The 72,089-nt window shown below is 43.1% G+C and overlaps 2 protein-coding genes across 4 annotated transcripts; both read right to left on the bottom strand.

The window, feature by feature from the left end:
* Positions 1-3,651: 3,651 nt before the first annotated feature.
* LOC121916997 (squalene synthase-like) lies at positions 3,652-17,714 on the bottom strand. Of its 2 annotated transcripts, XM_042442592.1 has the most exons (8): positions 17,613-17,714; positions 15,551-15,648; positions 14,202-14,385; positions 11,907-12,035; positions 11,475-11,666; positions 9,362-9,538; positions 5,857-6,009; positions 3,652-3,873 (listed from the first exon to the last, which is right to left on the bottom strand). In XM_042442592.1, the coding sequence occupies exons 1-8, from the start codon at positions 17,712-17,714 to the stop codon at positions 3,652-3,654; spliced, it is 1,257 nt and encodes a 418-aa protein (XP_042298526.1). The 2 variants fall into 2 exon arrangements, with proteins under 2 accessions (XP_042298526.1, XP_042298532.1); XM_042442598.1 differs by lacking the exon at positions 11,907-12,035.
* Positions 17,715-45,752: 28,038 nt separating this feature from the next.
* LOC121937029 (squalene synthase-like) lies at positions 45,753-67,367 on the bottom strand. Of its 2 annotated transcripts, XM_042479841.1 has the most exons (9): positions 67,255-67,367; positions 60,930-61,058; positions 60,302-60,399; positions 56,164-56,347; positions 54,898-55,026; positions 51,883-52,074; positions 49,255-49,431; positions 48,223-48,375; positions 45,753-46,389 (listed from the first exon to the last, which is right to left on the bottom strand). In XM_042479841.1, the coding sequence occupies exons 2-9, from the start codon at positions 61,029-61,031 to the stop codon at positions 46,168-46,170; spliced, it is 1,257 nt and encodes a 418-aa protein (XP_042335775.1). In that variant the 5' UTR covers positions 61,032-61,058; positions 67,255-67,367; the 3' UTR covers positions 45,753-46,167. The 2 variants fall into 2 exon arrangements, with proteins under 2 accessions (XP_042335775.1, XP_042335783.1); XM_042479849.1 differs by lacking the exons at positions 60,930-61,058; positions 67,255-67,367 and having other exon boundaries at positions 56,164-56,421; positions 60,302-60,375.
* Positions 67,368-72,089: the final 4,722 nt, after the last annotated feature.

The raw sequence follows: 72,089 nt of genomic DNA, 5'->3' as shown, positions 1-72,089 counted from the left end.
CAACACTTTACTATACATTTAGAAATAATTGCAGTTTGACACACATTTTAACTTCCAGGGCTACTAAAAAAAACACAACCCCAAACCCCTGGATTTGTAGTTTTGTGAGGCACCAGTACTCTTTTAGAAAGGAAAAAAAAATGCTTGTAAAATACAAATCCCAGTGTCCACAATTGAGCAACAACACTTAAAGTGGTGTCAAAAGGTTTATATCAACAGTGAAGTTCCCCCATGCTATGAATTGTGGCTTGCAGTTTGGGTGAGGGCATTTGGAAAGCTCAGCCAAGAATAGAGAGATGGGGGAGTCACTGAACTAAAAACAACACCCATAACCCCCAGCACGTTGCCATGGCAATCACTCTACAAACATACCTAGTATGATAAAGGTATCAAGTTGCAGAGTTTGGAGTGGAAGCAGACTCCTATGAAAACGAAAGGGAAAGAGCTTGCTTTGTCTTTCCCCCTTTTTCCTCTTCGAGCTCCGTGGTTTAATGGAGAGGAGGAGGGGGGGAGGAAGGAACTTGAATGCCCCCAGGCCTGAAGGGGGGGGGACCAGACCCCCCAAACCCTCCTCTAGCTACGTCCTTGCTTTGATTGTGGATTTCCTGCTGGCAGGGGTTGGCTGGTGGCCTTGGGTGTCTCTTCCACTCTACGTTTCTAATAGCCTTATCAGACAGTGTTGAAACTGGGGGTCTTCTGCACTGGGCGATTCGAATTCACGTTTATTCGCAAAGTACTGTCATACCTGGGAGTCCCTCGCATTGGCATGATCAAATTGGCCAATCTGCATTCGCGCGAAGGCATTCAGTGCAGAATGTTTTGTCACAACCGTGCTCAACATAGGATGGCGCGATTCGTATCGCGCCGCGCACATGGCAGTGGGCCCTGCATGGGGTGCGACCTTAAACGCTTCCGGGGTGAAAGGGGAGGTCCCGTCAGACAGCCCGGTAAACAGCTGGAGAGCCAGCCATGCACATTAACAATCGCGATACAACGTACCCGTTACGTTTCCTCTCTACATTCCTGCTTGGTTTTAATGTTACCATGACCTTCCCTTGCAACAAAGAGCAATGCCCGTTTCTACTTGTGTGTGTGTAATGCTCCCTCTGGGTTACGAAATTAATTCGTTCCGCCACGCCGTTCGTAACCCGATGCATTCGCAATCCGAAAAAGGCTTTCCGTTAGCGCTGGCAAGCCTCGCGTTTGAATTTCGCGCCGAAAAATTTCGTACACCCGAAAAAACCTTCGTACCGCGGAACAGTTTTTTTCCAATCTAACTTTTTCGTATCCCGGAAATTTCGAACGCGATAATTTGTATCCCGGGGTACCACTGATTGGTAAAAATGTAACATTGATTGTTTGCAACATTGGTAGCTTTCTCCCTCTGCGAAAAGCAATGGCAAGCCTGGCTCCTCTGTCTCTGGAATAGAAACCATGCGCATGTGCGCTCAAAAAAAATGTGTAAAAAGAAACATACATCTGGAATAGAAACCATGTGCATGTGCGCTCAAAAAAAATTGTTTGAATTTGAAAAGGGGGGTTTGCCTGACATGAGCTCGTTCATGACCTGATTTTTTCCTCCTGCAAGGAAGGAATGCCCAGCGACAGAGGCTTTGGGCAGGGGATGCAGGAAAAGAGGCTCCTAAAGAATGCCTCCCTTGCTCCCTTCTGCCGAGGGCTCTTTCCTCCTCCCCCTCCCCTCCGATGAGGGGAGGAAATGCCTTTCCCTCCAGGCAGAAGACGCGCGGGGGCAACGAATCGCGGTTCCAGCCGCCTCCTCCTCCTCCTCCTCCAGGCTTGGGAGCCAGCCTGGGCTCTGCATCCCAGCCGGGAAGAGGCCGCGGCCTAGTAATCGCGCGAGATCGCCCCATTCCAATGCCTCCTCCTCCTCCTCCCGGCTTGAGAGGCAGCCTAGCTGGCTCCCAAGCCGGGGAGGAGGAGGAGGCTGCTGGACCGCGATTCAAGCGCCCCCGCGCCTCTTCCTTGCCTGGGATGCAGCCAGGGATGCCTCTCAAGCCGGGAGAGGGGGAGGAGGAGGCCGCTGGAACCGCGCCCCCCCCCCCCGCTTCCCTGAACTGAGCAAGAGGAAAGACCCACCGGAAGTAAAAAATTGGAATCTGGGTCTTGCGATGGAATTCAGGACTGGGTAGTCACACCAGACCCATCACACTGAGATCGAACAGAGCCCCAATCCAGATAGCAGCAATCCCCTTATCAGCACACTGGCCAACACGCTCCAAAAAGAGGAGCCAGTACGCATTCAGTTCGGGCAGCTCGCGCATTGCACGTGGAGTGTGGATGGGCCATTCGAATGCTGGTATGAAGGTATTGTGCGAAATAACGTGAGTTCGAGCCACCCAGTGGCGGAAGACCCCCAGTTACACTCATCTGATAAGGGCTATGATCTGTGATTTGAATGTGATTTGGGACAGGATCCTGGTGTGCTTGGGGATGGAGTGAGAGATTTTTTGTATGCTCTCATGCATGGGGAGTCTGGACCCCCCCCTTCCTAAAATCCTGGCTACGTCCCTGATCAAAGCATCCCCGACAGATGGCCATCCAGCCTCCGTTTAAAGACCTCCAAGGAAGGAGACTCCACTACACTCCGAGGGAGTTTGTTCCACTGTCGAACAGCCCTTACTGTCAGGAAGTTCCTCCTAATGTTGAGGTGGAATCTCTTTTCCACATGTCTGTATTCTTTTCAGTCTCTCTCAGAATGATGCCAAGTCATCTTGTAATGTAACTTCCTGTCACCATTTTGAGAGGGGCTGCAGAGGAAAATGAAAGCATTTGGACTTAAGTCGGGGTAGGGTCTGGGGGGGAGATTGCCCCTGGCACTTACCTAGTTATCCAACCCTGCCCTATAGCAGCATTTAGAAAGCTGAATGATGCCCACCATTGCCACAGGAAATGTATGATCTTTAGTGGGGAAAGCATGTCCCCTTACCTGAGCTTTAGAACCTAGAAACCCCCATCAAAGAGTGTTAATTTTACACTCAGAGTGTTCTGCCTCAACTGCACTTTGCAGTCTCATTACAGAACTGACGCATTGCACAACCAAATGAACATTACACATTGATGCACTGCCATGCAATCAGTGCACAGTGTGTCATGGAACCACATGAACAGTTCCACTTTCATAATTTTCAACTGAATACAGATGTTACATATCAGCCTGCAAAATACAACCGCATGCACCAGGGAACTTATTCATGTGTAAGACAGCAATAGGATGCCAGTTGACACATCAAAGATGATAATCCAGGTTCATCACAGCAATTTTTGTTTTTTTACTGTCAAATTTGACAAGCAGCAAAGAGGAACCTTCCAACTTCCTAGTTCAAAAATATCCTACATCAGAAAAAAAACTAAAACAAAAACCAAGATCAAATGCTCTGCAGAAATATATATTAAAACCAAAAAAGAGACTTGTCCTTAAGCAGTCCATCCGAAAAAGGGAAAATGGAAAGCAAGGGAAGTGTCTCCCATTCAGGAACCCCAGTTTAACAGCTGCATCTAGAAGTATAAGCCTTCATTCCAAACAAATGTGCAAATACAAGGTTTTGATTCTTGCTTCCTACAGTCCTGTGACTCCAGTCCTGTCCTCCTGGGTTGAAGTGGCATTTACTTCAAAAACCCACCAAATTGTTCTCAGTTCTCACCAGTGTGTATGTATTCTTCAGCTACCTTTGACATCATGCTCAGATACTGCCAGCTCAAGGCAGTTAAAAGCATCATACAGGACAAGTAAATGGGAGAGTAATGGGTCCTGGAGACAAGTGCTCCTCCAGGTAAGGTCATGGAGCGGATAGACGTGATGATCTGTTGCATTCTGCTGGCAGAAGGGTCTGTGCTGGGAATCTTCTGGTAGATCTATCAAGAGGAGAGTCAACTTCCATTAAGAGACGGTTTTTATTGATATATGCATTGAGACAATGTTTTTATGATGTGAATGTTTTAAATGATGCTATAAACCGCTTTGATTGACTCGGAAGAGCAGTATATAAATAAAGCATATTATTATTATTATTATTATTATTATTATTATTATTATTATTATTATTATTTCCAGAAAGGATTTCTCAGTACAAAATCAAGCATTTATTGGCATTTGAAATTCAAGAAATGAAAACTGCATATTTACACAATACAAAGTGCTGGTTATCATCTATAAAGGAACACAGAATCTGAAATCCACACAAGAAACTGGAGACACCTTCCAAGATGTTAAAATGATAGTTGTTTTATTAGGCCCAACATGTTGCATAATTATAATTTTATATGATGTGACATCATGCTGTGATGATCCTAAACTTTGAAATGACCTACTGGAGGAGATCCATCACATAACATTTCTTGAGGCCTCTAAAAAAGCCATCAAGACAGAGCTCTTCCGGCAGACATTCCCAGACTAATGTATGGGCCCTTTCCACAGTCTCACAACTATGCCTTCTTGACTCTCCCTTAAACTGCCTCATTGCAATGAGGATTAAATTTTATTGTAATTTTTATTGTGATTTTTATGCTGTTGTATTTTAAATTGTGGATTAGGGATTGTGTTATAATTTTACTATGTTTTATTTTGATTGTAACCCGCCCCAATCCTCCAGGGAGAGACAGGCTATAAATTATTATTATTATTATTATTATTATTATTGTTGTTGTTGTTGTTGTTGTTGTTGTTGTTGTTGTTGTTGTTGTTATTATTATCCCTGTGGTCCAAGCAGCCAAACAGCAACCCTGTTCTTGGCCCTTTGCCCACAGCAGATCAATTCCCTTAGTCTCCTGGGTCTCTGTTCCCACTCCCTGCTAAACAGAATGGGAGCCCTACAGCTGCCACCACCCAGTGACTCTCTAAAGAATTCCCCTTAACACACATTGGGACTTGCTAAGGACTTACTGGCCTGTTACAGACTGCCAAAATAAAGCTGCGTCGGGTCTCTTTGGAGGTATGCTATTTAAATGATGCATGCATCCTAAGAATCCGGAAGCTGCACCAAAAGCTGCACTCTGGTGCTTAGGAATGGAGTGTGGCTTTGGTGCAAACTCCGGACTCTTAGGACCCATGCATCATTTAAATAGCATATCTCCAAAGAGACCCGAAGCAGCTTTATTTTGGCAGTCTGTAACAGGCATAGTTTCCTTCCCTTGCTAACGTAAGCAAGCAACAACTGAGCGAAGTAACGTGTATAGTAGTACAGAGACAGTAGATGCTTTTAAAGAAAACTAGACAGAGCAATAAGTTATCATTCATACAAGACCTCCCTGCCTTGCAGTTACAGAATGCATAATTACAAGACATTCATTTCAGGCACGCCAAAAGATAAAAATAACAAAAGCCTGGACGCTCTAGCTAACACATTTTCTAAGCTACTCACACTGAGATGGGATATATGTATAGGGGCCATCCCCTTTCTCTAAATAGAGTGGTAAAAGGCAAGAGCTTAGTTTAACTTGGGAACACCAAAAAGAAGCATGGATCCTGTCTACTCTCTCATCCATCCAGCCTTTAGGATGAGCACAAACAGTTATGCCTGCCAGAATTTTCTAAGTTCTTTGGCATCATTTTCCTTTGCATCATCCTTTACATCCTTTGTTACATGCCCCTAAGTTTTACCCTCGACTTATCCACGGGTCATATCAAAATCCATAATTTTGGCTCTAAAATCTGCCATCGACTTATACATGAGGTAGATTTATAGTCGACTATATACGGGTAGTCAAGTATATATGGTAAGTGTTCATGTCCATTTCACAAGTGATTTACTGGATCACTGATAGGATTCCAGCTGGAATATGTATTAAAATATTTTGTTTTGTTTTTAGACATTATTCCATCCCTGACACCCAACTCACCTCTTCTACATACTGGTACATGATGGCTTTGACAGCCTGGATGTTGGTGGCATCCATCATCAGCGTGACGGCTTGCCCCTTCCGGATCTTTACCACTCCCCTGAAGACCTGTTGGTTGTTGTAGCAGGCTGCCAAAGTGGCAATGGCCATTACCTAGGAGAGAGGAAGGAGAAAGAAATTGCCAAAAAGAGTCCTGCTTAACTCCAGCCCAAAGATTTCAGCAATAGTGTGTATCTCTGTATGCGTGTCTCTGTGTCTGTGTGTGTCTTCAGGTAGTTTGCCGACTTCAGATGAATCCACAGATTTCACTGGGTTTTCCTAGGCAAAGAATATGCAGAAATGGATTGCCGTTGCCTTCCTCTGGAATATATCCAACAGCATCTGGCATGCCTTGGCTGCCCCCCATCCAAACATCAGCCAGGCTTGTTCATGCTTAGCTTCCATGATCAGCCAGGATCTGATGCTCCCAGGATATTTTCACTCTCTTCATCAATATTTTAACTGCTTTAAATTCTAATATTGTAACTGCTTTCAGTTACACACAAACACTTTTACATGATGCTGAGTGTTTTAGTTGTATCTCTTTTAACTTGCAAGTTGCCTTGAGTCCCCAAATGGGGAAGAAGGCAAGATATCACCACCATCATCACTTGTGGTTTAGACTGCTTCCAATTACACTTATTAAATTATTCTTTTTAGTACCTTTTAAAATGTTCAAGTTATTTTATTGCTTGGCATTTTTACTACAACTTTAAATTGCTTAAACAGATTCTGTTGTAAACCACCCAGAGATCTTATGATGTAGGACAACATATAAATATCTGCTGGCATTCAGGATTGCAGTTACAGATTCATAACCTAAAGTTATGAACCTAAACTGCTCCATATTCAGTAACTAAAGACTATGTAAATGGTCCCGTCCAGCTCACCTTAAGAGCCAGCAGGCAGATTTGGAAAAGGAGTTCTGTTCAGCTGCTGAATGAAGCACAAGGATGATCATGCTTCTAATACTTTCCTGTTACCTAAATGTCAGGGGAGTCTAACAGGGCACCCACAAATTGTACTCAATGGGGAAATTAATTTAGCTCAATAGGAAGCAGCAAGAGGATTCTGGTAACATAAAGCTGGGACCTCAGCCTTTGTATAAAGGTTCCAAACTCAAAGAACTCGTGAGTCAGTTTTCAATTTAGTGTATTTAAAAAGGGAATTCTTACAAGCAAGCACCCTCTTTCACACACACACACAAAAGAACTAATGATGCAAAGGTAGGAGATATTAGTGAGTTACAGTGAGCTAAGAGGTAATGCTCTAACAAGCCAAAGCATAGCTCCAATTGTAGGGTTACCAGAATGAGGATGGCTAAGTAGCCACCTGTGATACATGAGGGGGTTGGTTACTGAGGTTCCGAGTCAAAACTAAACCAATTTGCTAGTGTCTAGGCACTCATGTTTATAGCAAGAAATAGGTTCTGGCGGCAGTGTTTCAGGAGTTAAAAGGCTTAAGCGATTTTCCCAAGGGAGAAGAATGAGCTGCAATATGTAGGAATGAATGGACAATCAGCATTAATGTCCTCAGACAAAAAGAATTTCATGCTCAGATGGAAACTCCCTTTGTCTGCTGTATGCAAACAATCAAGTCCAGCTCTCCACCATCACTCCCCTCACAGGGACGTAGCCAGGGGGGGGGGATCCAGGGGGGCCGGGCCCCCCCCTTCCGTTGATAAAAAAGAAGGGGTGGGGCCGCCGGCCCCCCCCCCCCCCCCCAGCCCCATTATAATGGTGGCACTTAGTCTGGGACCCCCCCTTCCCAAAATTCTGGCTACGTCCCTGCCCCTCAGTGAAAGGATTGTGTAGATTCCAATCTTAAGCAATCTTGGCTAAGTGCCTCTGGCTTCTCCCATGCTGAGCCACCTGGATTTCCAAATATGCTATGGCTGGTTCCCTGCTCTGGCAAGCCCCTCTTGGCTGCTTGCCTAAACATCCCTTTTTAATATCAATATGATATCTAGGGTCCCAGAGAGGTGGATGAAGGCTGAATCCTGGGTTACACTCCCACCAGCAAAGAAGGCTGAAACAATCAGAAGCAATTCCTTTTGCAATTCCTTGTCTCAGCTTCACTCCCTGGTAGAAGTGGGTTGCCATAAGTCCGAAATGACTTGAAGACACACAGCAACAACATACAAATCCTGGTTTACTCAACTTCTTAGATAAAACAGCAGAAGGAAGGAGACATCAAGGGGGAGGAATCAGTCATTCTCATGGAATGCAGTGGACTCAGTGTCCTTCCCTTACAAAGAGGATCACCCTAGATCATCATGCCCCTACAGTCTAGTGCTACAGAACTCCTAGAACAACTATAGGATATATGCACACAATCTTCACATGATGTTCTGATTGCAAAAGTCCATTATCAAAACTGTGTGTCAAATGCTGGACATGGAAAGTATAGCCACAGCCTTCCCTGCACATAGACAGGCTTATTAAGAGGGCTTTAAAACATTGTAAGTTCTAACAAATCAGTTTCAGATTTGTTAAGTTTCCATTTTTCTCTTAAAGCCACATGGAGGGAGGAGAGGAAGGCACTGAGGAAACTCAGCATGGAAAAGCCAGCCACCCACCTCGTTCAGCAGGAACCAACCTGCTTTTCCTTACTGATTTTTCACAATACCTCCTCATCTCCATGGCCCCCAAAGAGATAGGCAGTAGCTGCTGTGGCAGCAATAACTCCATGTTTCTGTCACCACCACCTCCTCCTCACTGCCTCCTTTTCCTCCGCTTGCCCAGCTGTCTCTTCTGGGTCTGGAAGGGCTGATGGCTGATGGGCACAGAAGGAGATGCTCACCTCGCTTGCTGATGGTGACTCCTTTCTTTGCCCACTGAACCACACTTAATCCCATGCCTTTGACGCTTGGGGAGTAGTGGCATCACTGCACTTAGGGTATCACTCAGTGTAGTCCTCACCCTCTGCACTCTCCTAGTGAGGCCTCTGTATACTATTTAGTCAGCCCTCCTGTCTGTGGCTTTGACTTTTGCAGATTTGATTATTCACAGCTTTGATTAATATGTTCTCTCTAGGAATCTCTAGTGAAGGTTTGGTTAAATCTTCTTTTTAAAGAAAAATTTAAAAGAATTCAAAAAATTAAATTCATTTTAAAAAACATAAAATTTGAAAATTTGAAATTTAAAAATTCTGGGGCCTCTCCTTTCTCCACCCACTGAGCTTCACCCTAACTCCCACCATCTCTTAACTCATTTTAAAGGGAAGCAGATGGATAACACAGCCTGCTTTTACCCAAAGGTAGGTTTTTGAGGAGCAGTGGTGTCACCTCCCCCCTTACAGTGTCACCTGGTGCAGTCTGAACCCCCCACAGCCCCTAGTGACACAGCTGTTTCACAGGGGTTCTGTGCTCCTAATGCCAGAGAATGTGGAGGGCCCACTGTAATGTGAAATGGCCCAGGGAATGCCTTCCCAGGGGGCAGAAACCTTCAGAGATTATACAACCCACCTGTGGGATGGCACAGAAGTTAAACACACTCTGGTTCTTCAGTCGAGACAAGTATGTCAATACATCAGGAATGTGATGCAAGGCATTGGTGATGAGCTCATTCAAACACTGCACGGCTTTGTCAGTGTTTTCAGGCTTGGCCAGATCTGACATCTTCTTTGCATACTTGCTCCAAACCTGGGAACACACAAAAGTTTAGGAACACAGTGGTGAGTGGGATGTTGCAATGCCACACCTAGGGTTTTCCCATTTCCCCCTAAAAGACACTTATACTGAGGAGTTGAGCCATTCTGGCTTGTGCATATTATTGCTACAATTGTTATCTTGTTATATACTGTACCTTCAAGTTGACTCAGATTTTTAGTGACCCTAACATGGGATTTTCTAAGCACAATTTCTTCAGGGGAGGTTTGCCATTACCTTTGTGATTGTGTCTTCCTGCATGATAGAGGGTTGGACTGGATGGCCCTTGTGGTCTATTCCAACGCTATGATATGATTCCTCTTACAAAAAGAGACCATGACTTGCAAAAGTTTACACAATCATTTTTCCTGGCTAGGTGGGGATTTGAATACTAGTCCTAGTCCAGCATTCAAATAACTACACCAGGGTAGGCAAAATGCAACCCACAAGTCAAATACAGCTATTGGACCCCACCTCTGAAACTTACAGTATAATGACCTTTACCACTTTTCCAAAACCTCATAACTCCCCCATTAAAAAAAAATAGCACAAAGGTGTTTTTTGCCTGGAGAGTGTGCAAAAAGCATGCTAAACATATTAAAACATCCCACAGCCCCTTAGGAAAAGCCACTGTTACCTCCAGTTTTTTTCCTCCAAGTGTTCACAGACCACACAGTTTGTGGGGTCCTAAAGCACCATCGAATCCAACCTTCTGCCATGTGGGAATTTCTCCTGGCATATCAAGCAATGACCACATTAAAGGGTGATGCATTTTTCCCTGCCTCTCCAAGATCTGCCCCTACCACCTGGTATCCAAGAAAATGGCCAGATCCTTTCTCTATGTTTCAAGTAACCACCAAGAGCAAAAGAGGCATTTGCTTACCACCCTCACCTTCTTTAAGAGCTCCTCCAGGTGGAGCAAATGTGTCAGGAAATTGCCATGTTTGTTGCTGTACTTTTCTTTTTTAAAGAAAAAAATAAAAACAATATCCAAACAATGGTTGTGTTAGCCTGGATAATTTTCTGGGAACTTCCTAAACCAGCTGCAACAATTTATTCTCACCCCGAAGTGGGTTTCTTTATACATCCAAGAGACATATCAAAACAAAACTATTCCTTTCTTTGCTCGTAGAACCATGGAAGTGAAAGGGGTTCCCGAAGGCCATCAAATTCAACCCACTTCTCTGTGATTTCCAAACTCTGTTTTCTCAGATGTTTTCAACTTCAGCTTCCAGAATCTCAGACTATTAGCCAAGATGGCTGAGGCTTCTGGGAGATGAAATCCAAAACACCTGGAGAACCAGAGTTTGGGAACCAGTAGGTAGCTGCCCAGACTCTTTTTGAAAACATCCAGAGAAAGATGCAGTACGGACCACCTGTAGTCGCTCCTTTTTCTGCTGGATTAGTGCGCGCTCCCTAACCCTAGTATCTCTGGAAGCACGGCACATTTGGGTGATCTATACCACGCCAAAGAAACCCCACCACATCTCTAGCTCATTGGTTCCATTTCCCAACCACTCTTACCATCAAGACTTTCCTTCTAATGTTCAATTAAAATCTACTGTGCTGCAACTTAAAACCATTAAACCTAGTTCTACCCTCTGCAGTGGTAGAAAATACATCTGCTTCCTGCTCTTGGTGACTGCCCTTGAGATATTTAAGAAGTGTAATCATGCTGTCAATCCTCACTCCTTTCTTTTAGATTTTTATTCTGACGTTCCCTCCTGGCTTGATCCTGCTTAGCTTTCAAAGTCAGGATGTTCAAGGCAGTATGGTTGTTTTTGAATGAATGGGAGAAACAAGCCACTGATTAGAGATGGTAGAGACTGAATTTGAGATCATGCCACCTACACCTGCACCTGATCCTACTCTGGTTTAGACATCATTTGCCCTTCTTCCCTACTATTTGCCCCACCCTCACTTTCCTTACCTCTTGAGGCCATAAATCTCTGCCCTCAAGTTGGTCTTCCAGATAATCTCGGATGATGTTGGTTTTCTGCAGAAAAAGCCCCATGGAGTTGGCAAGCTCTGTGTCCTGGCCAACAATAGGGTCTTCCAGCTTGGTTGCAGAGAAGAACTGGGAGAGTCCAACCAGAACCTGGCCAGCAACATAGTAACAGTACTAGAGAAGGTAAAAAATGCCAAACATTAGGGCAGGGCTGAGCAAAGGGTGACCCTAGGGTCAGATACGAAGATGATAAACATGGTGAAAATCCTCATCACATCCCCACGGTGTATAGGACAGAGAACAATGCTAGGATGGGCAGTTTTCACAACAAGCTTTCTAATCACATACCCACCACCTTTCAAATCAACATCTTATGATCATCATGAAGATTATTTGCTGGGTGAAGCCACTGACCTTGTCCCAGTCCTTCTCCGATTCCATTTTCTTCTCCAAGAACTCAGCCATCCCAAGGCCCATCCTGTGACAAATATCAGCAATCACATCCCGATAGACCTTCCCCAGCTTCCGGAACTCCAAGGATATCTGAGGTATAAAAAAAATATAGGCTAACCGGAAAGAGGCCCAAAACAAAACTTACAGTTTAGGAGAGCTGACTGACCCTCCTCTTCTAAGGCCAAACTTGTCAGAGCCTAAGTATAATCTTATAGTACTTTCCTTTTGAAAAGAACCAGCATGGTATAGTAGTTTGAGTTTTGGACTGCAAGTGGGCACCAGAGTTTAAATCCCTGCTCACCATAGACACCCACTGAGTGACCTTTGACAAGTCACACTGTCTCATTCTCAGAGGAGGGCAAACCTTCTTTGGACAAATCTTGAGAAGAAAACCCCATAATAGGTTCACCTTAGGGTCACCCTGAGTTGGAAATGAGTTGGAGGTACACAACAAAAACAACTACTTTTAAACCTAGAATATTGTGTCCAGTTCTGGGCGCCACAATTCAGAAAGGACATTGAGAAACTGGAGCGTGTCCAAAGGAGGGCGACAAAAATGGTGAAAGGTCTGGAAACCATGCCCTATGAGGAACGACTTAGGGAGCTGGGGATGTTTAGCCTGGAGAAAAGAAGGTTAAGAGGTGATATGATTGCCCTGTTTAAATATTTGAAGGGATGTCATATTGAAGAGGGAGCAAGCTTGTTTTCTGCTGCTCCAGAGAACAGGACCCGGAACAATGGATGCAAGCTGCAGGAAAAGAGATTCCACCTGAACATTAGGAGGAACTTGCTGACAGTTAGGGCTGTTCGACAATGGAATGCACTCCCTCGGAGGGTGATAGAGTCTCCTTCCTTGGAGGTCTTTAAACAGAGGCTGGATGGCCATCTGTCAGGGATGCTTTGATTTGGATTTCCTGCATGGCAGGGGGTTGGACTGGATGGCCCTAGTGGTCTCTTCCAACTCTATGATTCTATGAATATTGATGTGAGCAACATCAATTAGTCCATGGAGCCAAGTGTCTGTCCCTCAGACTTTCCATGGTCTGCATGAGCTGTCCCATATCAGGAAAGAAAAAAATGGTCTGGAAATCCAATTTTGGCTGTGAAACATTAGAAGCTGGGTTTTTTTGGTTTGGTGTGGTTTGGTTTGGCTTTTTAAAGTTCTACAGTATAGATATGGATTTTTGAGCTGGACATTTAAGAAAGAGCATAGGAGGAAAATCAACTCATTTGAAATGTGATGGTAAGGATTCCATGGACAGCCAAAAAGACAAACAAATGGGTCCTGGAGCAGATCAATTCAGAAATCTCCCTAGAGGCCAAGATGACAAAACTCAGATTGTCATACTTTGGACGCATCATGAGAAGGCATGAATGATTGGAAAAAACAGTAATGCTAGAAAAAGCAGAGGGAAGTAGAAAAAGAAGAAGACCACATGCAAACTGGATGGCCTCTATTAAAGAGATCACTAGTATGTGTTTGCAGGAGCTGAGCAGAGCAGTGGAGGACAGAGGGTCTTGGAGAGGGTCTCATCAACAGGGTCACCATGGGTCAAGATTGACTCGAGGGCAGTTAACAACAAAACAATATAGAGGAAGGGGGTAATTCATCAGGCCCAGAAACCTTCTCTCACCATCCAGGGTTGCTTGTAAGCCATACACAACAAACCCAAATAGCTGTTTTCCACTATGGCCTCTCTCTAAATAGGAAAAAGGAAATTCTATGTCACATCTTGTCACCATTCTGAAGGGGCCTGCAAAGGAACATGGGAGTGCAAAAAGCCCCCTGCCTCTAAAGTGTGAAAATACATAAAAATACTCCAGGAGGGGAGCGTTGGGACCACTGCATAAGTCAAGCAAACTGCATGGTTTTTGTGCAAGAGGCAATGCCCAGTAGTGTGAGATTTGATAGCTGGATACACTATCCAAATTTAAAACAGCATAAAAAAGTCTCTTCCAGCAGGTCTACAGATGATTTTTGAACTATGAATTTTAAATTATTAATTTTCAAATGTGGTTTGATTAAGCTGTGATCTTTAATTGTGGATTGCTTGTTTTAATATGTACTGGTCATATTTGTTCTTTTAAATTTGCTGTTATCTGTTTTAATAGGTTTATGTGTTTTTAACTGATGTTACATTTTTAACAAACGTTATGTGTTGTACAGTAAACTGTTGTTGTTCCCTGCCTTCATCCATGGGAAGCCATATTATTATTAAGAAACATTGTCAGTATTATCATCATTTCAAGATTCACCATTTGGAAATTCTCCAGCACTTGTTTGTGTTTCTCATTGCTGTCCATGAATCGCCAGTCTGGCTGATACAGGTAGGAGTGGAAGTTCTGTAACATGGGGATCTTGGTTTCCAGGTTGATTGTCATGTCATCCTCCACTGTGTCTACAGCCCGGATAATCAAGTAGAAGATGCAAGCCGCATGGCTGGAGGGGCAGGAGAAAAGGATCATTTGTGACTTGGATGCCAACAATACTGATGCTATTGATTGCCAATGAACATCAGGTGCTGTAGGCTGAGGAATCTCTGAGTATTTCTTGCCTAAGAAAACCTTGTGAAATTCATGGGAATTGCCACAACTCAGTAAGAGAACTGAAGGCACATAACCACACACACAAAGGCTCCTTATATACCGTCTATATACACATACCATTTCCTCTCCAAAAAATTCACCCCCTGGATGACCAGTGCCAGTCCCCCAAACCCCCAATGGGTCATGTTTTGGGCCACATTGCTATGAGTCCCCTTCCCAACTAACTCATGCCCAGAGCTTTTCCCCCCTTCAAAACCAGAAGTTGTTTTGGGGGGTGGGGAGCCCTTCCCTTTAAGCTGCAGACAGCCCCCCTCCCCACCAAAGTGCAAAAAAATGCAAATATAAATCAGTATAGGAAGACTGCATGCCAGATGGGTAGAGTCAACCAGCAAGGTCACAGGCCTAAGCCTACAAGACCTGAATAGAGAGGTAGAGGATGGGGGGACTGGGTCTTGGAGACGTCTCATTCGTAGGTTTGCCATGAGTTGAGGTTGACTCAAAGCAGATAACAACAAACAATTAAATAAAAATCACAAATGCCCCTTCCCCACCACTCCTCCCTTCTCCTTTTGTGTCGTATCTTTTTAGATTGTAAGCCTGAGGGCAGGGAACCGTCCAATTAAAAAGATTGTATGTACAGCGCTGTGTAAATTTACAGCGCTTTATAAATAAAGGTTAATAATAATAATAATAATAATAATAATAATAATAATAATAATAATAATAATAATAATATCTGAGAGAACACAATTCTGTTGTCAACATCCAGGGGAAGTTGACTATAGAGTCATGTGGGAGGACCTAGAGATTCTTAGACAGCACATATTCAAATTAAATCTGTGAATCATCAAATCCACAAAAGGGAAAGCAGTGAATGTTAGGGAGGGGGGCAGCTGTAATGTTTTTGGAGCACAACTGGCAAGGCTAGGGTGTGCTTGCTATGTGATTTTGGAAGTTGTAGTCCAAAACTAGGTACATTTTCCCAAGCTCAGACCCTCCCCAACAGTAAAAGTTTCTTCCTCCCAACACACAAAAGACACACAGAGGCTCAAACTCACCGCAGCTCCCCATCAAGCATCTGGATGACAGCGGCATAGCTCCGGCTGGTCTGGTTGAGATACCGGTAGCAGAGGCAGAGGCTGTCACTTAACGAGTCCTGCAAGTAGACGACTGGTGTCAAAGAGGAGGCATCGTTGGTGGTCTGAGTGTCCAGAAAGTGAGGGTGTGAAGGTGAGAGTGGCAAAGCAGGACTTGCTTAGAGATGCCTGGTGCTGCCAATATGCAAGCAACCTCCTCCGGCTCCCTCAGCACCCTAGCAGGGCCCTGATCCCCTTCCTCTGCCCTCCTCTCTGGGGATGGAGAGAGGGCCAGTGATGTGGCTACCTTGGAGCTGGTGGCCATGGAGAAGGCATGAGGTGTGTCATCTGCAATAGGAGCTGAAGCACATAGCCAGGGGCATACATGTAGATTAGGGGTACATGCTCCCAATCACCTGGCACCAGACCCAGAGAAAGTGATGGCAGAGCCTGGCTGGTGGAGGAGAAAGGGAGAACCCACTGCCACCACCGTTTTCTTGAGTCCTGCCAGCAAGGCAGAGAAGAGACACCCACTAACCTTCCCTTCCCTGAGCGCTTCCTCTGTCTAACCCTCCCTATTACAGGGTTTTTAAGAAACCAAGAGGAAGGTGAAATAAAATCAGGGTTTGGAGCACCCAGACAAACAACGCAGTGGTGTCTGTGTGTTACACTAGCATCAAAAGAGAGGAAGGACACCAGCTTTGGACAATTTTACCTACTTGACTACCACTTCCAGAACTGCCCTTCCCACCACAGCCTGGGGGAGGTGGTTGGTGTCAGACCCTCTTCAATGACTTCTTTTAAGACAAATCTTCAGAAAAGTTACTTTGGGACAACAGCTCCCAGAATCTGCCTGTGGACATGGTGAATTGAGGATTCTGGGAACTGTAGTCAAAAAAAAAAAAGATGATATTCCCAGTTTGCTGGGGGTGAGGATACTACCGAAATCAGCTACTAGCAGGCCAGGCTTTCCAAGGAGATTACTATATGCAACTTATAAATCACAATGAAAGACAAAAAAAAAAAGTTTAGCAGTACTTATTGCATGAAGAAGCCCCTGACCTGAAGCTGATGTGTCCCTTGGGGTGACTCCTGGTTCAGCCATTCAAATTTACATTATAACGTGAATGTTTTATCACATCTGGTTGTCCTTCCGTTACCCTTCCGAATCGAGGGGGAATTGAATCCAAAGCAAGTCACGTGATGTGAAATCACACAAAGCGGAGTGAGTGCAAATTATATTGCCACTCTGGTGCATACCATGCGGATTCAATGATTCGAATTGGCACCCTTGCGCATGCTCAGTGGGGGTCTGAATGCATCATGACCTTGTATGTTTCTGAGGTGAAAAGGGGCGCACATTCTTGTTCCCTATTTCACGTAATTGTGTGATTGCGTGAATATTTGCCTCATGAATATTTCTGTGTCTTCTTCATCCCCTTTTTAAAATTTTCCCTTCCATTTCAGCAATTTCAACACACACATAGATAGATATTTAGACAGACAGACAGACAGACAGACAGACAGACAGACAGACAGACATATCTGTATATTCACATTCACATATGTACACACATGTATATATTCCAAAAAAAATTAGTTGCCCTGAAAGTTGCCCTGAAAGTGAAAGGACCACCGAAAGGAAATGGGGAGGAAATTGCAGTGCTGCATCATGGGAAATTTGCAGCCCGGGGAGTTTGCAGTGGTGAACCAGAGCAGAAGCAAAGTTGCATTCCACACCAGACCAACTCGGAGTTAAAATTGCAGTACTCCCACCACCACCACCAAAATAACCCAGGCCAATGGGAAAGGCTGATTCCATTGGTCATCTGAACATGTGCAAAATGCATTTTTCAAAGATTTGGGTTTCCAGAGCCCAGCGCGGTTGTACAACAAGAACAAGAACATATCGTGATTTGAATAACTAATCAGCACTAATTTAGTGTATAAGAAGATGGTCAGAACAAAGACTAATAAGTTAATAACCAAATTAAAAAGATGAGCAGAGGAGGGTCCCAGTTGACACAGAGATGCACCAACTTACCTGGTCCATCTTGAGCATCACAGTCTTGTAACCTCCCATCTTGAACCTCACCAAGTTGTACAGCTCCTTGGGGTGGCCCAGCCATTTCTTTAACAGCTCCATCACTTCAGGCTGGAAAATTTGGGCTTTCTGGGGAGGAAAAGCGGTGGTATGAGTCAGTCCCATGGGGAAAAAGTTTGGATTGCCCCTCGCCAAATCTCCTATCTATCATTTTACTTATACCAATTACTTCTTCTCTAAATTGCCTTAGAAGCCAACATGATTTAAATTAAAGCTTTGGGCATATCATGAGCAAACGTGACTCAATGAAAAAGCCTGGTAAAACGGAAGGCAGTAGGAAAAGAAGGAGTCACATTACAGATGGATTGACTCCATTGAGGAAGCCATAGCTGTCCTGAGTTTGTAGGACCTGAGCAGGACTGTTGAAGACTGGGGCTTCTTGGAGGGCTCTCATTCAGAGGGTTACATAAGCTGAAGACTAGAGAGAGAGAGAGAGAGATCTTGTAGCACCTTTGAGACTAACTAAAGAAAGAAATTGGCAGCATGAGCTTTCATAGACTTAAGTCTACTTCCTGAGATGCATTTGGATTTAAGTCTACGAAAGTTCATGCTGCCAGCTACTTTCTTTACTTAGTCTCAAAGGTGCTACAAAATCTCTCTACATACTGATTCTCCAGACTAACATGGCTATATCTTTGAGTGTATATATATATATATATATATATATATATATATATAATCAACACAAATCATTATAAACATCCATCAATACACTTTAACATTAATACACATAACATGCATAACATATATAACAAAACACATCAAACAATATCAAAATACCAAAAAAGCAAATAAACATAAATTGGCTTCCTTCCTAACAGTTCATATCATTACAATAATATAACTGTCAAATTTCATTTCATATGGTAATTGTTCAGTTCTAGTTTTAAACAAACAGTCATATTTTACCTTTAGTCTTTGATACAGTAAATCTTTATAATTTTTAATAAATTTTATTTGTAATTATTTTGGCCACATAGCCCGAAAAACCCACAAAAAACTATTTGAATAGCATTTTCCCATTTTTTTCTTCTTTCTTTCTTTTCATTGGGCAAGTTATTTTAGCTAGAACAGCCATTTCATACAGTTTTACTAACCAGTCTTCAACTATTGATATCTCTTCTTTCTACCATAATTTTGCATATGTTATTCTTGCAGTTGTCAACATATAAAATAAAAGTCTACCATACTCTTTCTCTATATCTTTATCAATCATTCCTAATAAAAAATATCTCTGGTGTAAGTTGAAGACAATATGACAACAAATGACAACAGGTAATTTTCCTAGAAAGTTTAGCATCCCACCCAAGGGATCAAAAGCAATCAATGTTTGCAACAGAACAAAAATCATTGCTGATACTTTTTTCTGTGCAGCAGGCAAAGGCATGAGACTCTGACACATGTAGTATTTAATTTATTTACAGATATATTTGAAGCATAAAGATGTGAGTTAAATGAGTCAAGCGCATGGCCTCCCTCTCTGAATTGCTTCAGCAATTCAGTACCAAAAAAGCAAACCAAAAAACATTACTAAGGATTCTGTATGGAGTGGTTCGGAAGGAAGTCAATTGGGAGATGAAGCCATGAGTTACTGCCCTGGGTAATGCCAACCCTAGTGACACCACTGTGCCAGGGTCCAAAACTTTAATTTTTTTAAAAAAGCCCAACATATACTGTATCAGCCTTACCACCAATTGGTGTTTTTCAAGGGCTATTCTAAAATAATCAGAAACATATTTCCTATGAATCCAATGTTTGAGACAACACATAAAACATCCCTTTAAAAAACATTTTTCTTTAAAAATATGACAGTTTCTATTAAACATATAAATAAGTACATACCAATCCTCAGAAATAACTGGAGTTGCAGCCTATGCTCTCTATGCAAGTGGATTTGATTGTTAGAAGAAAAGAAATTTCTTATTTATGGATTTTTTCCCCTGATGACTCCATCAGGGAGAACCAATGAGAAGACATGCGATGTAATCTGTCCCCAAAGTTATTAAGATCTGTCTTACCTAGCTGATGCAATAGGCTAAAAAGTTATTCAGTCTATACCTGTCCATTCCAGATTATTATAATTATTTATCTTAAGCATTGTATTTCCATATCTTCATTCAAACCCTCTGGTGTTAAAGTTTTAAGTTTCAAAGTCCATTATTATTCTTATTTCGCCCTTCCCCCAGGACTGAGACTCGGGGCAGTTTACAACATTAAAAAACAGCACTAGCTCTTTCTTCTTTAAGCAGTTATCATTTGTGTTAACTAACCATCTCAATACTCAAAAACATATATCAGTTGCTGAATGTTGCATATGTTTAAAATGACCAACCAGGGGAGTCCCTCTTCTTTTATTTTTGAAATTAGACAAATGTTCTGCTATTCTTTCTTTGATGGGCTTAATGTTCTTCCAAGGTATAATTTCCTACATTTGCATTAGATTACATAAATTATAAAAGTGCTGTTACATGTACTGAAATGGGACAAATTATAATGCTTTTGCGCTACAAAATTGGTAAATGCTTTCATTATGATTGTATGTTTACAATAAATACACAATGACCACATGGACACATTTCTCCCTAACTTTCCATGCTATTGACTCAATAGGTGAGACAGAGCTGAGTAACTTTGGGGACAGATTACAATTGGTTTTTCCTGATGGGATGATCAAAATAAATCCATAAATAAGAATGCATTAACAGACTAATTTCCTTTCTTCTAATAATAAAATACCCATTAGTATAGAGAGTACAGATGGTGACTCTTGACATTTCTGGGGTATGTGTATATTTATGCAGATAAATAAACGAGAACCAATGTGGTGAAGTGGTTTGAGCATTGGACTATGAATCTGGAGACCAGGGTTCAATTCCCCATTTGGCCATGGAAACCCACTGGGTACGTGCGTCACACTCAGGCCCAGAAAACTCCGTGATGGATTTGCCATAGGGTCACCATAAGTCAGAAATGACTTGAAGGCACATAGCAACCACAACAAAGCAACAAATAATAGAAACTATTACTAATTCTCTGGACAGTTACATTATCTAGCCCACATTTTACTAGCCTGTTTGCAAGCATATTGTAGGGGACCTTGTTGAAGACCTTACTGAAATCAAGATACACAGCATTCCCTTCATCTACCAACCTTGTAATTCTGTCCAAAAAGAGATAAGATTAGTCTGGCATGACTTGTTTTTGAAGAAGCCATATTGACCTTTAGTGATACAGCATTCCTTTCTGAATGCCTACAGACTGTTTCATTATCTGCTCTAGAATCTTTTCTGGTATTGAAGCCAGGCTGACTGGGAGGTAATTATTTGGAGGCTTTCCCCCCATTCGGTTCTGTCCAGGAAAACTTCTTGCTCCTTAAGATGCTGAAGTGTAGATACCTGGGCCTCCATTTGCTGGACCTTCTCTTCCAACAGGGCTACCAACTTGCACTTGGTGCAAGTGAAGTTCCCCACATCTGTGAGCAAAAAGAAAAGCATCCCACAAGTGTTGCAGGTGATTGCAGCAGCTCCCTCACTGTCCATACTCCAAAGTCTTAAGGAGGCATTGAAACAGGACCATGAGCTTCCCCCTCAAAAACTGCTTATTAAACACCCAGGTAAAAGACCCCTGTTGGTTTGGCTTGTTCCTCAAATTCATCGTGTTTATTTCCCATGGCCTGTGCATTAGTGTAGTAACATCTAAAACCATGGGACATTCCACTTAGCTGCCCATTTAAATATTTTTTCCTCCTCACACTGTTGGTTCTTGTACTATTTGCCTTGTTTTCTGTATAACAGTCAGGTGGTTATCTCCAGCATCTGATGATCTCAGGAACACTGTTTCCTTCCTTCACATCACTCAGTTAAAGCCCCTCTGATCAGATATTTCAGACTCTTAACAAAAATGTTCCTGCCCATTGCTGTGAAGTGCAACCCATCCCTTATCAGAAATCCATCTTCATGAAACCACACGCCATGGTCCAAGATGTCCTGAACAGGTGCTATCAGCCACCATTCTGCACAGAGTTTCCAAGAAAGAAAGGAACAGTTGTGAATATGATTATGATCACAACTAGAGGCCTGGAACTTCTGTGTAGCGTTGTGGAAACTGGACAGTGAAGAAACCTGATAGGAAGAGAATCACGTTGACTAGATGGTACATAACAACAATGCAATAAGATTGTAGCAACAATGTGCATAAGACAGAGAACTTTATCGCACAGGTCCTGGAATGGGCCCATTGCGTTCTAAAAAGGGGTCATTCTGGGGACAGAATGGGCCCCAGAACGCATCTTACCACACTCTGGAACACTACTGCTGCCACCGGACGTTCCGATCACAGCCCACATCCGTTCCAGGGGGCACAATTTCCGAGAACTGTTCCAAAGCGTTCTTGGAAATCGCACCCCCTGTTACAGATGTGGGCCATGATTGGAATGTCCAGTGGCAGCGGTGGCATTTCAGAGTGAGCTAAGATGCATTCTGGGGCCATTTCTGTCCCCAAAATGACCCCATTTTAGAATGCAACGGGCCCGTTCCAGGGCCCGCGTGATAAAGTTCAGAATGGCTGAACTGCTCATTATCTTTTCAGGGAAAGTAGTGGAAGAATTCTAGGTGTGCCATTACAACATCCCCCCCACCCCCCCCCACTTGGAAGATGTTCCTAACCCTTTGGATGTTCCCAGGTTTGGAACAAGTACACAAATAAGACGTCTGATCTGGCCAACCCTGAAAACATCAACAAAGCCATGCAGCGTATGAATGAGATCATCACCCATGCCTTGCGTCATGTCCCTGACATCTTGACATAACTTGTTCCTACTGAAGAACCAGTTCAACTTCTGTGCCATCCCCCAGGTAGGCTGAAAGATCTTTAAAGGTCTCTGTCTCCTGGGAGGGCTTTCTGTGGGCACTGTCACATTGTAGCACTATGATTCCACCCTAACAACCAAGACAGCTTCCTATGGAATTCTGGGGTTTATAGTTTGGAGCTCTACTAGAGTTTTCTGGCTGGAAATATTAAATACCCTACATATCCCAGATTTCCCTAAGGTGGAACCATGGCTGTTAGAATCATAGTACAGTGGTACCTCGGGATACGAAATACCCAGGTTACGAAATTTTCGGGATACGAAAAAATCCCATAGGGAATTATTGTTTCGGGTTACGAATGTTTTTTCGGGTTACGAAAAAACTTTTGGTGCTTTTTTCGGCTTTTTCGCACGGAATCGCGGCTTTTCCCCATTAGCGCCTATGGCAATTCGGCTTACGAAGGCTTTTCGGGTTATGAAAGCGGCCGCGTTACGAATTAATTTCGTAACCCGAGGCACCACTGTACTGTAATTGTGTAATGTAAAGGGGAGGGGGCAGGATTTCCTAGGCATATCCTGAAGATAGAGGGGCTGTTGCATTTAAGCCCAGGCATTTCTAGTTAAAAGACAGCAGATGGTAGGAAATATCTATTTCCTTTCAAAACATCATGGAGAGCAGCTCCTATTCCCAGTAGACAAGGGCCATTTTCAGATATTTCTGCCTCCTGATTGGTTATATTCAGGGTGCAGCTAATGAAGGGGAGGGCAAAATAAAGGCATTGCACCCCAGTCAAGAATTCTGCTCCTCCCAGTTAAATTTTTCTTCAGTTTCCACATTGCTAGCATTGCAATACCTTACATCTTTAGTCTGGGCTTACAAAGATAAGGGGAAGGCAAAAGTATCAAGCAAATGTGGACACAGCAAATAGAAAAGTTGTAGGTATGAACAATTTTCAATGTTTGACTCTATGGAATGACAGAAATTTGGGGACTTATAGGCAGACAGGCCAAAATAAAGCTGCTTTGGGTCACTTTGGAGGTATGCTGCTTAAATGACACACACATCTTAAGAGGCCAGAAGCTGCACCAAAGCTGTGCTCCAGTCCTTAGGACAGGTGTGTGGCTTTGGTGCAGCTTCCGGCCTCTTAAGATGCATACTGTCATGGCCAGCCATGAGGAGGACTCGGCTCCTCAGGTACAGGAAGAACCTGAGGCTGTGCCAGGCCCCAGTTCTGCTCTCCCGGCCCCAGTGGATTTGGCTCAGCCAGACCCTAGTTCTGTGGGATCTTCTCCAGTGGAGCCTGTATCTCAGCAGCCCAGCCTTGCCCCAGTAGAAGTTCCAGACTTGGGAGACATAGAGCAGCAGAGCATTGAGATTCCTACCTTCAGGCAGAGGAACCATAGAATCATAGAGTTGGAAGAGACCGCAAGGGCCATCCAGTCCAACCCCCTGCCATGCAGGAAATCCATATCAAAGCATCCCCAACAGATGGCCATCCAGCCTCTGCTTAAAGACCTCCAAGGAAGGAGACTCCACTACACTCCTAGGAAGTGTGGTCCACTGTCGAACAGCCCTTACTGTCAGGAAGTTCTTCCTAATGTTGAGGTGGAATCTCTTTTCCTGTAGCTTGCATCCATTGTTCCGGGATGAGAATGAGAAAGGGCATGTCTTCGGCATTCCAAGAGGCTTGATGAGAAATGCTCATTAGCTACTCAGCAGCTGTGATAAGTGAACTAGATATAAGACACCCAGCAGACACTGAGCTATCTTGTCAGTCTATTGGTTCTCATTAGTGAATGCTGCTTGATCTGACTCCTGGCTTCCTATACCTTTGACTGCCTTTGAATTCTTGACCTCAGACCTGACACTTTGACCAACCCTCTGGCATGCTTGACCTTGGACTGGACTGGTAGTGTGGCTCTCTGTAATCCTGAACATTGGACTGGCTAGTGGCTTATTCTATTCAGACGTTGTTTGGCATTGTTGCTTGAGGAACTGCCTCTTGGTAGCTTGGCATGGTTTCCTTTTGCTAAGCAGGCTCTTATCAGCTGTGTGAGTGTGTGTTGGCAGCATTCCCGGACACATACATAATTTAAACAGCATACCTCCAAAATGACCCAAAGCAGCTTTATTTTGGCCTCTCTGTTTGGGCCCTGAATTCCATTTTGGGAAGTCAGTATACTTATCAATGCCCTCATCCCCTACTCACACTCAGTTATATCCCAAGCCATGCTAATAGAATTTGACTGACTCAAGTGACATTCTGGGAATTAGGAATCACTCCCATATGTTGCTGGTGGCTATCTCCTGCTGTGGGGTGCCTACTCAAACAGTTTTATAAAACAGGGTTTTAAAGGAAAACTGCAAGTTCCAGGATGATTTTTCAAGTCAGTGGGGGTTTTCAGCCCCCTAATTGGGAAGAGCACCCCTTTTCTGACATTTTGGACATAAATGATAACCCATATGACCCCAGATTCATTCTGGTCTAAGGTCAGCCATAAGCCCCAAGGTGTGGGACCACGTCTGCCACACACCCAAATGAGGTCAGTCTTTACAAACAATGTCCTCCCAGATAGTCTGAGAGTCACAAATGAGTTTGTCATTTAATCCCAATGACTAAGGAGAGGTGCAATATTTGTCTGCTTTTTCAATTTAGCACCTCTCCCAGACTGTAGACCCTTCGAATTAGGCCTTCCTGGCACTTCCACCCAGGTGTCACAAAACGAATTAAACGCTTCATGCCCGGGCTCATTCGGCCCCCTTTAAAAAGCCTTGGACTTTAGGGTCCAGTGTGCTAAGTTGGAAACAGACCGAGACCATGTCAGTTTAGGGGCCCAACTTACTGCCGACACTATCGCTCCCTCCACGCACTCCGAGCAGCTGTGTCCTGTATCTCCATTCGCGCTCTATTGGACTCCAGGAGAAGGTTTCCATTAGAGTAAGTATTGCCCGTAGTTTTGTCTCACATCTATCCCCATCTTCCACCTTTGATTCCTGAGCCTTGAACCTGTGTGTGTGTTTGTGCATATGTGTGTATGTGTTGGTGTGTGTGCGTGCGTGCTCTCTTTTCAATAAATATTATATTCTCATTAATAAAGCCTGTCTCTGCACTATTTCTCAAGATACACTTTTTAATAAATGAAGAGGAGGAGAAATTGAAGAAAGACTTGGGTACTGCAGAAATAAAGATGAAAATCAATTTTTTACAGAAACAATTGAACTCTATTTTAACCCAAGAAATAGGTGATAAACAAAACAAAACTAAAAATCAAACTGGATAACTTTGAACATGCCAATAAGATAGGTAAATGGCTGGCCTTTAAATTAAGAGAGAAAAAGAATAAAAACCAGATTTTCAGAATCAAAAGGGATGGCAAAACGTTAACAAAACAAGAGGATAGTAAGCAAACGTTCCTTGAGTACTATAAAAACCTTTATGGAAATGACAACCATAGGGTGGAGAAATTGTATGATTGGTGTAATAAAGAAGAAATAATAAACAGGAATTGAGAATAAAGATAAAATTAGATATTTGGGATTAATAATCTCAAATAAAACAAATGAGCTATTTGATAATATTTAGGCTAAATTATGGGGGGAAATAAAAAATGATTTGAATAAATGGAACAAACTACATCTCTCTTTCTTAGGCAGAATAGCAGCTATTTAAATGAATATTTTACCAAAAATTCTCTTCCTTTTTCAAACACTCCCAATCGCAATCCCAGATAAAATTCTTAAAAATTGGCAAAGAGATGTAATAAAGCTTCAACACTGAACAACTAAATGAACATTGCACATTGATATGCCAACATGCAGTCAATGCACAATGTACAACAACTGCACAACAATATGCAAAGGAACCACATGAGTAATTCCACTTTTATAATCTTCAACTGAATATTGAAGCTACATATCTGTCCTCAAAATACAACCACAAGCACAAGGGAACTAATGCATGTCTAAGACACCAGCTGAGTGAAACATCAAAGATGATAGCCCAGTCTTCCTTTCAGCAATGTTTTTAACTATCAAAATTAAGAAGCGAAAAAGAGGCATCTTCCAGTTTCCTAGTTAAAAAATATCCTACATCAGAAAAAACAAAAACAAAAACAAAAACACAGCTCAAATGCTCTCTATATAAAAAATTAATACGCAGAAAGAGACTTGCCCATAGTCTGTCCATCCAATAACAACAACAGCAACCGTGATAATATTTATTTCTTAGGTGCCAACAATAATTAACAAACAACATCATTTAAAATATATCAGTGTAAAATGCACATCAGTTTAAAAATACAAAAAAGGAAAAGGGAAAGCAAGGAGGCTATCCTCATCAAAGTACCGTGGTTTGTTAGCAGCTGCAGCTACAGATATAAGCTTCCAGTCCAAAAAAGGCTTGCAGAGTCTGGCTTCCTACCATCCTGGAACTGCAGTCAAGTCCTCCTAGTCTGAAATGACATTTCAGTAAAAAAAAAATCCCATCCACATCTTTCTCAGTTCTCCCCAGTGTGTACGTATTCGTCAGACACCTTTGACAACGTGCTCAGATACTGCCAGCTTAGGACCGCTAAAAGCATCACACAGGATATATAGATGGGAGAGTAATGGGTCCAGGAGACCAGCTCTTTTCTGGATAAGGTCATAGAGCGGACAGAGATGATGATCTGTTGTGTTCTGCTGGAGGAAGGGTCTGTGTTGAGAATCTTCTGGTAGATCTAACAAGAGAAGAATCAACTTTCAGTAAGACACTGCCTTTGCAGAAAGGACTGTACAAAATCAAGCAGTTATTGTGGTTAGAGATTCAAGAAATGAAAAGTGCATATTTAAACAATTCAAAATGTGTAGGTTATGACCTACAAAGGAATCAGAATCTGAAATCCACACAAGGAATTGGAGATGCCTCCCAAGATGCTGAAAAGATGGTTGTTTTATTAGTCCCAATGCATGCAGGCAGTATAATTTTATTTTTATGCTATAGGATATGATTATATGTGTTGTCCTTTTATAATTTTATATCACCCCTGAACAAAGCCTTAAGAGTATATACATGCTGAAACGAACCTGGCTTTTTGACTAATGAAACAACAATCTCTTGAGCATCTTGAGACATGTCTCCCGTTTCTTCTGTGTATGACCTATAGGGTACAGATCGCCCAAACTGCGCGGCTTCCTCGCGCCGCAAAAAATGGGTTCTTTTTGCAGTGCCAATGGCACACTCGCGATGTCACAATGGTGTCATGACGTGCAGACACTAAACGTCCACTGCATCAAAATGGCGGTGCCCATCTGTACAGGACACCGCCACTTTGATGGACGGAATACGTGCTGAGGTTGCGGGGCTTTTTTTTTTTTTTTTGGCTGCCCACAGTATTCCCCTTACTAAGTATTATTGTCTTTTATAATGAGATATGTCTTCTCACAATATATCCTACAGATACTATGGACTGTAATGCCACGATATTGTATGGACATAGATATGTCTGTGATATCCTCTACAGATACCATGGATTCCCAAAAAAGACGAATAGGTATTAAAGGAAATCAAACTTGAACTTTCCGTACAAGCCAAGATGACTAAACTGAGACTATTGTACTTTGGACATATCATAAGAAGATGATAATAATAATAATAATAATAATAATAATAATAATAATAATAATAATAATTTTATTTGTATACCGCTTTTCCTCCAGATCAAAGCGGTTCACAACATACAAGCTACATGTCACAAAGCAATACAATTCATCAACAGTGGCATCAGCGATCTCATACAATTAAACAAAAATCCTCTCTCCCCCTCAAGATGGTGGTTGGAAGGAGGGCTCTTTTCTTCCAGGCGAGGTCTGTTGTTGCTGGCCTGCCTCTCTCCCCCTCGAGATGGTGGTCGGAAGGAGGAGAGATAGATAGACAGACAGACAGACAGACAGACAGAATTACAAAATATAACAATGTTTGGCAAGATAGGAAATGAAGAAGACTGCATTACAACTGGATAGACTCAGTCCAGGAGGCCACAACCCTGAGTTTGCAAAACCTGAGCAGGGCTACTGAGAACAGGATGACTTGAAGGCCTCTCATTCATAGAAAACGGAAGTACTCGTGATAGGTTCTCCAGGCCCAGGGAAGGAGATTTTCCCACCTGTCCTGAATGGGGTCACGCTCCCCGTGAAGGATTCAGTTCGCAGTCTGGGGGTGCTTCTGGATTCGTCGCTCCACCTAACATCTCAGGTGGATGCGACAGTCAGAGGCACCTGTTATCAGCTTCAGCTGATACGCCAGTTGCGGCCCTACCTGGACCAGGGGGACCTTGAAACGGTAGTACACGCTTTGGTAACCTCTCGGCTGGATTTCTGTAATGCACTCTACATGGGGCAACCCTTGTACCAAACTTGGAAGCTACAATTGGTTCAGAATATGGCAGCAAGGCTGGTCACTCGATGTTCCAGGACCAGTCATATAACACCCATCTTACAAGATCTACACTGGCTGCTGATGCGCTTCCGGGCACAATACAAGGTGTTGGTTATAACCTATAAAGCCCTAAACGGCTTAGGCCCAGGGTACTTGGAGGACCGCCTCTCCCCATATAATCCGCCCCACACTCTCAGATCGGGCAAGAAACATCTACTAAGAGTTCCTAAATTTAGATACATGTCATCTCAGAGGGCTTTCTCGATCACAGCCCCACAGCTCTGGAACTCTTTGCCCAATGAGCTCCGCACTGTCACCTCCCTAGATGTGTTTAAGAGGAATTTGAAGACCTTCCTATTCCACCAGGCTTTCCCCCCCATGAGCTCTGATGTTATTCTAATCCCCCTTCGATGATGTATACTGTCAATCCAGCTATTGCATGGTTTTTTTATGGTCTTAATCTGTTGTGGTTGTTGTACAGTTTTGGCTTGTTCATGTTGGGTTTTTTTTTATTGTATGGAGGGTGGGTTTGTACACTGTCGGGATATTGTTGTAATTCATTGTTTTGTTGAATTTTAATGTTGTAAACCGCTGTGATCTGTATAGGAATAGCGGTATACAAATACATTTTATTATTATTTATTTTATTATAGGGTCACTAAATTAAAGCTGACCTGACCTCAATTAACAACAATAACAAAATCTATTTGGAATCGGTGTGTGTGTGTGTGGGGGGGTTAAATAGGAGCAATAAGACAGTGCAGACACAATAAACCAGAGATGTGCAATGTCCTGGTCAGATGTGAGGTTTGAACAAGGCAAGTTCCCAATAAATAGCTCAATCTAAGGGATATTTACAAGGGACACTTAAGCCTAAATCCTATTGCAAGTTCCACCTAGAGGGAACCACCCATTAGATTTATGTACATATCGCTCTCCATTCCACAATTGATTTACTAGATCAGTAATAGGATTCCAGCTGGAATATATAGTCCAATGTTTTTTAAAATCCCATTTTTCTGTCTCTCATACCCAACTCACCTCTTCCATGTACTTGTACACAATGGCTTTGACAGCCTGGATGTTGGTGGCATCCATTATCAGCGTGACGGCTTGCCCCTTCCGGATCTTCATCATTCCATTGAAGACCTGGTGGTTGTTGTAGCAGCTGGCCAAGGTGGCAATGGCAATTACCTGAGAGAGAGGAAGAAGATCAACATCACAAAAAAGAATCCTGCCTATGTGCCTTCAGGTAGTTTGTTGACTCCAAACCAAATATTTCATCAGTGTTGTGTGTGAGTATGTGTATGTGTGTCTATGTGCCTTCAAGTAGTTTGTTGACTTCTGGTGACCCCATGAATTTTGCAGAGTTTTCCTTGGCAAAGAACACTAAAAGGGTGTTTGCAATTGCCATCGTCTGATGTGTAGCCAACAGCATCTAGTATGTCTTGGCTGTCCCCCATCCAAGTACCAACCAGGCCTGATCCTGCTTAGCTTCCAAGATCAGATGGGATTGCATGCCTTCCGGGTATTTAGAATCATAGAATCATAGCATTAGAAGAAACCACAAGGGCCATCCAGTCCAACTCCTGCCTTGCAGGAACGCTCAATCAAAGCAGATGGCCATCCAGCCTCTGTTTAAAGACCTCTAAGGAAGGAGACTCTGCTACACTCCAAGGGAGTGTGTTCCACTGTCAAACAGCCCTTACTTGTCAGCGCAACTGCTGGGGTCCAACAACCACTGTCAGCAACTCACATGAGTCCTGGGGTTAAATTAGACCCTTGGAGCAGAGCTGGCAAATTTCCAGAAGCAGAAGTGTGGCTCCAAAGTCCAAGTTGGGATGACAGCAACTGGATGTCTTCCAGGAACTGCAGCAATGCAGGAACCTCCGGGGACACACAGCAAACTGATGCTATAGCTTCTTCTGATAAACCACCAGAGAAACTAAGTCTCCCAAAGTGCTCTTTATTCACAGTGCTATTATACAAAACTAGATCTCTAAAACTCCAAACCATACCAATCCAACTCCTTCTACAAACCCACACCACACTCTTGCAACCCCTGGGCTTATATAGTCTCCAGACCATGTGGTCTCTCAAACCCAGTGAGTTCAGGTGTGTAGCCATGCCATGTGTCTCCTGTGCAATCTAGACACATGGTTTCATCATCCATGGCTACATGCACTTGGGCATTGAAGTGTCCTTGAGACAATGAGCTTCAGCTGAGCTTGATCAGCCTTGTCACTCTGCTGAATGCTCATGGCCAAACACACACACATCAAGCATTTCCCTGTGTGCTGTGTTTTAACCCTTCAAATCCCTGACATTACTGTCAGGAAGTTCCTCCTAATTTTGAGGTGGAATCTCTTTTCCTGCAGCTTGCATCCATTGTTCCGAGTCCTGTTCTCTGAGGCAGCAGAAAACAAGCTTGCTCCTTCCTCAATATGACACCCCTTCAAATATTTAAACAGGGCTATCATATCACCTCTTAACCTTCTCTTCTTCAGACTAAACATACCCAGCTCCCTAAGGGGTTCCTCATAGGGCATGGTTTCGAGACCCCCTCACCATTTTAGTTGCCCTCCTTTGGACATGCTCCAGTTTCTCAACATCTTTTTGAATTGTGGTGCCCAGAACTGGACACAATATTCCAAGTGGGGCCTGACCAAAGCAGAATTAAGTGGCACTATTACTTCCCTTGATTAGACATTATACTTCTATTGATGCAGCCTAAAATTGCTATGAAATTAATGGGGTCACCATAAGATGACAGGTGATTTGAAGACATACACACATCCGCACACCACAAAAAAATGAAAAGAAAAGAGATGAGTGGCAAGTTAACATAACCAACATCCCCCACCCCCAAAAATAACCCAGCCGGTCATGTCAGTGGGAACAGCTGATTCCATTGATTATTTGAACATGTGCAAAGTGCATTTTTCCATGATTTGGGTTTCCTGATCCCAGTGACAAGAACAGCAACATATCATTTTATGAATAACTAAGCAGTGCTAATTCAGTTTATAAGAAGATGGCCAGAAGAAAGACTAACAATCAAATTTAAAAAAAATCTGGTTGACACAGAGATGCACCAACTTACCTGATCCATCATAGTCTTGTAACTGCCCACCTTGAACCGCACCAAGTTGTAGAGATCCTTAGGGTGACCCAGACACTTTAACAGCTCCATCATCTCAGACTGGAAAATTGGGGGCTGGGGAGGAAGAGCTGTGGTACAATTCAATCCAATGGAAAAAAGTTGGAATCGGCCCTCCCAAGATTTCCTATCTCTCCTTTTCCACCTATACCAATTACTTCTTCCCTAAATAGTTTCCCTTATTCTCCTTGTTTTTCTCCCCTTTGGCAATTCCCCACCAGCAGCTTTCTAGTCCCTAATAAGAACCACCCTACTTGTTGACCCTCTTCTACTCCCTCCCTCCAAGTCTTTCTCCCTCAGAATGCTCTACCAAATTAAGACATCCTCATCTCTCCCCTCCATGTTCTGTTTTATCTCTACCTTGGGAGCAAGCATCACCTAGCAGTAGCCAATGGGCTAATGCAGTAATTTCTCATACAAGCAAAGCGATGCTCATAATTTTACAACAAAGACTGTAATAAAGATTTTTTTACTATATAAGGAGCAAGAAATGCCAGATGTCCAAGCTGGCTTCAGAAAAAGAAGAGGCGGTATGTTGCAAACATACGTTGGATAATACAGTGGAGCAAAGAATTTCAGAAGATCAACATATTCTTTATAGATTATAGCAAAACCTTTGTACAGATCATGAGATATTATGATTTAGTCTACAAGAAAGCATGCCACAACATCTGATTATACTGATATGTAACCTCTACTCTGGACAAAGAACCACTATCAGGACAGAATATGGAGAAACAAAAAGGTTTGCAATTGCCAAGGGGAACAGACGAGGATGCATTTTACTCCCCTATCTGTTTAATTTAAATGCGGAATATGTCATACAGAAAGCAGGATTTGGTTCAAAGGAAAGAGATGTGGAAACTGGGAGAAGGAACATCAACAATTTCATATAGCAGATGATACCAGGTTATTTGCAGAAAACAAAGATTTTGGAATGACTACAGATGAAAATTAATGAAGGAAGTGAGAAAGCAAAGTTATAGTTTAATAATAAGAAAACAAAAATAATGACTAGAGATTATTCATATAACTTTACAGGGTATGATCAAGACATTGAAATAGTTAAAGGTTTCTATGCCTGGACTCAGTCATAAATCAAAATAGAAAATGTCATCAAATATCAGAAGAAGACCAAAACTTGTAAAGGCAAGTATGAAGAAAGTAGATAAGATCCTCAAGAAAGAATTCATCCTGGAAGAAAGGCAGGATACAAATCCAATAAATAACTCTTTAAATACCAAAGTCAGGTTTCTCCAGGCCCTAGTATTTCTAGTTTCGACGTCTAGTTATGAAAGCTGGACAGTGAAGAAAGATATTAGGAAGAGAATCATCTCATTTGAAATGTGATGCTGGAGGAGAGTGCTATGGACCACCCCCCAAAAAAACCTCAACAATAACAAATGGTTTCAAGAGGGCTCTTTATAGAAGCCAAGATGACTTAAACTGAAGATGTCAAACTTTGGACATATATGAAAACATGACTCAGTGGGAAAGCTTGGCAAAGTGGAAAGCAGTAAGAAAAGATGAACTGACACCTTGCAGATGGATTGACTCCATTGTGGAAGCCATGGCTGTTCTGAATTATTAAGACCTGAGCAGAGCTGTTTATGACTGAGCCTCTTGGGGGGCTCTCATTCAGAGGATTGAAGGCAACTTGACAGCAAGCAACAACACACAACAATCCTAGAAAGTCTAGTATCCTGCCTGAAGCATCAAAATCAATACATTTCTTAAGTCTGCAACAGAAGGAAAAATAATTAGTGATACACTTTTCTGAGCAGGAAAAGGCAAGAGACTCTGACATGTGCAGTGTTTCATTTATTTACAAATATATCCAAAGCATTTCCTTTAACATCCTTCAACCCATTATGCTCCCAAGGTGATGCATAGTGAATAACAAGCATTTAAAACATAGAAGATATGAATAAAAATGCTTCATTATAGACTCTCCCTTTCTGGAGGGATTGTTTTGGCTTACTCATTCACTCCCTCTTTACCGTGGTGCCACTTCCCCTGCCTAGTGCCCTCCCAGCACCCTCCTCTTCCATCACTATACAACATTGCTGATTCTTCCACCTTCTCATCCTCTTTGCCTCATCACTTGTTGCCATGGCTCCTCCTTTGCACCTTGCATCTTGCACCCATCATGCCTCCCACCCTCTCCCCTTGCATCCTCTTGGGCCACCATCCCTTCCTTGCACCCATCACCTCTCCAATCCTCTCCCCTTAAATTGCCTTGGGCCACCATGCCTCTTTTTGCACCTTGCACCCACCACACCTCTTCCCTTCTCCCCTTGCATACCCTTTTGTCACCATGCCTCCTTTGCACCTGCCACGTCTCCCACCTTCTCTCCTGGAATCCCCTTCTGCTGCCATCTCTCCTTTGCATATTGCAGCCACCATTCCTCCCACTGTCCCCCCTAACATGCCCTTGTGTCACCATCCCTCCTTTGCACCTTGCCTCCCACCTTCTCCCCTGGGAGAAGGTTCTCCTCCCCATCTTGCCTCAAATTGCTGTGCTTCTTCCTTTGTACCTTGCACCCTGCCTCTACACCTCTTGCTCTGCCTCCCTCCTTACTTGACTTTGCATTGCTGTGACTGTGCCTCCCAGCCCTTTCCTCGCCTCACTTTGCCATGCTTCCATCCCATTCACATACCCCATTACCATGCTCCCCATTCTCTCTCAGCCTGATTCCCACTACCTTTTAAACCGGATTGCAAATCAGTTTGAACTGATCCAAATGACCCTGGTTCCCACTTGAATCAATTTGCAGAAGTGATTCAGAGAGAGGGTCCACGTACTAGACCCATTTAACCCATGTCTTTTTGACACTGTTGTTTTTTGCATTTTTGGCTTCTGCACAAGTATGAACCAGATGTGGATTGGAATTGATTTAAATTTGCCCTTCGGCCAGCTGTAGCGGGTCTATTCTGAACCGATTCATTCGTGAATGTGAACCACAAATGGGTTATTTTACATGGAAAAAATGCATTCGGTGCAAATGTAGTGGGAATCATACTCTGTGGTCAAATCGATCCATCAATTCAGATCACAAACCACTTTTTTGTAAGTGGGAATGAGACCCTGCTCTCCTTTCCTCATTTTTCCTTGCAGCACTGACCTTCCAGCTCACTGTGATTTTACCCACCCAGTCGTGGCATGCTGCCACACCTCATGCCCTTCGTCCTTTGCCTTTGACCTTCGTGCCCATCCCCAGCAAAATCTGGCAGCTGCAGCACAATGGGGCAAGAGGAAGGAGGAGAGAAGCAAGGCAAAAGATAAAAAACCTTTTAGCAGTGATGGGGGCAAGGTGGACATTATGGGTGCTCTTTCCTCCAACCTCAGGGTTCAGCTGTGCTTGGGTCTACAGTGGAAAGGTCTGTAAGTGGAAGGAACTAGATAAGTTGGCAAGCGACGGGTTGCATCTCACACCAGTTGGTAGGAATGTTTTTGCCAACAGTCTCAAGAATTTGATCAGGAGGGCTTTAAACTGAGTTATGTGGCAGAGGCAGACAGTATTCTGGAAGGCAAAAGGGTGGAGAAAATAGCCAAACTGTCACAGACGGAACAAGGCAAATAGTGCAAGGTCCCAACAGTGGAGGCAAAACATCTTGCACAGGCAGCAAGTAAAGGGAACACATGGTCTTCAATGTCTCTACACTAATGCAGAGCATGGAAAATAAGAAAGATGAACTTGAACTCCTAGTACAACCAAGCAAATATAATATAAAAGGCATCACTAAACCTGGTGGGAGGAGTCTCATAAGTGGAATGAAGAAATAGAGGTTTATAACCTTTTTAAGAGAAATAGGCCAAATAGGAAAGGAGGAGGAATAACACTATATGGCAGAGATATTTACACCTACAGACTCCCATGTCAGACTGAGGAATTGGATGACGCCTTTCTAGAACAGATGACTACACACTCAGAAAGGAGAGATGTAGTAGTGATGGGTGACTTCAACTACCCTGATATTTGCTGGAAGTCAAACTCAGAAAAATCCTCAAGGTCAACCAAATTCCTCACTTGCCTGGAAGACAATTTCATGGTCCAAAAGGTGGAAGAGGCAACTCCACGATTTTATATCTGATCCTAACAACAAGTGATGACTTGGTTTAAGAAGTTGCAAGTGGTGGATCCTTAAGTGGAAATGACATGTTCTCCTGAGTTTGTAGTTATTACAAAGAAGGAGAAGCCAGGCATAGTCAGGAACAACATTCTAGACTTATAGGAGAAGCGGATTTTCAATAACTTAGAGAATTAGTGAGATGTTTTATCCCATGGTCAGAAATACTAAAAGAGAAAGGGAGTTTCAGACCGGATGGGAGTTTCTCAAAAGACAGATACTGAAGGCACAATTCAAACATTCAGTGAAAAGAAAAACGGAGGTGTCTCAAGAACCAGGATGGATGACTAAGGAACGTTTCAACCGAGCTAAGTTTGAAACGAAACATGTATAAGAAATGGAAAAGGGGGAAATCACAAAAAGGAATTCAAAGAAATAGCAGGCAGTGTAGGGGTAAAGTCAGAAAAGCTAAAGCGCAGAATGAACTCAGGCTTGCGTAGAGAGGTTAAAAAATAAAAAGGGATTTTTGGATATGTCCGCAGCAAAAGGAGAAGAAGGAACGGTAGGGCCACTGCGTGGGAGAAGATGGCAAAAGCTAACAGAAGACAGAGAAAAGGCAGAATTACTCAACACCTTCTTTGCCTCAGTCTTCTCAGAAAAGGCAAAGGTGCTCACCCTGAAGAATAATGGAGCAGAGGACAGAATAGGGGAATTTCATATCAGCACAAGAAAAGTAAAAGAATAGTACAGGATACCATGTTAATCTAAATGAATATAGCTCCAGACGCAGTGAACACATCCAAGAGTATTAAAAGACTGGCAAATGTAATATCGGAGCCATTGCAAAATCTTGAAAACATCCTGGAAAACAGAGAGATCCCAGCGAGACTGGAGGAGGGGAAACGTTGTTCCCTCCTTCAAAAGGGGAAAAAAGAGGATCCCAACAATTATCGTCCAGTTAGTCGCTGACATCAGTACTAGAAAGATTCCTGGAGCAGATCATAACAGAGAGTCGTGAACTCTAGAAGGCAATGCCATAATCACAAAAAGTCAACATGGTTTCAGAGAAACTCATGCCAGACAAATCTAATCCTTCTCTTCTGTATAAAATTACCAGCTTGGTAGATAAGGGATGCTGTGGATATAGTATATCTTGATTTCGTAAGGCCTATTGACGAGTTTTCCATGACATTTTTGCAAACAAGCTTGAAAATGTGACTAGACAAAGGTAACTGTTACATGGATTTGTAACTGGGACCGGCCGAATGCAAAGGGTGCTCAAAATGGCTTCTTTTCATCCTGGAGAAAAGTTACCAGTGGGGTTCGCCACAGGGCTCTGTCCTGGGCCCAGTGTTATTCAACACCTTTATCAATGACCTGGATGACAGAATTGGGAGCACACTTATCAAATTTGCAGATGATACCAAATTAGGGGGAATAGCTAATACCCCAGAGGACAGGATCATGATTCAAAATGACCTGAATAGACTAGAAAGCTGGGCCAAAGCTAACAAAATTAAATTCAACACAGAGAACCAGTGTGATGTGGCAGCTAAAAAGACCATCGTGATTCTAGGCTGTATCAATAGAAATATAGTATCTAGATCAAGGGATCCTGCTTTGGTCAGGCCCCACCTGGAATATTGTATCCAGTTCTGGGCACCACAATTCAAAAAGGATGTTGAGAAACTGGAGAATGTCCAAAGGAGGGCCACCAAAATGGTGAAGGGTCTAGCAATCATGCCGTATGAGGAGTGACTTAGGAAGCTGGATATGTTTAGCCTGGAGAAGAGAAGGTTAAGAAGTGTTATAATTGCCCTGTATAAGTATTTAAAGGGGTGTCACACTGAGGATGGAGCAAGCTTGTTTTCTGCTGCTCCAGCAAATAGGACATAGAACAATGGATGCAAGCTACATCAAAACAGATTCCACCTAAACATTAGGAGGAACGTCCTGACAGTAGTTCAATAGTGGAACACACTCTCTTGGAGAGTGGTGGAGTCTCCTTCTTTGGAAGTCTTTAAGCAGAGGTTGGATGGCCATCTGTTGGGGATGCTTTGATTGTGAGTTCCTGCATGGCAGAATGTGGTTGGACTGGATGGCCCTTGTGGTCTCTTCCAGCTCTATGATTCTATGAATCAAAGACAACACACTCTCCAAACTGGGAGATGTGTGGCCAAGCAACATCAGAATGTGGTGAAGATAGCAAAGTGATTCATGAGGAAAAAGACGCAAGCTATTAGATGCTGCAGCTGAAAGGAAAAGATTCAGCCACTCTTGTCCTCTTCCTTGGTAGAATTAATTGAGGGGAAAATGTATCTGTAACTTGCTTGCTTGCTTATTTATTTATTTACTTATTTGGCATCCTCTCGTTCACCCAACACAGACCCAAGACATTTCACAACATAGTGGAAAAATGAAAGGAGACAAAGTCCCACATGCTTTGTGATGGTCAAAACCTTTTATTAGTTAAAAAGCCCAATGCATTTCAGCCTTCTCACCAACTGGCCTTCTTCAGGCACTATTCTAAAATAAACAGAAACCCATTTACTATGTATGGAATATTTCAGTCAAAATATAAATCATTTCTTTGAAAAGATTCTTTAAAAAACATAACAGTTTCTATTATACAGTACATATGAATATATACATACCAATCCTGAGAAATTTCAGGAGTTGCAGTCTGCACTCTCTATACAAGTGGACATTTGATTATTAGAGGAAACGAAATTGGTCTTCCAATGGGTTCTTATTTATGGATTTTTTTTCAATGACTTCATCAGGGAGAACCAATCAGAACACATATGATGCAGTCTGTCCCATAAAAGCAAATCAGTTCTATCTAACCTAGTTGATGCAATAGGCTAAAAGTTGCTCAACCTATACCTTTCCAATCCAAACTTCTTCTTTTTTCATCTTAAGCTTTGTATTTCCAGATATTCATCCAAACCTTCTGATGCTAAAGTTGTAAGTTTCAAAATCCATTCTCTCTCTTTCTTCTTTAAACATTTCCATTTTTGTTAACTAACCTCTCCAATAACCTCAAACATATTTGATAGAATCAGTAGTGAATGAGGGCTCCATATTGGTTCCATTATCAGCTCCATATCTGCTTCCTATCAGTTCTCTTTGTGTCCCCTGTCTGCTCCTTTTTCTCTATCTGCTCGTTATCTGTTCCCTATCAGCTATCAGCTCCCTATCAGCTCCTGCTCTTTATCTTCTCCCTACCTGTTTCCTGGCTCGTCACTATCTGCTTCCTACATGCTTCTTATCTCTTCCCTATATGTTACCTATCTACTCCCTTTGTGTTCCCTCTCTGCACTTTGTATCCTACCTGTCTGTTCTTTATCCGGTCCCTATCTGCTTTTTGTCTGTTCCCTTTGTGTTCCCTATTTGTTCCTGCCCCCTGTCTGTTTCCTATCTGCTCCCTTTGTGCTCCTTATCTGCTCCAAATCATCTCCCTATCTGTGCCCTATCCTAGTCTCTGAGGCAGCAGAAAAAAAGCTTGCTTCATCTCCAATACGATATCCTTTCAAATATTTAAGCAGGGCTATCATATTACCTCTTAACCTCCTCTTCTCCAAGCTAAACATATCCAGCTCCCTAAGTCACTCCTCATAGGGCATGGTTTCCAGACCTTTCACCACTTTGGTCTCCCTCTTCTGGACATGCTGCAGCTTGTCAACATCCTTCTTGAATTGTAATGCCCAAGACTGGAAACAATATTCCAGGTGAGATCTGACCAAAGAAGGATAGAGCAGTACTATTACTTCCCTCGATCTAGACACTAGCTTGTCAATATTCCTCTAGAATTTTGGTGCCCAGATATGGACACAGTATTCCAGGCAATGTCTGGCCAAATGCACTATTACTTTCCTTGATCTGAACACTGCACTCCTATTGATACAGCCTAGGATCATATTTGCTTTTTTAGCTGCTGCATCACACTGTACACTCATGTTTAGCTTGTAGTCTACTAAGGCTCTTAGGGGCTAAACACATGGGCATTTAATGCTGGCCTTGGGGCAGAGTGGGAGCGTGGTGTCCACACATTGCATCCCCCAACACCGCCCCAATGCCGGTGTCATGTTGCCCACCTGACCACATGGCGGGTGGTGAAAGGATGTGTCTTTGGCACAGCATTTAGATGTGCTGCACCAAAGAAACTCCTAGAAGCCACTGCTGTGGCAAGGGCAGCTTTTAGCTGCTTTAAATGGAAGTAGCATTTTGCCAGCCCTTTTTGGGCTGGCAAAGCATGAATTGGGGCTGCAGTGTGCAGCTGCTGTAGCTCCAATCCAGCTCTAAAAGAGGCAGCGAATGCTGCCCTATTAGAGTGGTCTCTTTTGCCCCTTACATCCCTTTTTTATAAGTACTGTTTTGAAGACAGGCCTCACTCATCCTATATCTGTGCATTTCATTTCTTTTCCGCCCAAGTGTAGTATCTTGCATTTTTCCTTGTTGAAATTCTTTTTGTTAGTTCTGCCCCAGCTCTCCAATCTGTTAATGTCATATTGAATTTTGATCCTGTTCTCTGGGATATTAGGTACCCCTCCTAATTTGGTGTCATCTATTAATTTGATAAGCATGCCCTCCATTTAATCATCCAAGTCATTGATAAAGATCTTGAATAGTACTGAGCCCAGGACAGAAGCCTGTGCTATCCCACTGGCGACTTCTTTCAAGCATGAAGAGGAGCTGTTGGTGACTAACCTTTGGTTTCGATCAGTCAACCAACTTCAAATCCAACTGATAGTTGCATTATCTAGCCCACATTTTACTAGCTTGTTTCTAAGGATATCTCAGTGGATCTTGTCAACGGCCTTACTGAAATCAAGAAACACAGCATTCTCTTCATCTACCAAGATTGTAACACCAGCAAAAAAAGGAGAGGTTAGTCTAGAATAACTTGCTTTTGGGAAACCCCTGTTGACTTTTCATGTTCACCGCACTCTATCTGAGTGCTTACAAACTGTTTAATGATCCTTTCTAGAATCTTTCCTGGTATTATCAGACTGACTGGGCAATTATTTTGGTCCTCTTTTCCCCCCGTTTTGAAGATGGGGACAACATTTGCTCTTCTCCAGTCTGCTGGGACTTTTGTTCTACAGAAATTCTCAAAGACTGAGTGGTTCTGAAATTACTTGTGTCAATTCTTTTAATACTGTCAGATGAAGTTCCTCTGGCCCTGTGGATTTGAATTCATTTAGAGCAGCAAGTATTGCTTCATTAATTCTTTGTCAATTCTGTGCTGCATTTCTCCTACTGCATCATCTGCTCCATTTTTTCTAGGTTGAGCACTGTTCTTTTCAGAGAAGACCATTGCAAAGAAGGTGTTGAATAGTTTTTCCTTTCCTCTGTCCCCTGTTAGCATTTCACTATCTTTCCCATGCAGTGACCATGCCATTTCCTTGTTCTTCCTTTTGCTACAGACATAACAACAACAACAAAAAAGGATCTCTTTATTGTTTTTAACATTTCTATGGAGCCTGAGCTCATTCTGTGCTTTAGCTTTTCTGATGCTGGCTATTCTTTTGAATTCCGCTTTGTTATTATTATTAACTTTTATTTATGAAGCGCTGTAAATTTACACACTGCTGTACATGCAATCTTTTTAGTTAGACGGTTCCCTGCCCTCGGGCTTACAATCTAAAAAGACATGATACAGAAGGAGAAGGGAGTGGTGGAGGGAAAGGGTAAGAAGTCCAGCAGTTCTTCTCTACCTCCAAGGTGTCAGAGTGTGGACCAGAATCCTGGACAATCAATCAGTCAGCTTGTTTATTGAAACAACAGAACTTCATTGAAGGTTCCAAGATCAACGATGTCGCATCACCCAGCTTCTAAGCTGAGACTGACCCCTCCCAGCCAAAGCAATGCATAAGTTCCCCCCAAGCCAAAGCACTCCACCCCTAGCAAAAGCCTGCGCAACAGGACCCCTCCTTCCCAGCACTAGTTCCCATCCTCCATCCTTATCCCCTGAGAAACGAAACTGCATTCCAAGTCTCTGCAGGCCAGCCTCTCAAGGACACTAGATAACTCACACCTGGTCCAGCCTAGTACTACATATCACCATCTCTACAAGCTATGCGAAGCACACCCCATCCCTCCACCATCCACAGTTAGAATACATCTGGTAGAATACTTCATGATTCTAACACAAGGCCTGGACCAAGGCAGATGGACTGGAGGGAGGGCTTGGCTTCATAATGGATGGTTAATCTTCTTCCAGGGAAAATACATACTCTCAAGTAGGATAATACATATACAGTACATAGCAATACAGGAAATGGTTCGATAAACAGGCACCAAAAGAACATCAAATAGTAAGCGATAATTATGCAATGCCTGGGAAGGCTTCTCTGAACAGGATGGTTTTCAACTCCGTTTTGAAGCTGGTTAAAGAAGTGATGGCTCTTGCTTGTGAGGGAAGAAGGTTCCAGGAGTGAGGGGCAGCAAGTGAAAAGGGGCGAATCCGGGATGGGGCAGAGGAAATCCTGGGCTGGGACAGGAACCCTTGACTACCAGAACGGAGGGCCCTAGTGGGAAGGTGAGGAGAAAGAAGGTCTGATAAGTAAGGAGGGGGCAGTCCATGGAGGGCTTTAAATGTCGACAGCAGGAGCTTATACTGAATGCGGAAGGGGAGAGGGAGCCAGTGAAGGGGAGAGATGTGGTCAGAGCGGTGGGTGGAAGTGATAATGCATGCAGCTGAATGCTGAACAGAGATTAAAGGATGGAGGTGAGAAAGAGGAAGCCCAGCCAGGAGGACGTTACAGTAATCAAGTCGTGAGACCACTAGGGCATGGACCAGGATCTTTGGTGATTTCCCAGCATTTCTATTTCTTGCACATGTACCTTTTAAATCTTAGTTCAGTTGAATGTTCTTTTGATATCCATTATGGTTTCTTTAGATATCTCACTTTTCCTCCTAGTTGGAACTTCTTTGAAATTGTGTTTTCATGTATCTCACTTTTAAGAAACTCCGTTCCATCATGAACGGAGGGCATACTTATCAAATTTGCAGATGACACCAAATTAGGAGGAGTAGCTAATACCCCAGAGGAAAGAATCAAAATTGAAGAAGACCCGAAAAAGATTAGAAAACTGGACCAAAACTAACAAAATGAACTATGAATCTAAGATACTGCACTTAGGTAGAAAAATTGAACTGCATAGAACTAGGATGAGAAACACCTGGCTGAACGAGACTACACGTGAACATGAGTGAAGAGTGTGATGCAGCAGCTAAAAAGGCCAATGCTATTTTAATCACTATCAATAGAAGTATAGTGTCTAAGGGCAGTAGTAATGCCTCTCTACTCTGCTCTGCTCTGCTCAGGCCTCACTTGGAATACTGTGTCCAGTTCTGGGCACCACAATTCAAAAAAGGATGTTGGCAAGCTAGAGTGTGTCCAAAGAAGGGCAACCAGAATGGTGAAGGGCCTGGAAAACGAGCCTTATGAGGAAAGACTTAGGAAGCTTGGGAAAGAGATGTTAAGAGGGGATATGATATCCCTGTTTAAATATTTGAAGGAGTGTCACATTGAAGATGGAGCAAGCTTGTTTTCTACTGCTCCAGAAAGTACAACACAGAACAACAGATGTAAGTTACAGGCAAAGAGATTGCACCTCAACATTAGGAGGAACTTCCTGACAGTAAATGCTGTTTGACAGTGGAACACACTCCCTGAGAGTGTGATGGAGTCTCCTTCTTTGGAGGTCTTTACGCAGAGCCTGGATGGCCATCTGTCAGGGATGCTTGGATTGAGAGTTTCTACATGATAGAATGGAGTTGGACTGAGTGGCCCTTGTGGTCTTTTCCAACTCTATGATTCTATTATTCTACGATTCTATGATCATGGTCATAACTATGGGGTCAGCATTTCTATGTATGGTTGTGAAAGCAGGACAATGAAGAAAGTTGACAGGAAGAGAATCAAGTTGACAACAAGATATGTAACAATAATGCAACAAAGATTACAGTAATAATGTCCGCTAGCCAGAATGGCTGGTTTTCAATATCAGTGTCTTTTCAGAAGGGGTGGAATGGGAGAGTTCTAGGTATGGCATTGTACCATCCAATCCACATCTGCCTGACAGGCAATTCTAATCCTTTGAGGGTTCCCAGGTTTGGAGTAAGTACACAAAGAGGATGTCTGATCTGGCCAGGCCTGAGAACATTGACAAGGCCATGCATTGTATGGATGAGCTCATCATCATTTTGCATCATGTCCTAGATGTCTTGACATATTTGTCCTGACTAAAGAACCAAAGTGTGTTCAACTTCTGTTTCATCCCCCAGGAAGGTTGAACAGTGTCTGAAAGTCTCTGCCTCTGAAAGGGCATTGTGTCTTTCATACTACATAGTAACCGCACTATTGATTCCACTTTAACTGCCAAGGCAGCCTCCTAACAGATGGCCATCCAGCCTCTGTTTAAAAACCTCCAAAGAAGCAGACTCCACCACATTCAAGGGAGTGTGTTCCATTGTTGAATGGTTCTTACTGTCCGGAACTTCTTCCTAATGTTTAGGTGGAATTTCTTTTCCTGTACTTTGCGCCCATTTTTCCGTGTCCTAGTTTCTTCCCAAAGGGAGATGGTTGTCAAAATGTGGCTTTTGCTGAACAAGAAAAATCCATTCAGCAAAAGGCATGCTTTGACGACTGTCTCCCCTTAGGAAGAGAATGAAAATGCTATTGGAGTCAACAATCTTGATCTTGGGTTACTTCAACATTCACTTGAAGGTGCAGCTTAGAAGTTCATGGCATCCATGGCACACATGGACCTATCTCAACCACACCTTCAGCAGGCCACACTTGTGCTGTTTTCATCTCAAAGGATACAGATCTGTGGGTGAAAGTTATTAATACTTTTGAATTGTCATGGACAGTTCATTTTCTGGTCAGAATTAGCTTCATGACTGCTCTCTGTATCTGCACTGATGGTGGACCTATTAAGATGGTCCACCCTCGAAGGCTAATGTAGTCCTTGGAATTATAGAAATCCTTAAGAGAGTTTTATAGCTTCAACAATCTTACTGAAGCTCTGGTCAATAGATGGAATGAAGACACACAGCTCCATGTATGAAAAACACAATATTCCCAACCCCATCCCCACAAGCACCCAAGTGCTGGGTAGGATTTGGGGAGGGAAATGGTCCCTGGCCTTGTGCAGTTAACCATCCATGCCCTATAGCACCATGTAGAAGGCTGCATGATTCTCACCCTTACCTTAGGAAATTTGTGACTTCCAATGGAGAAAACATATCCCCTTACCTGAGCTTCAGGCATTGGATTCGTGGTCCTCTGCCGCAATCCTCCATCAAAGACTCATAGTGTTAACGTTATGCTCAGAGAGTTAGGTCGCAATTGCACTTTGGACCTTCATTACAGATTTGCAACATTGCACAAATAAAAATTACACCTGAATGCAAAACCATTCAAACAATGTACAGTGTGCAACACTGCACAACAATGTTCAATAGAATCACATGCATAATTCCAGTTTCATAAACTTGAACTGAATATAGAAATTATATATCAACACCTCAAATACAACATGTACAAGGGAACTTATGCATCTGTAAGACATAAACAGAATGTCAACTGACACATCAAAGATGATAGCCCAGACTTCATCACAGCAATTTTTTTTTACTGTTAAAATTAACAAGCAACAAAGAGGCACCTTCCAACTTTCTTGTTCAAAAAGATCATATATAAGAAGAAAAAAACTGAAACAAAAACACAGGTCAAATACCCTGCAGAAAAATATATTAAGACTCAAAAAGAGACTTGCCCACAACTAGTCTATCCAAAACTGGGGAAATGGAGAACGAGGAGGATGTCTCCATTGAGGAACCTTAGTTTGTTAACAGCTATATCTTGTGTAAGCTTCCAGTTCAAACAAATTCGCATATTCAAGGTTTTGAGTCTGGTTTATGGACTGGATGACCCTTGAGATCTCTTCCAGCTCTATGATTCTGTGACTCCAATCAAGTCCTCCTGGTCTGAAATAGCATTTCCTTCAAAACAATCACTACATCAATCAGTTCTCCCCAGTGTGTACATGTTCTTCCACCATCTTCGACACCATGCTCAGATACTGCCAGCTCAGGGCTGCTAAAAGCATCACACAAGACAAGTAGATGGGAGAGTAATGGGTCCTGGAGACAAGTCCTCCTCTGGGTAAGGTCACGGAGCGGATAGAAGTGATGATCTGTTGAGTTTTGCTGGAGGAAGGGTCTGTGCTGGGAATCTTCTGGTAGATCTATCAAGAGAAGAATCAACTTCCAGTAAGAGACTGCTTTTACAGAGAGGACTTTTCAATACAAAACTGAGCACTTATTGGGGCTATAGAGAGATTTAAGAAATAAAATGCGAATATTTGCACCAATCAAAAGGCTGGTTATGACCTATAAAAGAAGCAGAATCTGGGAGTATCCAATGAAATCCTTACAAGAAATTGGAGACCCATTCAAGATGCTGAATGGGTAGTTGTTTTATTAGTCCCAATTCAGGCTGATAATGTAATTATAATTTTGTGCAATGTGGTTATCATGTATTTCCAAGTTGCCCTTTTGTGATCTTATATAGCACCAGAAGAAGGCCTTAGTAGTATATATATGGTGAAATGTGCCCAGCTTTTTGACCAATAAAACAGCTATTTCTTGAGCATCTTGAGACATGCCTCTATTTCTTCTATGTATGACCTATAATAATCTCTGTATGGCTGGGTTTGAGACTATCTGAAGAGCCATCTCCTCCCATACAGGTCTGCCTGAACTCTAAGAGCTTAAGAGAAGACCCTTCTATATATATCACATTATCCTCACTGATAAATTTGGCAGGAAAATGGCCTTCTGGAAGGCTGCTCCTAGACTCTGCAACTCCCTCCATAGAGAGGATAGGATGTCTTCTTCCTTGCTCTCTTTTGGCTGTACAGGTGGGAAATTTTTTGTTCCATCAGTCAGCTTGAATCAATTTTATGGAAAATGAGGGACATAAATGAATAATTATCATAATACCACAACTTGTCAATAAGTCCTATGTATTGCCTCACTGTGGTGTCCAGGTGGTCTTGGGCTCTCAATAGGATATGGCAGAAGAGCATAACCTTTGAAGGCTTAACCAACCAAGGTTTGAGCAATAATTGCAACATGCAGTTATTTGGTAGCAGACTTTCAGGAGCAACTCAGCAAGTGGCCAGAATCTGGGGAAATGGCTAGAATTCTCTAGACAGCATGGGAGTTGTAGTCCCCCTTCTAAACTGAGACTGTTGTACAGTGAGCATATAATAAGTCACAACTCATTAGAAAACACAATGATGCTTGGTAAGGCAGAAGAAAGTAGGAAAAGAGAAAGACTGCATTATAAGAGGATATATTCAATCCAGGAATATACAGCCCTGAATTAGCAAGACCTGCGCAGGGCTACTGATAACAGGATGACTTGGAGGTTTCTTGTTCATAGGGCCACCATAAATCAAAGTCAACCTGATCGCTATGGACAACAAAACCTATTTCTTACCTACAAAGGGCAGTTAAACAGGCAGTTAAATATTGGTAGCAGCAAAATTAAAAGGAGCAATAAGACAGTGCAGACACAAAGAGGCAGAGGTGTGCAAGTTTTTGGGCAGGTTTGAGAAGTGAACCGGGCATGTTCCCAACAAATAACTCAATTTAAGTGACATTTACAACAAAGGGACACTTAGCCCTACATTCCATAGGGAGCTCCAGCTAGAGGGAACCACCAATGAGGTTTTTGTAAGTGTTGATTTTCCATTCCACAAGTGATTTAGTGGACCTATTCTACTATCAATAGGATTCTAGCTGGAATATTTATTAAACCCCCATTACAGTGGAACCTTGGTATCTGCAGGGGATCCATTACAGACCCTCCTACAGATACCAAAAATCTCCAGACCTCAAGTCCCATATTCCCTAATGGTGGTGTGATGTGTGCATGCCCACTAGCACAGCCACATGCATGCACAGCTATTAGCAATATCACAGGCTTGCCATCCACTGGAGCTGAAAGCCACAGATGGCAAGTCAGTGGATATGATGGCTCCAGTGTAATCTGTCCCTGCCATCCAACTCACCTCTTCCATGTACTGGTATATGATGGCCTTAACAGCCTGGATGTTGGTGGCATTCATTACCAGTGTGACGGCTTGCCCCTTCCGGATCTTCACCACTCCCCTGAAGACCTGCTGATTGTTGTAGCAGGCTGCCAAGGTAGCAATAGCCATTACCTGGCAGTGAGAAAGGAGACAGAAATCACACATGCAGACAAAGGAGTCCTGATAAATTTCAGCCCAAAGCTTTCATCAATATTTTGGGTGCATGTATGTGCCTTCAAGTCACTTTTTGACTATGGTAACCCCATTAATTTTACAGGGTTTTCCTAGGCAAAGAATATTCAGAGGTGTTTTGCTATTGCCTTCATCGGAAATACAGCCAACAGCCTTGATTGTCCTCCATCTAAATAAAAACAGACCTGATCCTGTTTAGCTCCCAAAATCAGATGGGGTCGGGTGCCTTCAAGTTATTTACACTCTCTTCTTTGGAGACCCAAACATTATTTCTAAATGCTCTACTAAAGATGCTCATTGGGAGCAACAGAGCTCTTATTTGAGAGTGTAATGCTCTTATTTTACCCCTTCTCCATTAGCTACACCCTGAGTGCAGCCCATGCAAGGGACAGAAAGACTTGAAAATGGACCTGGTCTACTGGGACTGGCAGCTGCTCACCATGACATTTCAGGTAGAAATAGGTGTTTTCCACCATCTGCTGTCTTTTAATCAGAGATGCCAGGGCTTAAATCCAACAGCCCCTCCACCCTCACGATATGCCTAGAAAATTCTGGGGCCCCTTCAGATTACACAATTAAAGCACTATGATTCCACTTTAACACCTATGGTTCAACTTTGGGGAATTTTGAGATTTGCAGGGGTATTTAAAATTTCCAGCCAGGGAAGTCTAGTAGATCCACTAGACTACAAATCCCAGGATTATGTAGGAGTCTGCCTAAGCAACTAGAATGGAATCATAGTGCTCTAATAATGTAATGTGAACAGGCCCTTGAAATGCCCTCCCAGAGGCAGAGACCTTCAGAGACCATACAACCTACCTGTGGGATGGCACAGAAGTTGAACACACTTTGGGTCTTCAGCTGAGACAAGCATGTCAAGATGTCGGGAATGTGATGTAAGACGTTGGTGATGAGCTCGTTCATACACTGCACTGCTTTGTCAATGTTCTCAGGCTTGGCCAGATCGGACACTGTCTTTACATACTTGCTGCAAACCTGAGAAACCCAAAGGGTTAGGAAAGCCTACCAGGAAGACGTGGGTGGGATTTTGCAATGCCACACCTAAAAGTCTCACATTTAGCCCTTTCTCTGAAAAGACACTGATATCGAATAGTTCAACCATTCTGGCTTATGCACATTATGCTGCAATCATATTGTGTTGTTGTTATGTACCTTCATAGAATCAAAGAGCTAGAAGAGACCACAAAGACAATCCAGTCCAACCCCGCACCATGCAGGAAGACACCATCAAAGCACTCCTGACAGTTAGCTACCCTGCCTTTTCTTCATATCTCCAAAGAAGAGCCTCCATCACACTCCAAGGCAGCATATTACACTGTTGAACAGCTCTTACCACCAGCAGGTTCTTCCTAATGTTTAGGAGGAATCTCTGTTCCTATAGTTTGAAATCACTACTCAGGGTCCAACTTTGTGGAGCAGCAGAAAACAAGCCTGCTCCATCTTCAATATGACATCCCTTGAAATATTTAAACAGGGCTATCATGTCACCTCTTAACACTCTCTTCTCCAGGTTAAACATACCCAGCTCCCTAAGCCACTCTTCATAGGGCATGGTTCCCAGACCTTTCACCGTTTAGTCACCCTGCTCTGGACATGGTGCAGCTTGTCAATATCCCTCTTGAACTGTAGTGCCCAGAACTAGACACAATATTCCAGGTAAAGAGTGATACTGTTACTTCCCTCAATCTAGACACTATATGCCTATTGATGCATCACACTGTTGACTCATATTCAGGTTGTGTGGTCTCCTATGATTCCTAAATGCCTTTCACGTGTAATGTCAAAACAGGTCTCATCCTGTATCTGTGCAATTCATTTTTTTCTGCCCAAGTGTTGTACCCTCCATTTCTCCCTGTTGAAATTCATTTTGTTAGTTCTAGTCCAGCGCTCCAATTTGTTATGGTCATTTTGAATTCTAATCCTGTCCTCTGGGGTATTAGGTACTCCTTCTAATTTGGTGTCATCTGCAAATTTGATAAGCATGCCCTCTATTCCTTCATCCAAGTCATTGATAAAGATGTTGAATAGCACTGAGCCCAGGGCAGAATCCTGTGGCACTCCACTGGTCACTTCTCTCCAGGATGAAGGGGAGCCATTGGTGATTACCATTTGGGTTCAGTCAGTCACCCAACTACAAATCCACCTGACAATTGCATTGTCTATGCCATATATTTACCAGCCTGTTTTCAAGGATTTCATGGGGAAACTTGTCAAAGGTCTTACTGAAATCAAGATACACTGCATTCCCCTCATCTATAGAGCTGCAATTCTATCAAAAAGAGATATAAGATTAGTCTGACATGACATGTGTTTTCAAAACCCGTGTTGACTTTTAGTGATCACACAGCATCCCTTTCTAAGTATCTACAGACTGTCTATTTAGTGATCTGCTCTAGAATCGTCAGGCTAACTGGGCAGTAATTGTTTGGTTCCCTTGTTCCCCCTTTTGAAGATGTGAACAACATTTGCCCTCCTGCAGTCTGCTGGGACTACTCCTGTTCTCCAGATCAAGATTATTGCCAATAGTCATGAGATTACTTCTGCCAATCCTTTTAATATTCTTGGGTGAAGGTCCTCTGCCACTGGAGACTTGAATTAGAGTACTCAGATATTAGTCAGACATTGGTCTTATTCTTGAGCAAAGGGGAGCTTTTGTCCTATGATAATCAGAAGGGGAAATGGATTTTCCATCAGTCTTCCTCCAGCTGGTGAGGTTAGAATTGGCTATGTCATTGCAGTGTAAAAGAAGGACTGTGGTCACTCAGAAATTTTACTCACCAGTAAACAGGTGCTGGAAATAATCAAAGTTCCTACAGCAGATGGCCTCTTTGGTTTCCAGTTCTCTGGTTCCAATGGAGGTGGAGGGCTCTCTCAAGGACAGCCAACAGCTCCTTAAGAAGAGCCAATGAAGCAGCAGCCTTGGAAATCAGGGCTTTGGCTGCTGGCTACTCATGCCTTCCTGTTGTGGGCAGAGTATATATTATAAAGGGAGGACTTGATTTACAAATCCTTGCATAGTGCCTCTTGAAGATTTACAGGGCACTTCAGTTTGGGGTAGATGCAACTCAAGACTCCCTTACCTTTGCAGAGAGATCTATAAAGGCTACCACAGTGGTTAGGTGCTCCATCTGCCCCTTCTCTTAGTGAGAGATATTTAAGGAGTGTAATCATGTTATCAATCCTCACTCCTCTCCTTTAGATTGTTTTCCCCTGACTTTCCTTCCAGGCCTGATTCTGCTTAGCTTCCAAAAGCAGGATGTTTAAGGCAGTATGGTTGTTTCTGAATGAATTAAAGAAACAAGCCATAACTACAGATGGTGGGGACTGAACTCAAGATCACTACCACTCAGCTGTGATCATTTCCCAGTTCAGATGTTATTTGCCCCCCCCCCTTCCCTATTCTCTGCCCATCCTCATTTTCCTTACCTCTTGAGGCCAAAACTCTCTGCCCTCAAGTTGGTCCTCCAGATAATCCTGGATGATGTTGGTTTTCTGCAGGAAAATCCCCACGGAGTTGGCAAGCTCTGTGTCCTGGCAAACAATAGAGTCTTCCAGTTTGGACGCAGAGAGGAGCTGGGAGACTCCGATCCCCACCAGGCCGGCGACGTAGTGACAGTACTAGAGAGGACAAAAAATGTCACCCTTTAGAGCAGGGCTGGGCAAAAGGTGACTCTAGGGCAGGATATGTAGCTGGCAAAAATGTGATAAAATTCTTTGATACAACATCAGGGCATTTGGGAGGCAGGGGGCACATTTTACATAGGTATAGCTTATTTAACAAAGGCTCTGACAATGTAGCTCCTTTTTTACAAAGACCTTTTACCCCTCTCAAGGCCCAATTCTCTTCCTCATCCTCTGTTGAGCTGCAAGCATTTTAGCTGCATTGGCATTCAAAGGATAGTAAAGAAGAGCTAAGAAAACACAAACCTGTGGTGCTGGGTTGCAATAGTGCACAGTAAAAAACACAATAAACAAAGCTTGGGTGGGGACTGTATGAGTTGTACTAACAACGCAGAGAAATAGGGAGTGTAGATACGCCAGTGACCCCAAATATGCATCTCCAAAAAGCATAGAGCTATTACTCTGGCCAAAAAATTGGAAACCAGAAGAAAAGTGGGGGCTATTGAAAGAAAACCATCCCTGGATACATTTTTGAGGAAGCCTTCAAGTGGTTTCTTGAAGGTTATGAATATTTTTGTTTACTCGTAGAAGGCTGACCTGACTGGATTGTTCCATTTCTTATGTGTCTGTTATTAGTTCTGAATAAAAAGATTTCTGAAATGTGTGCAAACACTCTTCCTTTTTGTGATACAGGAACCTATCCCTATTTCTGCCTTTGGTACTAAATTTTCTATTAAAGTAGCGATGCCAAAAAACACATCTGCTTTCTTAACTGAGGTATGCCTGTATCAGCCTGGGAATCTTGTAGCACATATGAAACTAATGACAGAAAGAAGTTGGTAGCATGAGCTTTTATAGACTTGATCTTACTTCCACAGATGCATATGCAATGGAGGCAGTAGCCTCAAATCTATGACAGTTCATGTCACCAACTCCTTTCTTTCAGTAATGCTGTATCCTCTCTGTAGAAATAGTCCAGTTGACACCAGTTTACCTGTCATGGGTGAATGCTATGTAATGCTGAAATTTGTAGTTTGTTGTAGTTTGTTGTGACACCTGAGCTCTCTGACAGAGAAGGCTTAATGTCTCACAAAACCACAAAACCACAATTCCCAGAATTACATAGGACTGAGCCATGGCAGTTCATGTGGTGTCAAACTGGATTATTTCAGCAGTGTGGATGGAGCCACAGTCTCAAAGGTGCTAAAAGGTCCCTTTGCATACTGATCTTCCAGATTAACGCAACTGTGTTTGAATTGTATTAACTTAGGAAAGGGAGAAGCTGGAAAAGCATCTTTCATAAGATGGCTGACTTTGGAGGCACACACAGGGTCTTGACAGACCGCCTCTTTTCATGCTGGATTATGTCCGCAGCAACCACATGCCATAGCCCTGATCTCTCCTTTCCATGGTGCAAAAAAGAGCCACAAAAAGGTTTTCTTTTTGCGCCCTGGAAAGGGACCCATAGGCGCTATCGCACGGCTTTATGGTGCTCTTTTGGTGCTGCGTCACATAGACGCAATGCCAGAGGAGCACTCTGACGCCACACATCGTGTGGACAGTGCACGGCTTTATGGTGCTCCTTTGGTGCTGCGTCATGCAGACACAATGCCAGAGGAGCACTGTGACGCCACAGCCCATGGCGTAATGGTGCCATGAGGGTGGTCAGGCCATCATGAGGATGCCATGGCCCAACTCCACCTGCAGGCTGGCCTTAATGACCAGTCTGTTGACCTCCCCCCCCCCCCCCCCCACTCTCTCTTCTCTACCTGTGAATGCCAGCCCAGGAATTTATTTACATTTTATTATTTTAATTTATTTTATTAATGCCCCATCTTTCTTCTGACATGGGACCCAAGGCAGCTTATGCCTGTGCTAAAACAAGACAAAGCTAAAAAAACCTGACAATTTTTAAAGAAAATCACAATCAAACGAGTTTTCATATTAAAACACCATTAAATTTTAAAAGTGCAAAATCATTTAAAGATGCCACACTAAAAAATATAGTTCATTCAACCTATTATAAAGATTCCCCAGAACTAAGTAATCATCAAATGCCTCATTAAATAAAAAGGTCTTGGCTTGCAGTGAAAGCAGTGGATAGAGGGATCCAGCCAAGTCCCCATGGGAGGAAAGTCCAAAGCCTGGGAGCATCCACCAAGAAGACCCTCTCTTGTGTCTCCAGCAAATATACCTGTGAAGATGGTGGGACTGCAGTAGGTTTATACAGGAAAATATATTTCAAATATAGTTTTTGTGGGCTTTTTTTTTGGCTATGTGGCCATGTTCTAGAAGAATTTATTCCTGACGTTTTGCCTGCATCTGTGGCTGGCATCTTCAGGCATTCTCTAAAGATGCCAGCCACAGATGCTGGTGAAACATCAGGAATAAACTCTTCTAGAACATGGTCACATAGCCCAAAAACCCACAAAAACTATGGATGCTGGCCATGAAAACCTTCAACTTCACATATTTCAGATAAGCTGGACTTCAACCATGTGTCAAACAAAATCTTTTCTTCTTTTTTTACCTTGTAACTTCTACCAATGCATCCCCTCCATTGTCCTGTTCTTTTATTTAAAAACAAACAAACAAACAAACAAACAAATGGGGGGGTTTGAGCCCTGGAAGCACTAGGATGGGTAAGTTTTTTTTTTAAAACTGCAAGTTTTGTAATCAAATGCCCACCATTTTGGCTAAAGCTTTGTAATCAAATGCCCACCATTTTGGCTAAAGCTTTGTAATCAAACGCCCACCATTTTGGCTGTTCAGCTTGACTATGATTTTGGCCATGAAGATTTGCTGGGAGGAGCCACTGACCTTGTCCCAGTCCTTCTCCGACTCCACCTTCTTCTCCAAGAACTCGGCCATCCCAAGGCCCATCTTGTGGCAAATGTCAGCAATTACATCCTGATAGACCTTTGCCAGCTTCCGGAACTCAAAAGATATCTGAGACGCAAGGAAAAAATAGGCTAAACCTCCAGATAAGTTCAAGGCAAAAGTTAGAGTTTAGGGGATCTGAGTACCACTTTTCTCTGCCAAGCCAGAGGCAAAATATAATTGTATGATACTTTAATATTAAAGAAAATCAGCACAGTATAATAGTTTGAGTGTTGGACTGCAACTGGAGACCAGGGTTTAAATCCTTGCTCAACATGGAAACCCACTCTCAGCCTCAGAGGAAGGCAAAGGCCAGGTTTCTCTGAACAAACTGTGCCAAGAAAAGCCCACGATAGGTTTACCTTAGGGTCACCATGAGTAGGAAATTATTTGAAAGCACACAACAACACTTTTAATATTGAGGTGGGAAACTGTACCAGGTCCGTGGGGCCAAACACCTGTCCCTTGGGCCATCCATGGGGTGTATGGGCTGCCCCAATTAAAAAACAAACAAGTGTCTAGAAATCCACTTATGGTTGTGAAATATAAGAATGTTTTTGTTTTGTTTATAGAGGAAGGGTGATAATTCATCAGGGCAAAGTACCTTCTTCCCCATCCTAGTGCTGCCTATGGGCCATACCCCACCACAACAAGACCCAGGGGCCCTGATCTGGCCTTTCCAGGGTGTGAAAAGGTGCCGCAAAAAAGCAGCTCCTTTTTGTACTCTGGAAATGGCACAATAGCTGTAGTGCTGCGGCTCTATGGCATTACTTCGGCGCTGCATTGTGCGGATGCAGTGCCAGAGGAACTCCATGACACCGTGTGGTGTGGCGCATGGTATCATGCCACCCAGGGGGTGGGGCTGGGGCATACATCATATGGACGCTACATCCCGCCTCCACCTCCAAGCCAGCCTTTAAGGCAACAATGCCTCTGTTTTCCTCAGCAGGCCATTTCCAAATGGCAAAAGGAATAGCATGTCACTTCCTGGCACGTTCTGAATGGGACTACTGAGAAAAATAAAGATTGATTGAAATAGTTGGTAGACTGATTCAATGAAGATTTGTTGTTGTTGTAAGTGCACTCATTCACAAAAATAGATGTTTATGTGTTTTTAACTGATGTTACATTTTCAACAGATGTTACATGTTGTATATTAATCTGTCGTTGTTCTCCACCATGATCCAATTGGGGGCAATGGCTCACCGTTGGGAAATCCTCCAGCACTTGTTTGTGTTTGTCATTGCTATCCATGAATCGCCAGTCTGGCTGATACAGGTAGGAGTGGAAGTTCTGTAACATGGGGATCTTGGTTTCCAGGTTGATCGTCATGTCATCCTCCACCGTGTCCAGAGCCCGGAGAACTAAGTAGAAGATGCAAAGAACATGGCTGTGGGGATGCAGGAGAAAAGAAGAGCCTTTGTGACTTGGATGCCAATGAAGTCCAGGTTTCTCCACAACTGTCTGAAAGATTTAAGATGGATCTAAGATTGGAGGGGATAGAGGAAACTAGAAATGAATTAGATAAAATATTTTTTGAAAAGGGAAGGAAAGGGATGGGGGAAAATCAAAACTTTATGGACTCTTATTAAAAAGAGAATTAGAACAGGAAAGAATAAAGGAAACAATGACAAAATGGAGCAAATATGTTCAACATACTTTAAATGTGAAAGATTGGGGAAAATTGTGAACTAGAACAAACAAATTTACATTGTGTCAGAATCTTAAAGAAATTTATTAGAAAATGTTGTATATGTGGCACTGAACACTGACAAAATTACCTAAGATATATAAAAACCTAGATACCAAATGTTGGAAATGTAAAGAAAGAGATGGCTCATATTTTCACATATGATGGAATTGTATAATAGCTAGAAAATACTGGAGGGAAATCCATATTGTTATAACAAAAATTCTAGGGAAATTTTTCTTTATGAAACCAGAATTGTATCTTTTAAATAGGACACTTATATTGGATAAAGAGACAGAAAAAAAAATATTTGAGATTAATTCTGAATATGGTAATTGCAGCCAGGTTACTATATGCACAAAGATGGAAACTTCAGGGTGTGCAGACCAGCTGTTAAGGCTGGCCTGGGGGTGGAGTCAGGGCGTGGTGTCCATACGACACATGCCCCAACTCCGCCCCATGGCAGCGTGATGCTGTGTACTGCTCCACACAGTGTATGGCATCACAGCGCTCCTCTGACACTGCATTGACATGAAGCAGTGCCAAGGGCACGACTTAAAGCCATGATGCTGCAGCTATCATGCCCTTTCCAGGGCACAAAAATGAGCCACTTTTTTCAGCTTCTTTTTGCGCCCTGAAAAGGCGAGATAGGGGATGCGAAATGCGGCTGCTGTGACCGCAATCCGGCATGGCCTCTTCATCCAACTCCACCAATTGAAGACTAGTTAACAAAGGGCTGAAACAGATGGAGCTGCTCTGGTCCCAATCAGCTTGGGACTGCTGCCTTGAGTCCAGGAGGAAGGCGGGATATAATTAATAATAATAATAATAATAATAATAATAATAATAATAATAATAATAATAATAATGCTTTCAAAGCGGACCAAGGCTGTGGTACTGAATGGACTGCTGGTAGGAGCAGATTAAATCTGCTCCTTTTGCCTGTAGCTTTGGGCTGCCTTAGGCAGCCTCTGAGCAGCTTCTGGCCGCATTTGGGGCAAGCATCATCTAAACACCATGCCCTCCCAAAGTGGCCACAAGCCGCTCTATTTGGCTAGTCTGTTTCTGTCTGAAGTTAACAGACATGAGAGATTTGGCCAGACTCTCAGGGAGTTTGTCCAAATCTCTCACTCTCACTCAGGGAGAATTAAAGAAGAACTTCCAATGATAGAAGACAACTGCAATTTAATTGTAAAGTATTGGAGAATATATCAATATTTGAGGGATAAAAAATCCACATTATTATTTTGAAAAATATGGTTAAAATATTTAATGAGAAAAGAATGGAGAGTGATAAGAGAATGTTTAGACAAGGTTGAGATATTAAGAAAAGATAAGATATAAGATCAAAGAAATATAAAATATTTTTAATCAGTTAGGATGCACCCAAATTATAAGTAACCTAGACAATAAGAAGAAAAAATCCAGTTGCATTAGAAGGAAGTTACAAAAGTAAATAGATGTCTTTGTAAGAGTTAGCATTATATATCTGTAATTATTGGGTTATGTGGAGGGGGTTATGTTAGTGTTTTTGTAAGTGTGTAAGTTTGGTTTACTGTTGATGCAGATACCGAAGTTGTGGAATTTGTATTGTTTGGTTTGGGGTTTTATGATATAATGTTTAGTAGTCATAATAAATATTATATTAACAAAAATATAATATTCCTCTTCCACAAGATTTAAGAAATCAAAGGGAAATTTAAAGCAATAATGGGAATGCTCTACAATCAGCAGGGGAACACAAAACATGACGACCAAGATGAATTTTAAAAAATTGCAACAATATATGAAAGAACTATATAAAAGAGAAGAGGAGATGAAAGATTGCCACCGTACTGGTCTTCGCTGAGAGGAGGCTGCCTATACCAGTTACCTCTACTATGCCTAGCCCAGAAGACATTGGAAAGGCCCTCCCTTTGTTTCAACTGCCACCATTACAAATACTTAGTTTTTGTGGGTTTTTTGGCCTATGTGGCCATGTTCCAGAAGAGTTTCTTCCTGACGTTTTGCCAGCATCTGTGGCTGGCATCTTCAGAGAATGCTTTGCTTGGAAAAAGTTGGTTGTATATATACTGCGCGAGCCTGGGAATGCAGGAGTGATTTGCATGTGTATTGTTCTCAGGCTGGGATGCTAATGCAAAAGAGGATTAATGTCTGCTAATTGGTGATCTTTATCTGCTGGGAAAGCCCCTGACTCTGGTTTCCCATTTGCATTTGCTGAGTCCTTATTTTGCTATTCCTCAGGATTGGTAGCCAAATTTTGTTCACTTTACAGGTTTCTTCTTTCTGGTTGAAATTGTCCAAGTGTTTGTGGATTTCAATGGCTTCCCTGTGCATCCTGACATGGTAGTGGTCGGCATGGTCCAGAACTTTAGTGTTTTCAAACAGTATTTTGTGCCCAGGATGGTTTGTGGCATGTTCTGCTACTGCTGATTTTTCTGGCTGACCCAGTCTGCAGTGTCTCTCGTGTTCCTTGATTCTTGTTTGCACACTGCGTTTGGTGGTCCCTATGCAGACTTGTCCACAGCTGCATGGTATGCGGTAAACTCCTGCGGCTGTGAGAGGGTCTCTCTGGTCCTTGGCTGAGCAAAGCATTTGCTGCATTTTCTTTGTTGGTTTGTAAACCATTTGAAGGTTGTGCTTCCTCACCACTTTGCCTATTCTGTCTGTGACTCCTTTGATGTATGGTAAAAACACCTTCTCTTTGGGTGTTTACAATTACAAATACTATTTTTTTTAACCTGAGAGAACACTTCTCTATGAATCTCTAGGTCTTCCAGTATTACTGTAAGTTTATTGCACAGGGCTTGGAGAATGGGAACAGAGCAGAATGGAGCGGAACAGGAAGGGAATGGAATGGGGGGAAATACAGTCAGCCCTTCTTATACACAGATTCAAGCATACACGATTTGAAAATGTTCAAAAAAGTATAAATTTCAAATATGTAACCTTGATTTTCCATTTTTTATAAGGGACACCATTTTGCTATGTCATTATATTTAATGGGACTTGAGCATACATGGATTTCGTTATACACAGTGGATTTTGGAACCAAACCCCAGCATATAACAAGGGTCCACTGTATATGTTATTGCGTGGGAGAATGCTGCCAATGCCACTGGAAGTTCCCAATCCATTCCCCAACTGTTCCCTGGCAGCCATTTTTGAAGGACTATTTAGAGTTGTTCGTTGAAATTGTCTGCTGTGGGATGGATGGGGAACTGTTTAGGGACTCCCAGCAGCATCAGTGGCATTCTCCCATGCTAAAACATATGTTTTCCCCCTGTTCCATTCCCTTCCTGTTCCGCTCCGTTCCCGTTTTCCAAGCCCCATGTGATAAACTTATATGAGTCCACAGTCAACCTCTGGCATATGTTGACCATAGAACGCTGGAGAACTTATTAGAGACTCCTAGAGAGAACATATTAGTCAAATTTGTGAATCGTCAAATTCACAAAAGGGAAACCACTGAGTGTGTGGAGCCAACTGTATTATTTTTGAGGTGCAACTGGCAGAGCCAAGAGGGAACTTGACGTGTCCTTGCTGCATGAATCTGTGAACTGTAGTCCAAAAATGGATACCTTTTCCCAAGCTCAGGTCCTCTGCCCCCTTCCTCTCAACATACACAAGACACTCAGAGAGGTTCCAACTCACCGCAGCTCCCCCTCGAGCACCTGGACGACAATGGAATAGGTCCAGCTGATCTGGTTGAGGTACTGGTAGCAGAGGCGGAGGCTGTCGCTGAGTGAGTCCTAGAAAAAGAGCACAGGTATCGGGAAGGTGGTGGAATATTCAGAAGTAGTGCACCTTTATCTTCCTCTGAAATATGATTTAGGTAGTATATTGCAGAGGAAGGAACTAGCAAAACTATCTCTGAGTACTCTTTGTTTAAGTAAACCCTCTGAAAATCATGAGGTCACCATAAGATGACAGGCGTATACACACTCACAGAAGGTGGGGGGGGAGAGAGAAATGAGTGGTGAGTTAATACAACCAGCACTCCTATCCCTCCTACACACACCCCAAAAAATCCCAGCCAGTCAGGTCAGTGGGAAAGGCTGTTTCCACTGATCAGCTGAACATGTGAAAAGTGCCTTTTTCTGGGATTGGGGTTTCCAGATGCCAGCAGGATTATATGACAAAAACTACGACATATAATTGTATGAACAACTAACCAGCACTTATTCAGTGTAAAGAGTATAAGGAGATGAACCAGAACAGAGACTAACAATCCAATTCAAGTGAAGAGGGACCCAGTCAAAACAGAGACGCACCAACTTACTTCATCCATCTTGAGCATCACAGTCTTGGAACCTCCCATCTTGAACCGCACCAGGTTGTAGAGCTCCTTGGGGTGGCCCAGCCAGTTCTTAAACTGCTCCATTATCTCAGGGTGGAAAATTAGGGTGTCCTGGGGAGGGAAAGCTGTGGTATGATTCAGTCTGATGGGGGAAAGTTGGGATTGCCCCTCTTCAAATTTCCTATCTATCCTTTCCTGTCTATACCAATTACCTCTTTTTTAATCGCTCCCCTTATTAATCCTTCTTATTTTTGGCACACTACTTTTTAAAAAAAAAATAGTTTATTTCATAAAAAAAACATTTACAATACAAACACGTAACATATACATACAGATATACAAAATATGTAAACACTTGACACTTATATTCTTTCATATCTCCCATTTCTACTTACATCCTTCCATCTCCCATGCAACAAACAACAAACAACATAAATCTTCCTGTAACTTCAGGTACCCTTATATCCATTGAAGTCTAAATAATGTTATAACTTGATTACTTCTCATTTCCTTAATTTAAATTTTATCATCTGTTTCCTTATATAAAGAAAGAGAGGAAACTAAAGACAAAATAAAGAGAAGAAAGAAGGCTCTGTATAGTTTAAAGGAAATCTCCTTACATTTTGTTGGTATTGCCTTTGACTGATACGTACATAAGATCAGGCTCTGTCAAACAATATGATTTCTACTGCATCTTAATTTAGATGTCCAAATACTTTGAAGTACTATATTCCCCACTCCTAAAAGGGTAGGTATGAAGGGAAGAAAGAAAAAAAAACTGCACCTAAAGGCTCATATTTTTACCATTCCTTCAAAAGACTTAGTGTCATTATGTCCCCCTTTTTTTCAAAGAAATTAAACACTTGTTTCCATGTTTCTAAAAACTTTTCTGATGATTAGTAATTTAATTTTCTTGTCAATTTATCTGATTCGAATATCTCATATAGTTTAGCAAACCACTCTTTTAAATTTGGAACCTTTTGACTTTTCCAAGTTTTTGCATATACCATCCTAGCTGAACAGATCATATAAAAAAGCACAAATCCATATCTCTTTTCCAAATTTTCATCAATCATGTTCAAGAGAAATATTTCTGGTTTGTCCTCTAATTTTACATTCAGCATTCTATTAACAGTTTTCCGTATGGTTGACCAAAACTTTTTTGCCTTTTTGCATTTCCAGCAGAGGTGGTATATTGTCCCTTTTTTCTTTTTACATTTCCAGCATTTACTGTTGGAGTTTCCATACGTTTTACAAAGTTTTGCTGGCGTTAGGTATCACCTATAACATATTTTGTAGTAGTTCTCTCTTATGTCTTGACATAGAGTGTATTTAACTCTTTTTGTCCATGATTTTTCCCATTGATCAAAGTCTAGAGGCCTTCCTATGTCTTGTGCCCAAGCTATCATATTAGATTTAACCTGTTCCCTTTCCGTATCATATTTTAATAAACATTTATAAAGTGCTGATATTGTTACTCCTTTCTTTGCCCACAAAATGCTTTCCAACTCAGATTTAAGGGAATTTATTCCCTCAGTTTTTTTATCCATATTAAATCTGTTTTGCAGTTGGTGGTATAAAAACCAATCGTCAATTTTTCCTTCTGTTTTGAGTTCTTCCATTGTTTTCATTTTCCAATTTCCTTGCTTAAATTTAAGCAAGTCAGCATATCTCAGCCATTTTCCATTTCTTATTGGATCTGTTCTCAGAAGGGCCTCATGTGAGGAGCACCATAAGGGGATACCCATACAAATTAATTTCTGATATTTTTTCCATATCCGAAAAATGGCATTTCTAAATAAGTTATTTTTGAAATCTTGGTTTGCTTTTATTTTCCCATAAAACAAAAATGCATTATTTTTGGCACACTACTTTTAACTGTGCAAATGAACTCATGGCAACTGCTGAAAACTGGGCATCCAGTCTCAGATCTGAACCCAGGAGCATAACGCTACCCATAAATCGTAATTCCCATATAGTACTGAGTGTAATGCTAATAGTTGAGACATAAACAACTAGCAAAATTAAGATTATACACTGGTGCCTCGGGATACGAAATGATCGGGTTACGAAATTTCCGGGATACGAAAAAGTTGGATTGGCAAAAACTGTTTCGGGTTACGAAATTCATTTCGGCGCGAAATTCAAATGCTGCAAAGTGCAGCTATAGGCTTTCCAGTGCTAACGGAAAGCCTTCTCTTAGCTAAGGAGGCTGGGTTAGGGGTTAGCTTTGGCGCGAATTTTGAATTTCGTTAGCAGTATTGATTGGCTTGAGAAATCAAGCTGATCATCTGGATTGGCTAACGAAATTGGGGGGGGGGGTGGCCTGGCTTCAGAAACAAAAGCCGGCTTCCATTGATCTGCCCCCTTTGTCTGGCCTTGTGGACTGGTGAGGAAGAGTTGCTTCTGAACTCTAACTCGTGGTTCCAGTGGAGGTTTGGACTTTTTCTGGCTTTCTGCCTTTGGACTTGTTCTGGCTTTGTACTACTGTACGTGTACAGTGCCAGGTGTACACTTCGGATCAAGACCTGCCATCAGGAATTTCTGTACAGGTAGGTGTATGGATTTCTACCTTCTTCTTGTGGGGTGAGACAGTGTGACCATGCTTTTGCTGTGGGGTGGTGGGGTGCTTTGGTCATGGCTGTGATGATTTGAGAGTGTGGGGTGTGTGACCATGGGGTTGCATTTTCAGATTTGGGGTTTCTGGGGTTTGGGTTTGGGTTCTTGGGTGCTTTGGTCATGGCTGTGATGATTTGAGAGTGTGGGGTGTGTGACCATGGGGTTGCATTTTTAGATTTGGGGTTTCTGGGGTTTGGGTTTGGGTTCTTGGGTGCTTTGGTCATGGCTGTGATGATTTGAAAGTGTGGGGTGTGAGTTTTGCAAGTTTGGCCTTGGCTCCATGTGGGCCAGAGAGTGTGACCATGGGGGTGGGGGTGGTTTCCAATTGTGGCTTTTGCTCAGTGCCTGTGCCTTTTGTCCTTTTTAGGCTTGAGCTATGGCTCCCAAGAAAGCCACAGATAAAAGCGGTGGTGACAAAAAGAAGAGGGCTCCCTTGTCCTTGGAGGACAAGAGGGAAATCATCGCCAAGCATGAGAGGGGCGTGCGCTTGGTGGACATTGCCAAGGAGTATGGAAGAAACCCTTCGACAATTGGCACTGTCCTCAAGCAGAAGGAGGCCATCAGAAGCGTTGTGGCTCCTGCGAAAGGCGTGACTACGATTGCCAAGCAGAGGACACCAAAGCACGAGGAGATGGAGCGCCTGCTGCTCCTCTGGATTAAAGAAAAGGAGCGAGCCGGGGACACTGTGACCACCTCGGTCATCTGTGAGAAGGCCACCACCATTTTTGAAGACCTGGCCAGCAAGGAGGCAGGCGAAGGAACTTCTTCCCAGGAGGAGCCAGCCACCCCGGAATTCAAAGCCTCACGTGGCTGGTTTGAAAGGTTCAAAAGGAGGACCGGGATCCACTCTGTCGTCCGTCACGATGAGGCGTTCAGCGCAGACCACCAGGCCGCCGAAGCATTTGTCATCAAGTTCAAGGCCATGATGGAGGAGGAAGGCTACGTCCCGCAGCAAGTGTTCAATTGCGACGAGACGGGCCTCTTCTGGAAGAAGATGCCTCGCCGCACCTACATCACCCAGGAGGAGAGGAGATTGCCAGGCCACAAGCCTATGAAGGACCGCTTCACACTTGCGTTGTGTGCGAATGCCAGAGGGGACTGTAAGATCAAGCCCCTGTTGGTCTACCACTCAGAAAATCCAAGGGCCTTCAAGGCACACAACATTCAAAAGGACAGGTTGCCAGTGATGTGGCGTTCCAATGGCCGCGCATGGGTCACACGCCTCCTTTTCGTGGAGTGGATCAACAGTGTCTTCGGCCCGACTGTGAAGCGGTACCTGGAGGAAGAGGATTTGCCCTTGAAGTGCCTCCTCCTCTTGGACAATGCTCCTGCGCACCCGCCTGGCCTGGAAAAGGACATCCTTGCTGAGTTCTCCTTCATCAAGGTCCAGTTTCTGCCGCCCAACACGACCTCCCTCTTGCAACCCATGGACCAGCAGGTCATTGCCAACTTCAAAAAGATCTACACCAAGCACCTCTTCAAGCGGTGTTTTGATGTAACGGAGAGCACACAGCTGACCCTGCGAGAGTTCTGGAAGCAGCATTTCGATATCGTCGTGTGCTTGAAGATGGTGGACTTGGCCTGGCAGGAGATCACCAGGCGCAACCTGATTGCTGCGTGGAGGAAGCTGTGGCCTGATGCTTCTTCCTTGGAAGGGTCACAGACCGAGGGTGCTGAGCCAGGTGAAGAAGAAGAGGTGCACGAGATTGTCTCCATCGCAAGGTCCCTGGGACTTGACGTGGACGACGAGGACGTGGAGGAACTCATTGAGGAGCACAGTGAGGACCTCACAACAGAGGACCTCAAGGCCTTGGCGGCCATGCAACACTCGGCCGTGGATGAGGACGTGCTCCATTTTGACAGGGGCCAGGAGGAGGAGGCGGCGGGGGCATTTTTGCCAACGGCAGAAATTAAAGACATTTTGCGGCAATTCCACAATGTGTCTTCTTATGTTGAGAAGCATCACCCTGAGAAGGTGTTGACCAGCCATGCCATTGCCCATTATGATAATGTCTGCCTTAGCCATTTTAGGAACCTGCTTAAGGCCCGGCAAAAGCAGACATCCTTGGACCAGTTCTTCACAAAAGAGGGAGAACCGTCATCCAAGAAGGGCAAAGGTGCTGATGACCCTTAAAAAAACCACCAAATTTAAAAAAAAATTGTTGTTAAAATGGTTAACTTTGTTAAATTGGTTGAATTGGTTAAATTGGTTGAATTGGTTAAATTGGTTGAATTGGTTGTCTGGGTTTAAATTTGGGTGTTTTGGCTGCCCCCCCTCCTCCTCCTCCTCCTCCTCCTGCCTCACTCTGAGATGCCAGGACCAGCAAAGGTAAGAAAAAAACTTTTTTTCTTTATCCTTTAGAATGGACCTGCAAGTCATTCTTAAGCTCTTTAGTGCCTCAGGCAACTTTGTATTACATTGTATTGTAGGGTACTTAGCTTAATAGGCCTCTATTGTAACTTTGTTTTGACTTGCAGGTTCAGTCTGAGGTCATAGAACGCATTAGTTATTTTCAATGGAAAAAGTGTTTCGGGTTACGAAATTTTCGGGTTACGAAAGGAATGGCGGAACGAATTAATTTCGTAACCCGAGGCACCAGTATACCTTCAAATTACAATAGCACATGCACAACCTAAATGTGTTTGCATATGTATAGTGAAGATTTTGTTAAAATGTGATGTTTTTAAAGAAAGTTTTTTAAAATAAAAGATTACAATTTTTTTAAATTAATTTAAAATTTTGAAATTTGAATTTTAAAAAATTCTGGGGCCTCTCCTTTCCCCTCCCACTGAGCTTCACCCCACACCCACCATCTTCTAAGGCATTTTAAAGGGAGGCAGATGCATGCCACATCCCATACCTGCCCAAAAGTAGGTGTTTGAGAAGCAGTGGTGTCACCCGCCCCCCCTAGTGTGTCACCTGGTGCGGTCCGCACCCCTCCCTGAACCCCCCTAGTGATGCCACAGGTTCAGGCTCATCCAGTCCATTACTAACAGCAGACACTAGTTTAGTACAGAGACAGCTTCTTTGGAGTCAGATGGAAAAGAGAGATAGAGTTAGGTATCATCAGCATACTGTTTGCACCACGCCCCAAAATTCCAAATGACCTCTCCCAGTGGTTTCATGTAGATGTTAAATAACATGGGGGACCCCACAGGCCAATGGCCAGGGGGCTGAACTGGAGTCTCACAATACCACCTTCTGAGTTCACCCCTCCAAGAGGGACTGAAGCCACTTTTAGAAGGTGCCGTCAAATCCCATCCCAGAGAGATGACCCAGAAGGATACCATTGTTGACAGTATTAAGAGCCGCTGAGAGGTCTAGGAGGACCAACACGGACACACTCCTCCTGTCCAGCTCCCTGCATAGGTCTTCCACCAAAGCAACCAAACTGTTTACATACCATAGCCAGGTCTGAAGCTGGATTGAAATGGATCTAGATAATCCATTTCTTCAAAAAAATCCCTGGATGAATCCTTTCAGTTTCAGATTTCTTTTCTCATGCTATAAGTCTCTCTATCTACTCCCTTTGTAAGCATGCCCCCTATTCTTTCATCCAGTGGCTATTCTGAAATAAGAACATTTACAATGTATATAATGTCTGAGACAACCCATAAAACATCTCTTAAAAACATTTTTTCTTTAAAAATGTAACAGTTTCTATTATATATATAAACACATACATACCAATGCTCAGAAATTTCTGGAGACAGTCTGAACTCACTATACAAGTGGAAATTGGTTACCAATGGGTTCTTATTTATGGATATTTTTCATGACTCCATCAGAGAGAACCAATCCGAAGACATATGCTACAACCCATCCCCAAAGTAACTAAATCCTGACTAAGTTCTAACTGATGCAATAGGTAAAAATTGCTCAATCTTAGGCATTGTGTTTCCAAATCTTCATTTAAACACTCTAGTTTTAAAGTTTTAAGTTTCAAAATCCATTCTCCTCCTTTCTTCTTTAAACAGTTCCCATTTTTGTCAGTTAATCCCTCTAACCTCCAAACCCGCATGCCACATGCACCTTGTGGCTGCAGATGGTAGATGACAATAACACAACCGTTGCAGCAATAATATGCACAAGCCAGAATAGCTGAGTTCCTCTGTATCAGAGTCTTTTCAAGGAAAGGGTGTAGTCAGAGACTTTTCTGGTTATGGCATTGCGACATCCCACCCACCTCTGTTTAGCAGGGTTTCCTAACACCCACTGGGTGTTCCCAAGTTTGGAGCAAGTACACAAAGGAGATGCCTGAGCTAAGCAAGCCTGATAACATCAATAAAGCATAGGCGTCAGTTCGGGTGCACAGGGTGAGTGCAGACAGTACCAGATGACCCCTCAGAGGAGGTGTATACCCAGTTAGGTGGTACACCTAGAGGGAATGGCATGGCTACTGGGCAAGTGAGAAGAGGTGTAGCCCAGCAGCGATGCCAGGTCCCTCCAACAGTTGTAGTGCCACCCTCAGCAACAGCTGGGCCTTGTGGGGGCTGCAGCACTGCCCCCCTCAGCAGCAACCATTGCAGGGGTGAAGTGTCTTCACATTCCAGCAAGGCTCATCACCCATCGCTCCTCTGAAGGCCACTGCTGGGGATGTATGCCTTCAGAGTCTGGCACAGCTGCTGGGTGAGCAGGCACAGCAGATCATGAATATAAGGCTGCAATGCCATCCCACTCAGCAGTGTTCTGAGCAGGCAGAAGGGCAAGGGGCAGGAGAGTGAGGTGGCAGGAGGGAGGACAGGGCAGTCTGCATCCCTCTGCACCAGGTTACACCAACCATTGTGGCACAACTGCAACAAAACCGTGCAGTGCATAAACACACTCATCACCAATGCCTTTCATCACAATCCTAACATCTAGACGTACTTGTCCCAATGTAAGATGCAGAGCTTGTTCAACTTCTGTACCACCTCCCAGGACTGTTGGACAGTGTCTGAAGGCCTCTGACTCATGGGAAGGCATGTCATGAGCCCTTTGACACTACACAGTTATAGCACTACAAGTCCACTCTGCCAAGGCAGCTTCCTAGGGAATCCTAGAATTTGTAGTTTGGGGATCCAAACTACAAACTGGAGAAGACAAGGTTAAGAGGTAATATGATAGCCATGTTTAAGTATTTGAGAAGGTGTTTTACGTGTTGGATCCGTTCTGGACTCCCCTGCGTAAAACAAAAAACGCGTATGCTCGAGCCCCATTACAAGTAATAGGGCTTGTGCTCACAGTGGTGCAGGGTGGCGCGCGTGCACCACAGGCACACACGCCATTGTTTCTTCTGGTGTGTGGCACTGGAAGAAGTGGCTGAAAGCATATGATGCTGGTGCACTGTATTAAGGATGCAGCAAGCTTGTTTTCTGCTGCTCCAGAGACCAGGACATAGAGCAGGGGTAGGCAACCTGCGGCCCGCGGGCCGGATGCGGCCCGGCAAGGCCTTGGGACTGGCCCCCGCCCGGTCCTGCCGCCAATTGCCGCTGGAGCCTTTGGCCTCTCGCATGAGGGCGTGGGGCCTTTGGCCTATCAGGAGGAGGCGGGCAAGGGGGGGCAAGCAGCGGGCAAGGGGGGCAATTGTCTATAGAAGCCTCCAAAACATGCATTTATATTAACATTTTTAAAAAAATCAGCAATTTTTTTGCGTGTCCTCCATTTGAAAATTTTGTCCTATATTTGTCCCAGTTTATTTATTTATTTAATTTTTTAAAAAATTATTTAATTATTGGTTTCGGCCCCCCAGTTGTCTGAGGGACAGCAATCCGGCCCCCGGCTCAAAAAGCTTGCCTACCCCTGACATAGAGCTATCTGCTAGTCCTAGTAGACTAGGGCCCGTTCCTGATGGGCAAAAAGTACGCACTCTGCACGTACTAGGGTTAGAAAGGGGCGTCACTTCCTGACATCCCTAACCCTAATACGTGCAAAGCGCATAGAAAATGGCGGCGCCCTATACAGATGGGCACCGCCATGACTACGTCACGACCGCACCGCCTCCAAACGAGGCGGCGTGGAAGTGATGTAGTCGCGCTGCGCGAGAGCGCCGGGGCGCTCTTTTGGGGGCACAGGAAGGAGCTCCGTTTTGGAGCTCCTTCCAAGATTTGCGTCGGGGCCGAGTAGCCCCTTTCTCTTGGTCCCCACCATCGCCAGGTGTCCTTGGGGCTTGAAGCCCCAAGGGCACCCATTTCCAGGCCGCGGGGAAGCAGCCTTTTGCCGCTTCCCCACAGCCTGGAAAGCGGCGGATCGGGGCCTCAGAGGCTGCCGTTGTGGCAGCTGAGGCCCCGATCCGGCAGGGAAAGGGCCAGTTACAGACTGCCCCAAACAGGCGGTCTGTAACGTGCCTACGTTTCAGGTCTTTCTGGCCCTTGATGGGCCACATTCAGGGGTAACTAATAGAGGGGGGGAAACAAGGGCATTGCACCCCCCAATTAAGACTTCTGCTACACCCAATGAATTTTTCCTTCAGTTCCCATATTCCCATTGTAGTAACTTACCAATTCCATTAGGAATTCAGAAAAGGGGCAGTCAAAGATACCAAGCGAATGCAGCCACAGCAAACAGTAGAGTTGTAGGTGTGAAAAATTTTCTGCCCATCTGGAATGATAGAAATTGGGGGACTGAATTCCATTTGGGGCACGAAAGAATTCTTATTTGGAGAGTCAATGCCCTCATCCTTCTACACTCCAGGCCATGCTGCTAGCTTTTTGGCTGACTTGGAAATGATATTCAGGGAATCAGAAAGCATTCCCACATGATGGGGAGCACCCTATTCTCTGCTGTTTCAGGATGGGTCCCTAAATGATGTTATAAGAAAGGGTTTAAACAGAAAGCCACATGCTCTAGAGTGATTTTTCAGGTCAGTGAGGTTTTTCACCACCTAAATGGGAAGATCTATAGTGAAGAGTCATGGACTGTATGATTCCCATCCCTGCAATATACAGATGTTGAGCTAGAAGTTGTTTACTTTAAAAAGTCCCTTGCCCCCCTTAATGAGCACACATGCCATCCCCCCACAACTATTTTAGGCCTAAGAGGGCCTTTTCTTCAATAGCTGTACTGTTTTCTGTACAGTCAGCAACATGTGAAGAGCCACACAATTCCCACCTCTGGAGCCCCTTTACACTAAACCCCCTCTGAAGAAACTTGCCAAGAAAACCCTGTGATAGGCTTGCTTTAGTGTTGTCATAAGTTGGAAACAACTTGACGGCACACAATAACAGCAATAACAATTCCACTCTAATTTCCATGGAGTCAGGCCCGTAGCTAGTCCTTTAGGGGCCGTGGGGCAGAAAATATATTTGGGGCCCCTATATTTTTTAATATCCTGAGTCCCACTGCGAGCCATGGACACCATCTTGGCACACCGCCATTTACATGGGGTGTGTGTCGATGATGTGGCTCATGCGCCGTGCCCAAATAGTGCGGCACACGAGGAACATCATAGTGCCACTCCAGGGTGCTTATGGGGCCTCTGTTGCTGTGGACAAAGGAGCCACGTGTCATGGCTCCTTTGGGGTAGGGTTGTCATAATTTTCTATCACCAAACCGGGACAAAATGCAGAAAAAATGTAGGACAAAATTTACCCAAAAATGTAAGCCATTCAATAAAAATGTCTGTTATCCCCTCTATTGTAAACCGCTCGGATTCCCAGTGATTGGGCGGTATATAAATAAAACCTATTATTATTATTACAACCAGCTAAAAGCCAAAAACATTATTAATTAAAAAAACATTAATATAAATGCTTACATTATAGAAATCTTGTTGCACCTCTGAGATTAAATGCATCTGAGGAAACAGACTTTAGGAAAGCTCATGCTGCCAACTTCTTTCTTTCAGTTAATAATAATAATAATAATAATAATAATAATAATAATAATAATAATAATAATAGAATTCAAAGTCATAGAGATTCTGGAGTACCTCTGAGACTAAATACATCTGTGGAAGTGTGGCAGCAGGCAGCGGTGGAGGAGAACCAAGGTTCGATCCCTTCTTTGGGCATGAAAAACCCACTGGGCTTTTTCTCTCAGTCTTAAGGGAAGGTGAAGGGAAATTCCCTCTGAACAAATCTTCCAAAAAAAACCATTGGGCAAGTCACACTCTCTCAGCCTCAGAGGATGGCAAAGTCAAACCCTCTCTGAACAAACCTGCCAAGAAAACCTCTTGAAGGCGCACACTCACACACACCCATCACCAAAGGCAGACACTCTGAACAAACCAAGAAGACCCACTAGGCAAGTAAATTGCACACTCTCAGCCTCAAGGAAAGCCCGGCAAAGGCAAACTCTCTGAACAAACCAGGATGTTTTGAAATTCCTCCTGGGCAGAAATGTAGGACATGTCCCGGATAATGGATGGTAAAATGGAAGATGTTTTGACATTGCTCCTGGGCAGGGCTGAAATGTAGGCCGTGTCCTGGATAAAGGAGGATGTGTGGTCATCCTACCAAAAATGGAAACCATTTTGACATTCATTCTGGACAGAAGGTTCAAACATACATGTCCTAGAAAAGGAGGACATCTGCTCATCTTAC

This window comes from Sceloporus undulatus, chromosome 1 (genome assembly GCF_019175285.1).
Source record: "Sceloporus undulatus isolate JIND9_A2432 ecotype Alabama chromosome 1, SceUnd_v1.1, whole genome shotgun sequence".
Classification (NCBI taxonomy): Eukaryota; Metazoa; Chordata; class Lepidosauria; order Squamata; family Phrynosomatidae; genus Sceloporus; species Sceloporus undulatus.
Note: the sequence above shows the minus strand (reverse complement) of the source record. Positions and strands in the feature narration are given on the sequence as shown.

Coding starts and splice junctions, on each gene's coding strand:
- LOC121916997 (XM_042442592.1), bottom strand. CDS start 17,714: ATGGAGCTGTTAAAGAAATGGCTGGGCCACCCCAAGGAGCTGTACAAC. Junction 15,649..17,612: donor TGATGCTCAAGATGGACCAG/GTAAGTTGGTGC, acceptor GTCTACTTGCAG/GACTCGTTAAGTGACAGCCT. Junction 12,036..14,201: donor TGCTGGAGAATTTCCAAATG/GTGAATCTTGAA, acceptor TTTATACCTCAG/ATATCCTTGGAGTTCCGGAA.
- LOC121937029 (XM_042479841.1), bottom strand. CDS start 61,031: ATGGAGCAGTTTAAGAACTGGCTGGGCCACCCCAAGGAGCTCTACAAC. Junction 56,348..60,301: donor GTGCTCGAGGGGGAGCTGCG/GTGAGTTGGAAC, acceptor GCATCCCCACAG/CCATGTTCTTTGCATCTTCT. Junction 48,376..49,254: donor ACTTCTGTGCCATCCCACAG/GTAGGTTGTATG, acceptor TCTCACTGCCAG/GTAATGGCTATTGCTACCTT.